Source organism: Durio zibethinus, chromosome 24, assembly GCF_047325235.1.
Source record: "Durio zibethinus cultivar Kanyao isolate XHJ-2024 chromosome 24, ASM4732523v1, whole genome shotgun sequence".
NCBI classification, from domain to species: domain Eukaryota; kingdom Viridiplantae; phylum Streptophyta; class Magnoliopsida; order Malvales; family Malvaceae; genus Durio; species Durio zibethinus.
In genome coordinates, this window is record NC_143185.1 from 4,236,384 (window position 1) to 4,308,472 (window position 72,089).

The following is a 72,089-nucleotide window of genomic DNA, read 5'->3' on the forward strand; positions in this document are numbered from 1 at the left end:
ACTTTCCACCCAATGACTCATCTGATTTATTCTTTGATCCAACCAACATAGTCCTAAACCCATGCCCACAGAGTTCTCATAGATGGGTTTTTAAAATTTTTCAAGTTTCAAGCAAAATCTCTCTAAAGTCTATGTTTTTTTAAGTCGTATGCAACGCAAATTTGTAGACACTTAAACAAGGAAAAAAACATAAATTTAAGTGTTTTATTATTATTTGATTTCAATTAATTTTTCTTGATTTTTGATTGAGCCTTTTTTATACTGAATCATTATAAATTTATAATTTTTTTTTTTTGTGTTTAGGGCTTTACTTTGTTAAATTTTAAAATTTTAATGCTTGATGATGAAAAAAAATTCTTCATAAAAAAAAATAAATAGCACCAATTACGTCTCGTTATTGCCGCTACTAGGCTTTTTTTTTTTGTCGCCCAATGAACTGCTAAAGACGTGAATTTTCTTTACGTCCAATAGCGATTGAATAACGACGACGGTTGTCATAACGTCTAGATGCGGGGATCTATCGCTAGACATGGGCTTAAGGGAGTCACCACCAATCTCAAGCTTTTTTCTTGGGCCCCAAACCTTGATTCTTCAAAGACCCAATTACGCTGCTCTTCTAATATCGAGCCAGTGTAGCTCTCAATCATCCCTTCCACTCACATTCTTCCTGTATAAAATCTCTTTCCAAATTCAATGACCTTATCAAGAACTGAACATCTCGATTTTGCCTTTATTACTCTTGACTTTTTCAATGTAATGTAAAAATCTTTCATGCTATTATTCATTCATCAATCATTATTTCAAACTCAAAAAGTAAGAATACATTTGCACATTTCTTCCATTGTAAGGTATTAAGAAGAAAAAAATAAGAATGGTTGAGAAATAGTTAACAGAACAGGGATACAAAGAGTGAAATAAAATATCTTTTATTAGCAAAATGTTGGTAAACTTTGGCTAAAAAAAAATTACAAGGATAAGTATGGGGACAAAGTCCAAAAATGAACAATCGGATAATCATGGTAACACATCCCAAAGTTTTTCTGAAAACCCAACTGTCTGATGTATTTAACCACTTAGAGCTCCTTCCAATTTGCTAGTCTTCATGCCAACAAATTTTTTGATTTGATGTTGTATTCTCCTTATTTAAGCTGCCTTTTCAGGTTTTTAGCTTAGATAAACCTCCTATGACTCAAACTGCCCTTTTAGGATTTTCGCCTTGAGTTTTCCTTTTTCATTCACTTTTTTTTTTCATTTTTTTTCATTTCAAGCATAGTATTTCTTCACAGCATCAAAATTTATAGGATGGGGTAAATCATTTCCATCCATCTCAGTTAGTATCAACGCTCCACCTGAGAAAGCTCGTTTCACCATATACGATCCTTCCCAATTTGGAGTCAATTTTCCTCTACTATCGTGTTGGATTGGGAGGATTCTCTTCAAGACCAACTCTCTTTCTCGAAAGTAACGGGATCAAATCTTCTTATCATGAGCCTTCATAATTCTTTTTTGGTATAGCTGACCATGGCACAGTGCAGTCAATCTCTTTTTTTTTATAAAATTTAACTGTTCATAGCGTTCTCAAATCCATTCAGCTTCTTTCAACTCAACTTCTTTTAGAACCCTTAAGGAGAGGATCTTCACTTTCACTGGTAGTACAACTTCCATCTTATAAACTGAGGTTACCCGAGTAGAGGTACGTATTGATATTCGATATGCGTGTAGTGCAAATGGTAACTTCTCATGTCAATCTTTATAAGTCTCGGTCATCTTCTCAAGAATTTTTTTTACGTTCTTGTTAGCTGCCTCAACTGCCCTATTCATTTTCAGACGGTAAGGTGTCGAGTTATGATGCTTGATCTTGTATTGAGCACATATTTCTTACATCATCTTACTATTTAGATTCTTGATATTATTTGAAATAATTCTCTCTGAAAGTCTATATCTATAGATGATCTCTCTCTTTATGAACTTGTAAATCATAGATTGTGTTACCGTTGCATATGATGTTGTCTCCACCCACTTTGTGAAGTAATCTATCATTACAAAAACAAATCTATACCCATTATAAGCCTTTGGGGTGATAGGACCAATGACATCCATGCCCCACATTGAGAATGGCCAAGGTGGTGTTATAACATGTAAAGCAGATGGCGGAGCATGGATCTTATCAGCATATATCTGGTATTTATGGCATTTACGAGCATAATCAATGCAATCACTCTCCATTGTTAACCAGTAATATCCTGCTCTCATAATTTGTTTCGCCATCATATATCCATTGGTATGTACCTCACATATTCCATCATGCACTTCTTAAATAATTTTTCTCGCTTCAGCCTTACTTACGCACCTTAGTAATACTTGATCCTGACTTTTTTTGTTGTACAGAACATCTCCGTCCAAGAAAAAGCTCATAGCCAATCTTCGAATGACCATTTTATCATTTTTTATTGCTTGGACTGGGTATTACCGATCCTTAATATACTGTAAGATATCATAATACCAGGACTTCCCATCTTTCTCCTCTTCTACATTAGAGTAATGAGCTGGCATATCCTTAACATCTAGCTTGATGGGTTGAATGTCAGTATTATCATTAATTCGAATCATTACAGCCAAAGTAGCCAATGCATCGGCAATTAGATTCTCTTTTCGAGGTAAGTGGTCAAACTGGATATCTTTAAATTATTTCATCAACTCTAGAATATATTTATGATATGGAACAAGTTTTGAATCTCTCATTTCTCATTCCCCTTTCAACTGATATATAACTAGAGCTGGGTCTCCAAACACTTTTAATGCTTTCACTCTTCTATCTATAGTAGCTTGTAAGATCATGACACATACCTCATATTCAGCGATGTTATTTGTGTAATTAAAATTGAACCTTACTGTTACAGGATAGTATTACTCTTCTAGAGAGATCAAAATTACTCCAATTTCATGTCCTAAGGCATTGGCAGCTCTATCAAAATACATTATCCAACATTTTTTTCCATGCTCCCATTTCTCCAGTTGAGAAATAGTCATTAAATCTTCATCAGAGAATTCCAACCTCATTGGTTTATACTCTTCAGTAGCACGATCTGCAAGGAACTCCGCTATAGCGCCCCCTTTTATTGTTTTTTGGCTTACATATATAATATCATACTCTGAGAGCATTACTTGCCATATAGTAATTCTTTCAAATAAAGAGGGTTTTTCGAAGATATATTTAATTGGATCCAATTTTGCTATGAGCCATGTGGTATGATAGAGCATATATTGTCTAAGTATTTTGGCAGTCTACGCTAATGCACAACACATTTTCTCTAATGAGGAATACTTGGATTCATACTCCGTGAACTTTTTACTCAAATAATAAATAGCTCTCTCCTTTCGATTGACTCGTCTTGTTGCCCCAGCACACATCTCATTAAATTTTCACATACTGTTAAGTATAGAATTAAAGGTTTTCCTGAAACAGGTGGCACCAACACTGGAGGGTTCGACAAGTATTGCTTAATTTTATCAAAAGCCTCTTGATATTTCTCATTCCATTTTTCAAGATTATTCTTGTGAAGAAGCTTAAATATGGGATCACATTTATAGGTAAGCTTAGAGATAAACTGAGAAATGTAATTCAATCTTCCCAAAAAAACCTCAAGCTTTTTTCGGTGTATTCAGGGGTGACAAATTCTGAATAGCCCGTATCTTGTCTGGATCGACTTCAATTCCTCTTTCACTGATCACAAAGCCCAGTAACTTCTCCAATTTTACCCCAAAGGTGCACTTGGCTGGGTTTAACTTGAGCTAAAACTTTCTTAATCTCTCAAATAACTTTCGGAGGCTGGTGACATGATCTTCATCCTCACAAGATTTTGTAATCATATCGTCTACATACATTTCAATCTCTTTGTGCATTATATCATGGAAAAGTGTTACCATGGCCTTTTGATATGTTTGTCTAGCATTCTTTAACCTAAAAGGCATGACCTTGTAATAAAAGGTTCCCCGTATAGTCACGAAAGTAGTTTTTTCCATATCATCTGTAGCCATTTTTATCTAATTATACACTGAAAAACCATCCATAAAAGAAAAAATTGAATGCCTAGCCGTGTTATCTACCAGTGTATCGATATGAGGCAAAACAAAGTTATCCTTTGGACTAGCTTTATTCAAATTACGATAGTCTACACACATTCATACTTTTTTATATTTCTTAAGAATAGGTACTATATTAGCTACCCACTCTGGATACTTAGCCACTTGTAGAAAACCTGCATCAAACTGTTTCTTCACCTCTTTATCTTTAGTAGCATTTCAAGCTTCATTCGTCTCAGTTTCTGTTGAACCAACTTACATTTTGGTTTTAGGGGTAATCTGTGCTCCACTATCTTCGTGTTCAACCCTTGCATATCCTGGTAAAATCAAGCGAACACATCTATGAATTCTCAAAGTAAGTCTGCCAAACATTGTCTATCTCTTAATGAGAGTGAAGTGCCAATTTTGACATCTTTCTTATTCTCTTTATCTCCTAGATTCACTAAGTCAACTATCTTCTAATGAGGTTCAATTGGCTTATTTTCTTATTCAATCAATCTTATTAGGTCCGGAGGCATAACATATTCCTCAGAATTCTCTTCATTGTCAAGTTCATCAGTGTTAATTGAATTCTCAAAACTAACCTTTTGATTGTTATCATGATTATCTTCATGTTCATTTAAGGACCTGAAATTGGATAAAATGGGATATGATGACAAGATGTGTTTAGAAAGATGGAAATAATAAAGACACAAAAAACTAATTGAAAATACATCATTCCTAATTTTTATTAAAAATAATAAAAGATAAATGGCTCAAACAAGAAAGATTATCCCTATGCCTTGAGCAATAGCTATTGGGATGTTACAATTACATTGTATTAGTTTCAAAAGTCATAGGCACTTCAATGGCACTTCAGTTGCTCAGCTCAGAATCTGACGGACAAAAGTGGACCCACCCCTCTTGATTAATCTCCACTTCATCTTTAATAGCATCAATGGTTAACTGGACAAAAGTATTTTCCACGTTTTTTTCTGTATCTGGGTACATGAATCCTCTAGGTCTGAAAATCTCATACAGGTGTGGGATAACCATTAATCTTACTGTCTTTCCTGCTGGCCTTTTCTTGATCTCCCATTTTGTCATCTCATAGCCTAGGCCTAACCTGTCGCTATTGTCTATCACCGTTGGGGGTTCTTTTATTCCCTGTAAGTTCTTGCCCAGCCCTAGTCCTGGATACCAGCCCTTGTTGGTGACTTGGCTCATCATTATCCTTGAAAAAATTGATTTTTAAGTCCTTCACCTATAGAATTAACCAATTCAAAAGATCAATATGAGCATTCTAATGCTTCTTCGGTAACCTCTACATATGGAGTATTCAATGGTTGGGTCACTAGCATGTCGTCCTCTCCAACTACCACTACTAGTTGACCTTCTACATTAAACTTGATCTTTTGGTGCAAGGTAAAGGGCACAGCTCCTATCATGTGAATCTATGGCCTTCTCAATAGACAGCTGTAGGATGGAAAGATATCTATTACCTGAAACTTTACATTAAAAGTGCATGGCCCAATTTGCAAAGGCATCTCGATATCCCCCAAGACTTCTCTTTTGGTCTCATCAAAAGCTCTCACGATCATCTGACTATACTTCATATGAGAGTAGTTAATGGGTAACCTCGCCAAAGTTGACATAGGCATGACATTGATAGTAGAGCCATTATCAATAAGGACTTTGGCTATGATGTGGCTCTTGCACTTGACCGTGATATGCAAAGCCTTGGCCATTTTTTTCCTCTAAGGGAATCTCATTATCACTGAAATTAATGTGATTTGGCATGACTAGATTTTCAACCAGGTGATTCACATATTCAACAGATACATTATGTGCCACGAATGCCTAATTCAACACTTTCAACAGGGTATTTCGGTATGGCTCTAAGTTTAGCAGTAGTAATAGTAATGAAATTCGAGCTGGCATTTTATTCAACTTTTCAACAATTGAAGACTCACTATGTTTTACCAGCTTCAGGAATTCACAAACCTCTTTTTTTTTATATCGACTTCGGTGATCTTCTTCGGGTTCTACTTTAGGATTATTCCGTCTTTCTTTTTTCTTGGCCTTCTTTCTTCTAGCCTTCTTCAATATTTTTGGAGTGTAGCACTTTCCATTTCGGATAATACCTCATACACCAGTTATATTGGAAGCATTAACTTTGGAGACATCCTTTTTTTACCTCTGAACTACTGTATCATAGCCATATCTTTAGGGTACAGCTTTATCATCTTTGTACGAGAAATAAGTCAAAACTTTAAAAGTTACCAGCCTGGGAATGAGTTTGCCTATGATTGACTTTAGCTTGTTCCCACAATGAATTGTCACTAGTTTTGGAAACAACTTTGCAGGCTTATCAGTTATGGACACCTCAATACCTCCTAAGTCTTTTTTTTTTCGTAGACCTCCATCTAGTATGAATCTAAGAGTTTTTGTACCTCTTGGTGAAGCTGTTCACAAGTTTCGATAGAGTGGCCTATAGCTCCACTATGATATTTACAACTAGTACCAGCTATAAATATTCCATGATAACTATATGGACTCACTAGTTGTATCATGTCAACTTTTCATAAGATATCAAATAGCTAACTAAAAGGCGTATTAATCTCTGCCATTTCTTTCTTCCAATGGTGCTCCTATTCTTCACTTAGGGCATTCACATTATGATTAAGCAAGGGATTACCGTTAACACTTGGTGTAGTCACCATTCCTGTATCAAAGCTAATCATTTCATCCTTGATTAATCATTGCACTTTATGTTTCAGGGCAGTGTAATTTTTGGTGGAGTGAGCAGCAATCCCATAATGGTAGTCACAATGAGCTGTGGGATCGTACCACTTGGGGTAAGGTGACTTAAGGGGTTTTAACTTACTAGGAGCAATCAAATGACTATTGTAAAGCTCCCGATATAATTCTGTATAAGTCATTGGAATTGGGTCAAATACAAGTTTTTCATGAGTAGTTCGTTGCTCCCGTGAACCATTCATTGGGTTAGTTGGACGAGTTTGAGATTTTTGGATTTTGGAATAGGCTGAGTGTTAGGACTATATACGGTGTTTTGAGGCCTAGGAAGAGGTTGATATGTTTGGGGATAAGGTGATTGTATAAATGGTTGGTATGGGTAAGGAGAAGTGTTATTTACAGTAGGGTAATATGGAAAGTATCCTTGTGATGAGTAAGATTGATAACCCTTAAATTGTTGTCTATCAAAGCTCATAGCCTGAGCTTCAGTCTCTTTCTTCTTTGGGACTCTCTTGTTAGATGCTTCACTTTCTTCCAGCTTGCCATTCTTGATGGCACTCTCGATAATTTCTCTCAAAATTACCATATCAATAAAATTTTTTATTGCATTCTCTACATCTTTTCATAATAGGGAGGTTTCAAAGTGCTAACAAATAGCACTATAGTCTCTTTCTTAGTTAGAGGAGGTTGTACTTGAAAAACTACATCCCTTCATCTTTGGGCATATTCTTTAAAAGACTCATTTATCTTTTTCTCCAGGTTCTGTAAAGATAAACGATCAGGAGCCAAATCGATAATATACTGATATTGATTGATAAAGTCATGAGCCATATCACTCCAAGAGCGAATGTGGGTTCTGTCCAACTGAACATACCACCTGCTAGCAGAGCTTATAAGGCTATCTTAAAAGACATGCATCAAAAGTTTTTCATCATGAGCATGGGTTGCCATCTTCCGGTAATACATGGTGATATGGGTTTTGGGGTATTTCGTACCATCATATTTTTTAAATTTTGGTACTTTGAACTTTGATGAAATGACTACATCTGGGACTAAGCATAGCCCAGCAGCATCAACAGAGCCATAAAATCTAATCTTTTCTACTACCTTAACCTTTGCTCAAGCATACTAATCTTTAGATCTTTCTAAGACTCCACCACTTTTGCTTTCTCCTTCTCTTTCAGATCATCCAGATCAAGAATCGGTTCTACCACCTTTTCAGTAAAGATAGGATTTACATAGCTATGATAATGCCCTAGGTTGGGGGTTGATGGCATTCTAGGATATGTAGGATATACGAAGTGTTGCTGTGAAACCTCTTGTACAGGTTGGGTTTGAGGTGGGCCAAAACCTGAAGGATACAAAGGGTTAGCCACTTCTTGCGATAGGAAAACTTGTTGGCTTGTGTTTTCTTCTACTTATTTTTCTTTGTTCAACTCATTTTCAATCTTTTCTTGTGCTTTCTCTAGCTTTTCAAATTTGTGAGAGTTTTTCTACTCTATTTATCTGGCTTTGGATCTTGTGTTGTATCGATGGATATGGTTCTTGTTAGATGGAGCTATCCTTGAACCTTGAGTATCATATCTTAGAATTAGTAAATTTGTATGACTATCACATGGTTACTTTGTTAAGTGTAATGAATGAGAATGCAATGAATGAAAGATGTATGTATGCAAAGAACATTTACCTTAAAGACGGTATTCAACTAAAAAATTTCATTTATTCAAAAAAAAACTTTTATTTACATTGAGTTTATCATCCTAAAACTATAACCATAAAATTGCTTGATTTGTTCATATTGGCCTTTGGCTTCTTCGATGAAGTTTAACAGACGCTGTCCATGTTTTCCTACTAGGGTCACCACTTGTTTCAATGCTTCTGCCTCTTCTACCATCTCTCTTATCTTGCATACCCCTTTATAAATTTGGGTTATTAGGTGTTCAATATATTTCTGTCTTCTTAATTTCTCTCTTTTACCACACCAGACTTGGTATGATAACTTTCTATACTCCCTAACTAATGCAGCAATGTGGTCTTTTTGTTCATTCAACTTTTGTCTCAGCCTGTTTAGATAGCTATTCAGCATGTTATTCTTTGTCTGTACTTGAGTACTTTTTTCTTCCAATTCAGCATACTCTTGCTTCAATCTTGTATTTTCTTCAGTCAGCTCAACAATGGTTATTTCTTTGGCCCTTTCTCTCACACATAACCTTTTATGTTTTTGGTGTTGCTCTGCCAATTCTTCAACAACTGTATCATGTTCTCTAGTGATCTTGTGAACTCTAGCTTCATGACTTTCAACTCTATCTTTTCATTGGTCTTTTTCTTCTTGAAGTTTCTGGATTTTTTGCTTTAACTTACCTTTTTCAGACTCAAATTCTTTTGTTGCAAGCTCTAATTCTAATGGTTTCTCTTCAAGTTTTTCTTCTGTTGGTGGTTGAAAACTTTCATAAGTGAATACCATTTCTTGCCTTTGTTTTACTCTCCAAACCAAATACCCTAGAGTGATTTTATCAGTAAACGGTCTAGGACTCACTCTTCGAGGATTTTTTCATGCTTTAATCATCTCATTCATCCTCTAAAATGCTTTTGGCTCACTGTAAGAGAAATTTAACTGATGAAGCCCATAAGTCATATGAATGAACTGTTCTGCCCTAAACTGCCTTATCACTAGGAGTGGTGCATAATTTGTCACTCTCCATAAATCCAAAAGTGGGACCACTGTATTATCCCCACATTGATACAATATAGGCTCACGATTCATCCATAGGACCAACCATCTTACATCGGTACTGGTCAACTTTTATAGGAAAGTTATCCATTTTTTTTAGACTTTCATTTTGACCACCCTCTTTCATAGAATTCCTTAATCGAAGCTCGATTACGGATATAAAGCTTCGATAAAGCACCATTTTCCCATTCGAAATGGCTTTTCATCCATAAGTATAATAACTGTATACAGCCTATAAAGTGCCCTCTATTTCGATGATAGTAACTTAAAGATCTGATAGTCTCTGCTAATATTACCGTTGAAGGGTTACAGCCATTGATCACACTCTCGAAGAAGTCAACCACTGTTATCTCAAGATAACCCAAAACTTTTAGAAAGATCACCATTCCGTATATGGCTAAGGCAAATATATCTAACATCTGTTCTTCATTGGCATGTTGCACTAAAAACTCATGAAAAAACTTCTAAGGTAAGCAAACTTGTTCCTATTTCTTCTTTGTATGAGAATCCATAACTTCTTTGTCTATCCCCATGAGTTGAGCCAAACCCTTATGAAATTCTGACTTTTGTTTTTTGACATATACGTTATCAGGAGCCTTGAGGTGCAAACCCAATAAAATCAAATATTCTTCGATGGTTGGAGTCATATCAACTTTATTAAATATGAAACATTTGTATGCAGGATCCTAGAATTGTATTGCAGCTCTGATTAGTTGATCGTCGACAACTACTGCTAGAAGGTGTGCTATATGCCCGTGTCTTTGGCAGAACTGCTCTTGTCTTGACGGACTCATCTTCTTTCAGATATCAACCAAATCTTCTATATTATTTTGTTTGAGAAGGATAGATATTTTTTGAGATAAAGTAGAATCATATCCAATTGGTAAACAATCTCTCATCTTTAGTTGAATCTTTTCTGATTGGATTCTTACCTCGTTGGATGTCTCACAAGATGCTAATACGGATGAAGAACAAACGAGTCGTTCAGTGGAGTCCATAAAAATTTTTTTTTGTTGAAGACCGTCTTTCAAGCAAATGTTCTTTATGCAACTGTATGAAATGAGCATGAACCAATGCAAAAAAATGAGAGAAAAGGTTAGTATGCCCAAAAAAAAGAAATAAATAAATAATTAAGTAAATTTAAACATCACACAAAATAAGAGGAATGAATCCTATGCTTTTAGTCAATTCTAAAAGGGAAGAGTGATGGCTCTATCTATAGGTTAAGCACTCTTAAGGTTCACTATATGTGGTTTAAGGTCAAAGTCTAAAGGTTTCCAAATTGCTCCTTACATCCTTGTCCATCACAGACTAGTAAGGCATCATAATCCTCACCCATTACAGGCTACAAGCGAAAAAGGTTTAATTTGAGTGAGAGTATTTTGCTAGCCACTTCAGAGGCATTAAACCTCACGAAAGCAATAGGTACTTTACTTCCTCCTAAAGGGACGGAGCTCGAGTATAAAGCTTATGTTATGCACATGCATATGAATAACATAATTAATAAGGTGAATAAACATGAATGAATAATAACACAAATATACAAAAGGGTTTAATTTTACTAGGCTTTTGGATAACACAAATTTATTTGCTGGCCTGACTCTCAGTGTCCTCAACGTAGTCACCAAGCTGTCATAACATCTAGATCCGAGGATCTATCGCTAGACATCGACTTAAGGGAATCGCCACCAATCTTTTTTATCTAGGTGCGATTGGCCACCTAAGGAATCTATTCTTTTCGAGAACACTTAAGTTTAAGGGTTCCTAAAAGAATAGGTTCGGGTCTACTAACCAAAACAGGGTTCGAGAGTTCGGTTACGTGTGAGAAAGGTTATAGCACCCTCATAACGCCCATCAAAAGATGGTACTAGCTTAATTTTATATTATCCAATAAGCCTTAAAAATTTACCAAGTAATTAACTATTGGAAATTATTCTCAATTGACTCTAATACTTTTAGTAAAAAATTGAGAAAATTCTCTCACCTCAAGAGTATGCAAGAAAACTATTGTTTCACTTGCAGAGGCTCTATCGTCGGATTATTTAACATTAAAAAAAATCCAAAGAAATAAAAAAAGAAAAGAAAAATGATCGCTTTTGTACAAGAAAAATTGATACTTTCAACTTTACCTCAAAACTTTTTTTGAAAATTTATTTTTAAGAAAAATTGATACTTTCAACTTTTCCCTAAAAATATATTTTTTTGAATTTTATTTAAGGAAATAAAATAATAAAATAAAAGTGAAAATAAAAATAAAATAAAGATAAAAATAAAAGAATATTAAAAAATTCTAATATAATAATAATAATAATAAATAAATAAATAAATAAATAAACGAATAAAAAAAATTGGGAACGGCTCAGCTTAGCGGCTCGGCTTGAGAAAGAAAAATGGCTCAGAGATACGGCTTGGGGGTATCAGCTCAGCTCGACTAGCTGCTCAGAGACACAGGTCGTACACTGGTCGAAAGCGGGTTGGCGCTCGGGTCAGGTCGGATCTTGACAAAATGCGCTGATCTTCTGGGTTACTAACGTAAAAACAACATCATTTTGAGGATGGTATATAAGGCTGAAAGTCAATTTTTTCTCAGATTCCATTCTCCTCTTCTTTCTCTTCCCTTCTTTCTTCTCTCCTCAATAGAGTTGCCAAGCTATCATAACGTCTAGATCTAGAGATTTATCGCTAGACATGGGTTTAAGGGAGTCGTCACCAATCTTTTTTATCTAGGTGCGATTGACCACCTAAGGAATCTATCCTTTCCGGGAACACCTAAGTTTAAGGGTTCCTAAAAGAATAGGTTTGGATCTACTAACCAGAATAGGGTTCGAGAGTTCGGTTACGTGTGAGAAAGGTTATAGCACCCTCATAACGCCCATCAAAAGATGGTACCAGCTTAATTTTGTGTTATCCAATAAGCCTTAAAAATTTATTAACTATTGAAAATTATTCTCAATTGACTCTAATACTTTTTAGTAGAAAATTAAAAAAATTCTCTCACCTCAAGAGTATGCAAGAGAACTATTGTTTCACTTGCACAGGCTCCATCGTCGGATTATTTAACATTAAAAAAATCCAAAGAAATAAAAAAGAAAAAGAAAAATGATTGCTTTTGTACAAGAAAAATTGATACTTTCAATTTCTCCCCAAAATATTTTTTTTTGAATTTTATTTAAAGAAAATAAAATAATAAAATAAAAATAAAATAAATAAAATAAAGATAAAAATAAAAGAATATTAAACAATTCTAATCTAATAATAATAATAAATAAATAAAATGAATTTAAAAAAAAAAAACCTGGGAACGGCTCGGCTTAGTGGCTCGGCTCGACTCGACTTGAGGAAAAAAATGGCTCGAAGACGCGGCTCAGGGGTATCGGCTCAGCTCGGCTCGGCTCGGTTAGCAGCTTGAAGACGTAGGTCGAAAGGGGATTGGCGCTCGGTCGGGTTGAATCTAGGCAAAATGCGCGGATCCTCTGGGTTACTAACGCAAAAACGATGTCGTTTTTGCGAGAGTATATAAGGCTGAAGGTCGATTTTTTTCTCAGAATCCCTTCTCTTCTTCTCTCTCTTCCCTTCTTTCTTCTCTCCCTTCTCTCTAAACCCCGAAGAACTCCAGTTGAATCTTCATCGGATTTTAAAAATTTTCGTCGAAATTCAAGTTTTTCGTCGAAAGTTCGTCGGAAAGTTGGTCAGTTTCTAGAAATTTTTGTCGAAAATTGGGCAGCTGGCTAGAAAGTTCAAACTTAATTGAAAAAGTCACCGAAAAATTCAACCAGAATCTGAAAATTTTCTAGAAAAAAATCGTAAAAATTTCTTCAAAAATTCTCCACCGATTCCTAGAGCTATTCTAACGCACAAAAACCCTTTTTCAGCTTTTAAATCTTCTCTGTGTCTCCTTTTTCTCTTTGTTTCAGTACCTATTTATAGGGATTGATCAGAAGAGTTTCTGATCAATCCCAATTCCCCCTGAGATTTGGACTCAATCTTTGAATCCAATTTCAACTCTGCCAGCTCCAAATTCACGTCAGAATCTCAGTTGTTCCTAATCCTAATCCCAATTGGATAATCAGAAAAATTGAAGGAAGAAAAAAATTAAAATAAAAGATAAAATTAAAAAAAAAAGATATTATTACATTTCTTTCCTATGCCAGGCTACGAAAGCTTCCACCATTAATTTCCAATCAAGCATGCCAGATAGACACAATGCCTCTTCTTCGGAATTGGTAGCATCACAAAATTCCATTTCAATGCCAAAAACATCAATCACACCCAAGGATTTAAATTGCGATCGCAGACATATTTTCAGTCGCGTTACATTTATTACGATTGTGGATATAACGAATATTATTGCGATCATTATAGTTATCGCAATCGTGAATTTTTTTTTAAATTTGTCAAACTTGCTATAAAACATAGTAATTATAATTATAATCATAAATTTTTTTTTCATGATTTTTAAAGTAATTAATGACATTTTATCTTATTTTATTTATATAAAAAATTATTTATAATTTTTTAATATTATAGTAAAATATTCACATTTAGAAAATTAACAACATACAAATATTAAAACAATAAAATCATTAATAAAATCCCAATAAAAATAGATATAAAAAATCAAATTAATATATTAATCATTTAGTATTTTATTTTTTTCATCTAAATTATAATATAATATACCTCTCAAATTTACATTAAACTTTTTTATCTCAAATTTTTCAGTCAAAATTAATTCTCAAAACTTTTCAATTTTAACTAATTATTTTTTCCCAAAATTTTGTCCCTAAATTTATTTAAATTTTTTTTTTGTTTGGCCAAGAATTGATCGAACTTAATGCACACCAAACTCCCCGCTACACTCAAATATTTAGGTGTGTCTTGATAGGTGCTAATCTTAGAAGGATTAGAGTTTGGACCCTAATCATAGACAAGGTGCAGTTCAGCATGCGATGTGGAAAAGAAAATATTTGTCTTTTGGAGGAAGAGTGACTTTAATAAACTCAGTTCTATCGAGCTTGCTAATTTATTACATATTAGTGTTTAAAGCCCCAACAAGAATATCAAGAAAATCGACTGAATATCTTTCAAGTCTTTCCACTCAAACTTCTTTCATTTTTTTCTCAACCCCTGCTTTCTTTCATTCTCGCAAATCATCCACCAATCATGGCAACCAATCAGCATCCAAGCTTTCACCCTCATTCAACTTCCCACCTAATGACTCATCTGATTTATTCTTTGATCCAACCAACACAGTCCCAAACCCATGCCCATAGAGTTCTCATAGATGGGTTTTTAAAATTTTTAAAGTTTCAAGCAAAATCTCTCTAAAGTTTAAATTTTTTAAAGTTGTATACAACGCAGATTTGCAGACACTTAAATAAGGAAAAAAAAACATAAATTTAAGTGTTTTATTATTATTTGATTTCAATTAATTTTTCTTGATTTTTGATTGAGCCTTTTTTATACTGAATCATTATAAATTTAGAATTTTTTTTTTTTGTGTTTAGGGCTTTACTTTGTTAAATTTTAAAATTTTAATGCTTGATGATGAAAAAAAAATTTTGTAAAACAAAAACATAAATAGCGCCAATTGCGTCTCGTTATTGCCGCTACTAAGCTTTTTTTTTTTTGCGGCTCAATGAACTACTAAAGATGTGAATTTTCTTTACATCTAATATCGATTGAATAACGGTGACGGTGGGTGCCGATTCCGCCAAATAGTGGCCGCTATACTGCTGTTGCACTGTTATTTGAATCCATTCACACCATCATTTCCATCTTCCACAAAAAGCAAAGAGATCCAAGCCCGGATTCCCGAAGTAAAGGGATCGTTGTAAGAGAAGTCAAGGTAGTCGAAAGCTAGGGCCGTAGAAGCCGCATGATCTATATAATCAAACAGTGACTTATTAATTATGCAGGCAACCATATTGTTGTCCTTCCGCCCCACAAGCACTGAAACACTAGCAGTATGGCTCCAAGGAACAGGGAACCTTGGGTCAACAGGTGAGGTCATCTTTACTCAGGACCCTTAAGATGAAACTTAAGCATGTTACAGATTCCAGCAGGTGGGATCTTGATTCCAATCTGGAGGACAGGGCCAGGGACAACTTCAGAGAAAATCAATTTATCTTCAGTCCAAACGTCAATGAAGAATTCCAAATCAAATCATCAAAGGAAAGTCTTGGAGGGAGAAGAGTTCGCTGATGCTTCCGTTTTTAAAAGGTTTGATACAGTCTGTAGTATGTTACAATAGGAGGGTTGGGCCGCTTGCAAATGGAAGGCCATCTCTTTGCACATAAACATATCCAAAAGTAATCATCTCTAGCTATGTGTCTCCATTGCTTGCAGACCACCATGCAAGCTGCAAGGTCTATGCCATCTAACAAAGGAAAATCAACCTTCAAAGCTTCTTCACATGGTATTTTCAGATTGCAAAATGACTATCAAAACCAAATGACAGTTTACTCTGGCAAATTGCAATCATTTATAGCATCAGCAGGTGTTAAGGAACTAATAGCTGATGGATTCCTGCTAAAGAGACAGAACTAAGTTTTAAATTCCAACGTATCTGTGGGTCACCATTAAGTTCAAAACAAAAAGGCTGCACATATATCAAGCGGCAAGATATCAATATTATGAAAACAGAAAACAGCAACATGTAATGATGCATTTAACAGAAAAGATAATATAAAAAAGGTATCGTAACCTCCTTCAAAACTAAAACATTCTTTCAGGCAACGAGGTATGTCCTAAACAAGTCCTTGAAAAAGATGATAAACACCAGTTTTTTACCTCCCCAGGTTAGTAACTTGCATATTCTACTGGAAAACAATACTATCAGGAACCTCGAAATACAAATGCAATTCGTACAAAGTCAACTTACATTGACACCATAACATAAATCTATGATAGGAGAGCTTAACCCCAACTACAGGCCATTTGAAATAACTTCAAAATTTCAGGTAATCTATCACTAAACCCATGTGAAATCATAGATGGTCTGGGACGTCTGTTTTACCATACCCAATGGAGAATTGAATTTTTTACCTAAATGAGAATGATGATAGATATTACATTGTGGGAATGGGAATGAATATTACATGTGGGGATGGAGAAAATATAATTTAAAATTTTTTATCAAATATAGGGATGAAGAAGGTTAATATAACACCTATTCTGTATCTGTACATGTACTCTACATATATATTTGTATATAAATAAATATATATATATATATATTTAGTAAATAACTTTTTTATTAAATAATTTAAATTATTATTTTAGATTAATTAAAATTAATATTTATATATTTAATATCTATATTAATATATATTTATAAAAAAATATAAATATACAAGATAAAAATTTTAAAAATTAGAAAATAAATTTTGATTTCTAATTTTTAATTTTTTAAAAAATTGTAGGTGTGAAGATTATCTCTATCATTTTAATACTTATAAGGATGAAGATAGAAATATATTTAAAATATCTGTAAAGTATGAATATGAAAATGAATATAATATAAAAATTTAAAAATAAAAATAAGAAATTCTTTATTTGTTCTATACTCTATCTATTGACATCCTAATTTGTCATCTTTTTCCCACATCGTACAAATGGCATTTCGATTCATTTAATTACAATAATAATATATAATTTATAACGTGTAATAAGGTTTTCCACATGTAATTAGCAGCATTTGGGCACCTATTAGGTAGGCTGTTATAAATATCTGTGAAGCCCAATTTGAAAAAGAAAAAAAGAAGTTAAATTTAGATCAATTAGGCTTGAATTCCAGAAAGTTCTGTTTAACTGAAATCAAGAAAATTACATTTATAGGCATTTGTACAAGTTCTTAGATTGTATAAATCAAACAAATGCATTAGAAAAATAATACCTACAGCAATGCACTGTCAAATTTGATAAATATTGGTTGATTCATGATATATTTTATTATAATTCTATGATTTACAATATTATTTTCTATTTAATTCCTTTGAATTCTATATTCAAAATCGCGATTGGATCTTTAACTACTTGTAATCATCATTGATTAGCAAAAAAAATATAACTTTTCGAGATTATATAATTTTTTTTTAAATTACATAAATTTATGAAAGCGGATACCATATCTTGAATCGCACAAAAGATAATAATAAAATTTTTTTTATCTGATATACCAAAAAATCCAATAAGTATTGCTAAATAGAAAATTTAGCATGATTTCCTAGAATCGCTTTGACTTATCTTCAATATAATCACAAATTTTAATCCGCAATAAATGAGCCTAATAATAATATTTGATACACAAAATTAGGGTAATAAACTAAAACTATCTAATAAGGGATATTTTCAAAGGTTTTTTTTTTTTATGAAATTATAAGAATAAGAGAAGTTATAATTATAATCAATTATTATATTTATATATAAAAAAATTATTAAACAATCAATCAACAAATTAGAAAGTAAATAAACAAATTCAACAAAAAGTTAAACCAAATCTCATATAGTGGATTTAACTTAAAATCTTAAAGTTCTAAGATCTCTTCTCTATCACTAAGGAAAGGTTCAAAGCTAATTACTATTATGGAAAAATTTAAAGAAAAAATTCTTGTTTTTAGAATAATTTACATTTAGGGAAGCTCACATTTTTTATTATATATATTTATATATATGAAGGGAAGAACACTCACATTACACAAAGAATTTCACTCCATTCTTTGCTTAAAAAAAAGAATTTCACTTCGATCTTATTCTAGAATTAGTTACTACTGGTGTCACACAATTTAGTATCAATTCATATATATTGCAATTTGCGAGGGGTATGATTCTATTTAAAAAAATTTTTTGGTTAACCTGTGATTTAATTTTTGAACTATATCACTTTTCACTATATATATTTCGCTATCTATAAAAAAATTTATAATTAGGTATCCAAATTTTATTTTCATTAAAGTATTTTATCTCACACTAGTCTATTAACAATAAACTAATGTGACAAAAAAAATTAATAATATCATGACATATCACATATTTTTATTAATCAATATTTGCTATTTCAATATTTTGACAAGGGTACAAAATATTTCACGAGAACAAAATTTGGGTATCTAATCATGATTTATTTCTATAAGTACCAAATCATTAAAAATAATATAGTTCAAGAATCAAATTACATATTAACTATTATTTGTATTTAATAATATAATTTATATAATACAATCTTCTTTGAAAGGTTAAAACTATTTTTAATCTTAAAAAGCCTTATTTTTTAAAGTAAATTATTGTTATATAATGGTCTAGGTAATGAATGAATAGTTTTAGTCGCATTGACTAAAAACAAGAATTAGACAGAATGAATAATTTGCTGTTTTTCCCAAAATTATGACAACATATGATTTCTTTCTTAATTTACTCATTCATTTCTTATTTTGAATTTTCATTTTCATTTTTCTTTCCTTTTATATCTTACCTTGACCATTATTTATATATCAGTCCTTGGACTCAGCTTTTTATCAAAGCTTCGATTTAATTTAATTTAATTTAATTTTTTTATATATTTTTTTCAGCAATGGCTAGCCTTAAGAGTTTCTTTTCATTTCTCATTTTCATGGTCTATTTGGCTGCAGCCATGGGCAAGAGGCAAATACATTTTGGCAGTCAAAATATTGATGCCAATTGGTATGATGCACATGCAACGTTCTATGGTGATATGGGTGGTAAAGAAACCATGGGTAAGTTTATCGTTATATTTTTATACATGTATTTGCTACTATTACTTCTTTCATGACTAAATGCTACAATCTTTTATCATTAATATTTAGTTCAAACAATTGTAAACGTGATGTGAATATATATATATATATATATGAAATTGATATGATTTAAAATTTTAATAAATAAAACAAATATGTCTTATATTTGACGTGTGGATATGAATTGTAATATAATAATTTTATATTTTAGACATATTAGATATGAAATAAATAGATACAGATATAAGAATTACTATTTTATTTAAATTAAATAATTGTTAAATTATATATGATCATTGTAGAGGGAGCTTGTGGATATGGTGATCTATTCAAACAAGGGTATGGACTCGAGACGGCAGCTCTTAGCACAGCTCTATTTAACAATGGACTTACCTGTGGAGCTTGTTTTGAAATCAAGTGTGTGAATAACCCTCAATGGTGTTATCCAAATGCTGGTACCATCATAGTGACTGCAACAAATTTTTGCCCTCCAAATTACTCAAAACCTGATGGAAACTGGTGCAATCCCCCATTAAAACACTTTGATCTATCAATGCCAATGTTTACAAAACTAGCACAATACAAAGCTGGAATCATCCCTGTCATGTACCGACGTGTCTTGTGTTCCAAGATTCCAGGTCCAGGGAAACCCGAACTGGACTGAGGTATTGATGTACAATGTTGGAGGTGCTGGTGATATTAAGGATGTGAAAATCAAGGGCTCAGGAACTGGGTGGATTCAGATGAGCCGCAACTGGGGAGTGAATTGGCAGATTGGAACAAAGCTAACAGGGCAGAGCTTATCATTACAGGTGACTACCAGCGATGGGAAAATGGTGGAGTTCGATAACGTGGCACCGGCTAATTGGCAGTTTGGTCAAACTTTTGATGGGAAAAAGAACTTCTAGGAAAATTTTCTTTACAATGTAGTGGTGGAATTCCTGCATTATGCATTACCTTTGAGCGTGCATGTTTGTTTATGCAAATTTGGGATGTGTTTTGGTGTTCCCTTTGTGGAACCAAAGCAAACCATTAGCAAAATTGTATCTCATTTTTACAAATTGACTTCCAACTGCATTTGATTCACTTTTGTATTGAGATCACTTCAAACCAAATCAAACCCCAACCATGAAACTCAAAAGTTGAACAGTTTCAATTCATTTTAATTAAGCATCACCCCAGGAACAACTCATTTTTTAACATGTGCAATTCATCATTATAAGATTTAATTTGGTTAAAAAGTAATTAAATAAAGGGTATGGAAATATTCATCGAGTAAATTAAAAAAATATATATTTTATAAAATATATAGTGATAAAATTGTATCGGTTAATATACTCAAACAACAGCTTTGGTTGGAACCTAATGACTGTTTATGGCAACATTTGAGCAATTTTCATGTCTTCAGACTTCAAGTTTGCATTTTTCTCAATTCATCTGGGAATCGTACGTGTTATTAGCTACTAAGATGAAGTTTTTAACCCCTACAGCAGAAGCTTGTGTTGTGTGGATAATAGCTCACGCTTGGACACCTAGCCCCCTGCCATTGGATTATTATCTATAGCAAAGATGGCACCTCTTAGTTTTGGCCTTCGGGTTTCATTAAGCCTGAAACTTAGTTCAAGACTATGGGAGTGTTATTTGGGAATGGAGTGACGAAATAGTCATTCCACCAGGGCACCAAAGGAAGGTGATGCTGACACAAATCTCGCCTATTGTGTTCATGGTGCATGTTGGATCACTGGTCATCCTGGCAAATCCTTGGTAGTCTTATTTTTTTCAAAGAAAACACATACAAAAAGGATAAAAGGACCTTGCATGGTTAGCATGTTAACCTACCAATTTTAAATACAACATAATGAATTATAAAAAAAAAATACAAAAATGATATGATTTAAAATTTTAATAAAAACTATATATGGGTTTGATAAAAAAAAAATGATTTGTATATAATGTGTGGACATGATTATGATACGATAATTTTCATGTTTAACATATTTTTGATAGGACACAAAAACAATATAGATACACAAATTATAACAGATCAAATCTATTAACAGTGTTTTTTTTTTCTGGTACATGGAAGGTCAACAATACCTGGTCCTTCGAACAAGCACCCATCAAAATCATCAAGAGTTTATTTACTAATAATTTAATTAATAATTTTTTTGGGTAGTCAAAATCATATGCTAATTAGTGTAACACAGCCTCTTTGTCAGAAGCATACTGAGGCAAATGAATTGTGTGCCAAAAACTGAGGCAAAATAAGTCAAAAGCAGAAATTGCTACTATATTCAGTGCTTGTCCGCATTGGCTTGACCAGTCAACAAACAAGCTGATATTGTCATTCAAAAGAATGATGAGATCTATAGAATATGCAGAAGTTAAATACAGGAACTCTTCATATTTATTTATTAGAATGAATAAAAAGATCTGAATGTACAAATTAACTTATGAACATGCGACGAAATGATGTCACTTGAGCCAGAAGGCAAGGGAAGAGCATCCCCAATGAAAAGCACAGTGAAGGCTGAACATATTATTACATTTCCAGTTCATTTCTTTCCTGTGCCAGGCTACGAAAGCTTCCACCATTAATTTCCAATCAAGCATGCCAGATAGACACAATGCCTCTTCTTCGGAATTGGTAGCATCACAAAATTCCATTTCAATGCCAAAAACATCGATCACACTCAAGGATTTAAATTGCGATCGCAGACATATTTTCGGTCGCGTTACATTTATTATGATTGTGGATATAACGAATATTATTGCGATCATTATAATTATCGCTGTCGTGAATTTTTTTTAAATTTGTCAAACTTGCTATAAAACATAGTAATTATAATTATAATCATAATTTTTTTTTCATGATTTTTAAAGTAATTAATGACACTTTATCTTATTTTATTTATGTAAAAAATTATTTATAATTTTTTAATATTATAGTAAAATATTCACATTTAGAAAATTAACAACATAAAAATATTAAAACAATAAAATCATTAATAAAATCCCAATAAAAATAGATATAAAAAATCAAATTAATATATTAATCATTTAGTATTTTATTTTTTTTCATCTAAATTGTAATATAATATACCTCTCAAATTTACATTAAACTTTTTTATCTCAAATTTTTCAGTCAAAATTAATTCTCAAAACTTTTCAATTTTAACTAATTATTTTTTCCCAAAATTTTGTCCCTAAATTTATTTAAATTTTTTTTTTTTGGCCAAGAATTGATCGAACTTAATGCACACTAAACTCCCCGCTACACTCAAATATTTAGGTGTGTCTTGATAGGTGCTAATCCTAAAAGGATTAGAGTTTGGACCCTAATCATAGACAAGGTGCAGTTCAGCTTGCGATGTGGAAAAGAAAATATTTGTCTTTTGGAGGAAGAGTGACTTTAATAAACTCAGTTCTATCGAACTTGCTAATTTATTACATATTAGTGTTTAAAGCCCCAACAAGAATATCAAGAAAATCGACTGAATATCTTTCAAGTCTTTCCACTCAAACTTCTTTCATTTTTTTCTCAACCCCTGCTTTTTTTCATTCTCGCAAATCATCCACCAGTCATGGCAACCAATCAGCATCCAAACTTTCACCCTCATTCAACTTCCCACCTAATGACTCATCTGATTTATTCTTTGATCCAACCAACACAGTCCCAAACCCATGCCCATAGAGTTCTCATAGATGGGTCTTAAAAATTTTTAAAGTTTCAAGCAAAATCTCTCTAAAGTTTAAATATTTTTAAGTTGTATACAACGCAGATTTGCAGACACTTAAATAAGGAAAAAAAATTATAAATTTAAGTGTTTTATTATTATTTGATTTCAATTAATTTTTCTTGATTTTTGATTGAGCCTTTTTTATACTGAATCATTATAAATTTAGAATTTTTTTTTTGTGTTTAGGATTTTACTTTGTTAAATTTTAAAATTTTAATGCTTGATGATGAAAAAAAATTCTTCATAAAACAAAAACATAAATAGCGCCAATTGCGTCTCGTTATTGCCGCTACTAAGCTTTTTCTTTTGCGGTTCAATTAACTGCTAAAGACGTGAATTTTCTTTACATCCAATATCGATTGAATGACGGTGACGGTGGGTGCCAATTCCGCCAAATAGTGGCCGCTATACTGCTGTTGCACTGTTATTTGAATCCATTCACACCATCATTTCATCTTCCACAAAAAGCAAAGAGATCCAAGCCCGGATTCCCGAAGTAAAGGGATCGTTGTAAGAGAAGTCAAGGTAGTCGAAAGCTAGGGCCGTAGAAGCCGCATGATCTATATAATCAAACAGTGACTTATTAATTATGCAGGCAACCATATTGTTGTCCTTCCGCCCCACAAGCACTGAAACACTCGCAGTATGGCTCCAAGGAACAGGGAACCTTGGGTCAACAGGTGAGGTCATCTTTACTCAGGACCCTTAAGATGAAACTTAAGCATGTTACAGATTCCAGCAGGTGGGATCTTGATTCCAATCTGGAGGACAGGACCAGGGACAACTTCAGAGAAAATCAATTTATCTTCAGTCCAAACGTCAATGCAGAATTCCAAATCAAATCATCAAAGGAAAGTCTTGGAGGGAGAAGAGTTCGCGGATGCTTCCGTTTTTAAAAGGTTTGATACAGTTTGTAGTATGTTAGAATAGGAGGGTTGGGCCGCTTGCAAATGGAAGGCCATCTCTTTGCACATAAACATATCCAAAAGTAATCATCTCTAGCTATGTGTCTCCATTGCTTGCAGACCACCATGCAAGCTGCAAGGTCTATGCCATCTAATAAAGGAAAATCAACCTTCAAAGCTTCTTCACAAGATATTTTCAGATTGCAAAATGACTATCAAAAGCCAAATGACAGTTTACTCCGGCAAATTGCAATCATTTATAGCATCAGCAGGTGTTAAGGAACTAATAGCTGATGGATTCCTGCTAAAGAGGCAGAACTAAGTTTTAAATTCCAACGTATCTGTGGGTCACCATTAAGTTCAAAACAAAAAGGCTGCACAAATATCAAGCGGCAAGATATCAATATTATGAAAACAGAAAACAGCAACATGTAATGATGCATTTAACAGAAAAGATAATATAAAAAAGGTATCCTAACCTCCTTCAAAACTAAAACATTCTTTCAAGCAACGAGGTATGTCCTAAACAAGTCCTTGAAAAAGATGATAACCACCAGTTTTTTACCTCCCCAGGTTAGTAACTTGCATATTCTACTGGAAAACAATACTATCAGGAACCTCGAAATACAAATGCAATTCGTACAAAGTCAACTTACATTGACACCATAACATAAAACTATGATAGGAGAGCTTAACCCCAACTACAGGCCATTTGAAATAACTTCAAAATTTCGGGTAATCTATCACTAAACCCATGTGAAATCATAGATGGTCTGGGAAGTCAGTTTTACCATACCCAATGGAGAATTGAATTTTTTACCTAAATGTGGATGATGATAGATATTACATTGTGGGAATGGGAATGAATATTACATGTGGGGATGGAGATAATATAATTTTAAATTTTTTATCAAATATAGAGATGAAGAAGGTTAATATAACACCTATTCTGTATCTGTACATATACTCTACATATATATTTGTATATAAATATATAAATATATATATTTAGTAAATAAATTTTTTATTAAATAATTTAAATTGTTATTTTAGATTAATTAGAATTAATATTTATTTATTTAATATCTATATTAATATATATTTATAAAAAAAATATAAACATACAAGATAAAAAATATAAAAAATTAGAAAATAAATTTGGGTTTTTAATTTTTTTAAAAAATTGTGGATATGAAGATTATCTCTATCTATTTAATACTTATAAGGATGAAGATAGAAATATATTTGAAATATTGTAAGGTATGAAAATGAAAATGAATATAATATAAAAATTTAAAAATAAAAATAAGAAATTCTTTCTTTGCTCTGTACTCTATCTATTGATATCCTAGTTTGTCAGCTTTTTCCCACATCATACAAATGACATTTCCATTCATTTAATTACAATAAATAATTTATAACGTGTATTAAGGTTTTCCACATGTAATTAGGAGCATTTGGGCACCTATGAGGTAGGCTGTTATAAATCTCTGTGAAGCCCAATTTGAAAAAAAAAAAAAAAAAAAGAAGCTAAATTTAGATCAATTAGGCTTGAATTCCAGAAAGTTCTGTTTAACTGAAATCAAGAAAATTACATTTATAGGCATTTGTACAAGTTCTTAGATTGTATAAATCAAACAAATGCATTAGAAAAATAATACCTACAGCAATGCACTGTCAAATTTGATAAATGTTGGTTGATTCATGGTATATTTTATTATAATTCTATGATTTACAATATTATTTTCAATTTAATTCCTTTGAATTCTATATTCAAAATCGCGATCGGATCTTTAACAACTTGTAATCATCATTGATTAGCCAAAAGAAATATAACTTTTCTAGATTGTATAATTTTTTTAAAAAAAATTACATAAATTTATGAAATCGGTTATCATATTTTGAATCGCACAAATGATAATAATAATTTTTTTTATCACATGTACCAAAAAATCCAATAAGTATTGCTAAATAGAATATTTTAGCATGATTTCCTAGAATCTCTTTGACTTATCTTCAATATAATCACAAATTTTAATCCTCAATAAATGAACCTAATAATAATATTTGATACACAAAATTAGGGTAATAAACTAAAACTATCTAATAAGGGATATTTTCAAAGTTTTTTTTTTTTTATGAAATTATAAGAATAAGAGAAGTTATAATTATAATCAATTATTATATTTATATATAAAAAAATTATTAAACAATCAATCAACAAATTAGAAAGTAAATAAACAAATTCAACAAAAAGTTTAACCAAATCTCATATAGTGGATTTAACTTAAAATCTTAAAGTTCTAAGATCTCTTCTCTATCACTAAGACAAGGTTTGAAGTTAATTACTATTATGGAATAATTTATAGAAATAATTATTGTTTTTAGAATAATTTACATTTAGGGAAGCTCACATTTTTTATTTTATATTTATGAAGGGAAGAACATTCTCTTTACACAAAGAATTTCACTCCATTCTTTGCTTAAAAAAAAAAAAGAATTTCACTTCGATCTTATTCTAGAATTAATTACTACTGGTGTCACACAATTTAGTATCAATTTGACTTCATATATATTGCAATTTGCAAGGGGTATGATTCTATTAAAAAAAATTTTTTTTGGTTAACCTGTGATTTAATTTTTGAACTATATCACTTTTCACTATATATATTTCACTATCTATAAAAAAATTTTATAATTAGGTATCCAAATTTTATTTTTGTTAAAATATTTTATCTCACACTAGTCTATTAACAATAAACTAATGTGACAAAAAATAATTAATATTATCATCACATATCACATATTTTTATTAATCAATATTTGCTATTTCAATATTTTGACAAGGGTACAAAATATTTCACAAGAACAAAATTTGGGTATCTAATCATGATTTATTTCTATAAGTACCAAATCATTAAAAATAATATGGTTCAAGGATCAAATTACATATTAACTATTATTTGTATTTAATAATATAATTTATATAATACAATCTTCTTTGAAAGGTTAAAACTATTTTTAATCTTAAAAAGCCTTATTTTTTTAAAGTAAATTATTGTTATTTAATGGTCTTGGTAATGAATGAATAGTTTTAGTCACATTGACTAAAAACAAGAATTAGACAGAAGAGATGAATGAATAATTTGCTGTTTTTTCCAAAATTATGACAACATATGATTTCTTTCTTAATTTCCTCATTCATTTCTTATTTTGAATTTTCATTTTCATTTTCCTTTCCTTTTATATCTTACCTTGACCATTATTTATATATCAGTCCTCGGACTCAGCTTTTTATCAAAGCTTCGATTGAATTTAATTTAATTTTTCTATATATTTTTTTTAGCAATGGCTAGCCTTAAGAGTTTCTTTTCATTTCTCATTTTCATGGTCTATTTGGCTGCAGCCATGGGCAAGAGGCAAATACATATTGGCAGTCAAAATATTGATGCAACTTGGTATGATGCACATGCAACGTTCTATGGTGATATGGAGGGTAAAGAAACCATGGGTAAGTTTATCATTATATTTTTATACATGTATTTGCTACTATTAGTTCTTTCATGAGTAAGGTGCAATCTTTTATCATTAATATTTACTTCAAGCAATTTTAAATGTGATATGAAAAGATATATATATATATATATATGTGTATATAAAATTGATACAATTTAAAATTTTAATAAATAAAACAAATATGTTTTGTATTTGATATGTGGATATGAATTGTGATACAGTAGTTTTTGTATTTTACATATGTTAGATATAAAACAAATAGACACAGATATACGAACTATTATTTTATTCAAATTAAATAATTGTTAAATTATCATTGTAGAGGGAGCTTGTGGATATGGTGATCTATTCAAACAAGGGTATGGACTCGAGACGACAGCCCTTAGCACAGCTCTATTCAACAATGGACTTACCTGTGGTGCATGTTTTGAAATCAAGTGTGTGAATAACCCTCAATGGTGTTATCCAAACGCTGGTACCATCATAGTGACAGCAACAAATTTTTGCCCCCCAAATTACTCAAAACCTGATGGAACTGGTGCAATCCCCCATTAAAACACTTTGATCTATCAATGCCAATGTTCACAAAACTAGCACAATACAAAGCTGGAATCATCCCTGTTATGTACCGACGTGTCTTGTGTTCCAAGAAAGGTGGGGTTCAATTCCAGGTCAAGGGAAACCCTAGCTGGACTCAGGTATTGATGTACAATGTTGGAGGCGCTGGTGATATTAAGGATGTTAAGATCAAGGGCTCAGGAACTGGGTGGATTCAGATGAGCCGCAACTGGGGAGTGAATTGGCAGACTGGAACAAAGCTAACAGGGCAAAGCTTATCATTACAGGTGACTACCAGTGATGGGAAAATGGTGGAGTTCGATAATGTGGCACCGGCTAATTGGCAGTTTGGTCAAATTTTTGATGGGAAAAAGAACTTCTAGGAAAATTTTCTTTACAATGTAGTGGTGGAATTCCTGCATTATGCATTACCTTTGAGTGTGCATGATTTTTTACGCAAATTTGGTATGTGTTTTGGTGTTCCCATTGTGGAACTACAGCAAAACATTAGCAAAATTGTATCCCATTTTTACAAATTGACATCCAACTGTAGTGATTCACTTTTCTATTGAGATAACTCTAAACCAAATCAAACCTTACCCGTAAAACTTAAAAGTTGACCTGTTTCAATTCATTTTAATTAAGCATAATCCAGGAAACAATTTATTTTTGAACATGTGCAATTTATCATTATAAAATTTAATTTGGTTAAAAAATAATTAAATAAAGGGTATGGAAATATTCGGTAAGTAAATAAAAATATATATTCTATAAAATATGTAGTGATAAAATTTCATCGATTAATATACTCAAACAAAAGCTTTGGTTGGAACCGAATAACTGTTTATGGCAACATTTGAGCAATTTTCATGTCTTCGGACTTCTAGTTTGCATTTTTCTCTATTCATCTGGGAATCATACGTGTTATTAGTTACTAAGATCAAGTTTTTAACCCCTAAATCAGGGGAGTAGCATTTTTTTACACTATTGTAGCAGAATACTTCAACCCACCAAAAGTTAATACTCATTCCTCTTTTTCCTAGTAAAATTATTATTTGACTTCTCGTTTCTCATATTTCTGGCTTCGTCTCTGCCCTAAAGCAGAAGCTCTTGTGTTGTGTGGATAATTATCTATAGCAAAGATGGCACCTCTTAGTTTTGGCCTTCGGGTTACATGAAGCCTGCAACTTAATTCAAGACTATTGGAATGTTATTTGGGAATGGAGTGACGAAATAGTAATTCCACCAGGGCACTAAAGGAAGGTGATGCTGACACAAATCTCGTCTATTTTGTTCATGGTGTATGTAGGATCAGCGGTCATCCTGCAAATCCTTGGTAGTCTCATTTTTTGGCAAAGAAAACACGTACAAATAGGATAAAAGGGCCTTGTATGATTAGCATGCAAACCTAACAATTTTAAATACGATAAAATGACATATCAAATGATAAAAAAAAATAATAATATAATTTAAAATTTTAACAAAAAAATTTGACAAAACAAAAAAAATTGATTTGTGTTTAATATGTGGACACAAATCTAATATGATAATTTTCATATTTGACATGTACTTGATGCGATATAAAAATAATATAGATATAGAAATTATAACAAATCAAATCTTTCAGCAGTGTTTTTTTTTTTTTGCTACATGGAAGGTTAACAGTACCTGGTCCTTCGAACAAGCACCTATCAAAATCATTAACAGTTTATTTACCAATAATTTAATTAATAATTATTTTTTTGGATACTCAAAATCGTATGCTAATTGGTGTAACACAGCCTCTTTGTCAGAAGCATACTGAGGTAAATGACTTGTATGCCAAAAACTGAGGCAAAGTAAGTCAAAAGCAGAAAATTTGCACCACATTCAGTGCTTGTCCACATTGGCTTTACCAGTCACCAAACAAGCTGATATTGTCATTCAAAAAGATGATGAGATCCATAGAAAATGCAGAAGTTAAACACAGGAACTCTTCGTATTTATTTATTACAATGAATAAAAAGATCCGACTCTACAAATTAACTTATGAACATGCGAGAAAATGATGTCACTAGATCCAGGAAGGCAAGGGAAGAACATCCTCAATGAAAAGCACGGTGAAGGCTGAACTTATTATTACATTTCCAGTTCATTTTCTTTCCTGCGCCAGTTTACAAAAGCTTTCACCTTTCATTTCCAATCAAGCATGTCAAATATCCACAATACCTCTTCTTCGGAATTGGCAGTATCACAAAAGTCCATTTCAATGCCAAAAACATCAATCACAGCATCATTTCCATCTTCCACAAAAAACAAAGAGATCCACGCCCGGATTCCCGAAATGAAGGAATAGTTGGGAGAGAAGTCAAGGTAGTCGAAAGCTAGGGCCCTAGAAGCCGCATGATCTATATAATCAAACAGTGACTTATTAATTATGCAGGCAACCTTATTGTTGTCCTTCCGCCCCACAAGCACTGAAACACTCGCAGTCTGGCTCCAAGGAACAGCTAACCTTGGGTCAACAGGTAAGGTCATCTTTACTCAGGACCCTCAAGATGAAACTTAAGCATGTTACCGATTCCAGCAGGTGGGATCTTGATTGCACTCTGGAGGACAGGGCCAGGGACAACTTCAGGGAAAATCAATTTATCTTCAGTCCAAACGTCAATGAAGAATTCCAAATCAAATCATCAAAGGAAAGCCATGGAGGGAGAAGAGTTCGCTGGTGCTTCCGTTTATGAAGGGTTTGATACAGTTTGTAGTCCGTTACAGTAGGAGGGTTGGGCCGCGTGCAAATGGAAGGCCATCTCCTTGCACATAAACATTTCCAAAAGTAATCATCTCTAGCTATGTGTCTCCATTGCTTGCAGACCACCATGCAAGCTTCAAGGTCTAGGACATCCAATAAAGGAAAAACAACCTTCAAAGCTTCTTCACATGACATTTTCAGATTGCAAAACGACTATCAAAAGCCAAATGACAATTTACTCCTGCAAATTGCAATCATTTATAGCATCAACAGGTGTAAAGGAACTACTAGCCGGTAGATTCCCTCCTTGATTTTTCAATCTATTTTTGATGTCACACTCAATTTAGAACATTTTCCCCTGTATGTTATTCAAACATTCTAAATTGACATAGAGTTCCTTTGCTCTAGGTATAAAAAACTGCAAAAGGGCTTTTTAAAATTATTTTGGAATGCGCTTGGACGAGAAATTTTAAGGAAGGATTTTATTTATAAAAGACCTTTTATAATTCTAAAATGGAATTACTTTATTTGATAAAATAAAATTTTAATTGTTAAAACATGTAGAATATGAATGAAGAATTTCAGAGGCTCAAATTCTCTTTTGAAATTTTGAAGGAGATAAATTTTGTGAAATTCTTTGATTTTATGGTAAGAAGTTAATATTTATTATACCTTTTTTATGTAACTTTTGTTTTCTTTAATTTTAATTACAAAAACTCATTATAAAATTTAATTTTAAATTTTTTTTTTATATTCTTAGTAATATCTACACATTTTTAAAAATCTAATGACACCCATATATATTTTTAATATTTTGCTTTTTCTCTCTCTAATATCATTATTTATCTATTATAATTAATTTTTATTTTTTCAAATTTTAATATTTTAAATTTTTTTTAAAAAAATAATTATCCTAACAATACAATTACAAATTCTGATCTTTTGAATTGATGCATTTTACAATGCTAAAATTCCAACATTTTTTAAAATTTCAAAATTCCAAAGAAATTAAGGATCAAAGAAAGAAATGCATAAACTAAATTGAAAAGTTGTCTATGATTTCATCCATCTAATGAAGTTCTTGAAAATACTGTCAGAGCTACCTCCTTCATTGATACTATTCATAACCAATTCCTTTAGTTTAAGAGTTCTTGTTTTTAACCTTTCATCCCCTAGCAATTTCTCCACCTTGCTCCTAATTTCTTCTCTAGTAATGATCTCTCTTTCATTTTCTAAAAATTTAATCCAATCTTCCAAATGTCACAAATGTAGCTCTCATTAATAAACTGATCAGCAAGGCATGGCCAACAAAGAAAAGGGACCCCGTTGCTTACACCTTCAATGGTGGAATTCCAACCACAATGGCTTAAGAAGCAAGCAATGGAAGGATGAGCCAGAACTGCACGTTGGGGTGTCCAACCCACCATCCTCCCTTGAGTGGCTACTCCTTCCTTAAATCCTTTGGGATGAAGGTTATCGGATTCTGTCCCCTCAGTGATATCTGGTCTGACGACCCAAAGAAATGGCCTGTTTGAGAGTTCCAGACCCAGAGCCTATTCTTGGAATTGGATTGGATCAAAAACCGTGAAGCTGCCAAATGCCACGTATAAAACTGAACCCGGTGGCTGTTGATCAAGCCATTTCAAACAAGTAGCATCTTCCGGCCAGAAACTTCCTGCCAAGTCTCCAAGCTGGTTGGTTGCTGAAACTGGGCCTATAGGCAGGAAATCTGGAACTAAGCTAAGTGCTCCAGGCTGCAGGTCAAAAGTTGTGTTGCATGTAAGCCACTCTGCTTTTGCAATAGCTTTATTGTTTTATTGTTTCTCTGAGCAAATTCAAAAATAATCTTGTGTGGTGAAGTCACCAAGACAGACCCACAAAAAATTTTTTGGGTGCATGGCAGGTGTGTTGGGGTACAATTGAATCATCTTTTCTTTATTGATTGGAGTACCTGCAAATCAAATTTCAACAATGGTGAAGGAAAATCTGAGCTTATAATTCAGTCTCAAACTAACAAAAGCACTAATATTTGTAGATATGCTGCAGGTTGAGTTAATACCATTTTCATCAATAACTTGATCATCAAGCAACTTCTTGCTGCTAAAAAGCTAGGCCAATAAAACGGCTGATGCAGGCCAGAAAGCAGCTCCAGGAATTCCAAACTCTGCTGCAACTTCAAGTGCCCATCCCATATTAACATCAGCTATAACACAAGTGATCTTATCATCTTCTAATCTATTAATCTTCTTTATTAGCTCCTTCAGCTCCCCAGGCATGACTTAGCTAATTCCATCAGTTAACAAAGGTGACTCTGAAGCCATGTTTGACCAAGCTCTGGGACAGCTCCATTAGAGGAATGACATGGCCTTGTGGTGGATAAGGTATTACTCTGTAATATAAGGATTTCCCATTTCTACTATTTAATTTCTCTCTATTTGACAAACTTGAGAGTTAAGCTTATGTTTCTTTTATAGATAGATTTTGGTTATCCCAAGAACCCTTTTTGAAATGTTAATTCTTGTCTTCTTTTGCTTGATATTCTCTGACTTTACGGAAATGAGATTCTTGTTGAGTTCTATATCAACCAATCACAATATTATTTTATAGGTCAAAATATTTTATAAATCTTTATACTTTTTGTATTTTAAAAATTTAATCTTTATATTATAATTCAAAAAAATTAATTTTTATATTTTTTAAATTTAATAATTTTAATTAAATTATTAATTATATTAAAATTTATTTGTTAAATTAATTGCCATGATTATTAACAGATATTATTGACATGACATTATAATTGACTAATGCTAAATTTTGGCGATGGTATGAATTAAAATATTGACACATGGAAAGCCATATCAACTCATTAAATTTTATTTTATTTTTAAATATTATTTATGCTTAATATTTTTCTAACATCATATAAAAAAAAACTATGAAATTCAAGAGAAAAAAAAAAACAATTAGTTATTGCAAAATCCCCAATCTACACAATCTTCAAATTGCAAAGTGATAATGGCTGCGGTTGTCCTCCGAAACCCTAATTTGAGGCGCCTTTTATCATTCTCTTCCCCAATTTACTGGTCCTCTCATTGCTCCATCTATTCTTCACACTTCTCAGTCTCCGATTCTCTCTCTGGAAATGAGGCGGCGCTTCCTGCTAGCGCTAACCCTTGGTGGAGATCCATGGCTACGTTCACTCGCATGTCAGCTCTCTTCCTTTAATTTTTGCTAAACAAATTAGATCTCTTTCTTTTTGATACTTTCAACTCTCAACTTCTTTATGGGGTTTTTTAGTTGGCAAAAATTGTGACTTTAAGAATAGAAAAGGTCATTCATTTCCGTTTTGGGGTTTACTCGTTTAAAAAAAAAGTGATAGGTTTTTTTGTGAGGTTTAATGGAGATATCTGTTTAAACATAATAAATAACCATGAAAGGAAGAGATAGATGAAATGGGTTTTCATTTTAACTGTTGAAATCGTTTTCTTATTTGTATGATGATTTATTTTCCAGAAAACCTCATGTTAATGTAGGAACAATTGGGTATGTTGATCATGGAAAGACCACGCTGACTTTGGCAATCACAGAGGTTGGTTATCATATGCTTAATAGTTTCTCTCCACAAATCATATCACTCTGATTCAAGAACAAATTGCAAAATCGTTTTTTGTTTCTTGAATTTCAGGTTTTTTTTTTTCTTTTAATGATGTTAGGAAAATATTAAGCATAAATAATATTTAAAAATAAAATAAAGTTTAATGAGCTGAATTGGGTTTATCTAAGTCATGTGGCCAAAATTTTAATCTACTTCATCACCGAAATTTAACACCAATCTATCAAAATGCCACGTCGGCAATGTTAGCTAACATGCAAGCAAATCAACAATCACATCAATTAATTTAATGGATAAATTTTAATATTATTAATAATTGCATTAAATTTTTAAATTTAAAAATTTTAAGAATTTTTTTTTTTTGAATTATAGTAGAGGGATTAAATTTTCAAAATTCAAAGAATATAAGAATCTATGATACATTTTAACCCATTTTATAAGCATTAGCTTTTGGTGGGTATATTATCAATTTCTTTTATAGATATATTTTGCTTATACCTAATAATCCTTTTGGAAATGTTGACTCTTGTCTTCTTTTGCTTGATATTCTCTCATTTTAGGGAAATGAGATTTAGCTTTTGGTGGATATATGACACATTTAAACCTATTTTATAAGCATTAGCTTTTGATGGATAGATTATCAATTTCTTTTATAGATATATTTTGGTTATCCCTACTAATCCTTTGGGAAATGTTGACTCTTGTCTTCTTTTGCTTTGATATTCTCTCACTTTAGGGAAAGGAGATTCTTGTTGAATTCTATGTCAATCTATCAGAATATTATTTTATAAGCATTAGCTTTTGGTGGTTATGTTATTAATTTCTTGTATAGATAGATTTTGGTTATCTCCAATACTCCTTTTTGAAATGTTAATTCTTGTCTTCTTTTGCTTGATATTCTCTCACCTTAGGGAGATGAGATTCTTGTTTAATTCTATATATACCTATCACAATATTATTTTATAAGCATTTGCTTTTGGTGGTTATATAATCAATTGTCTGGGATCTTCTAAACATTAGGGACATCTTTCTTCAAACTTTGAATTTATTATTATATATAAAACTTTTGCAAATAGTTAGTTGGCAGAGTGAAAGACAGATACAAAGTCACAGAGGAAATTATGTAAAATTAATCTTAAAGTGGGTTTATGATGAGACAATTGGCAAATTTTGGTGAAAGAAATTTATAATATTAATTTTGTAGATTTTGAATGAAGGTGAGGGTCTCAATGTGTTACCCAACATTCTTCCAAAATCTACTTTTTATTTTTTGTTTGTCTTTTATTTTATTTGGTTTTTATTTTTTATTAGATAAATTTTGTCAAAAAAAAAATCAATTGAGTTAAAGAAGATAAAACAATTTATATTTGATAGATTTTATTTCACCTCAATCCAATATAGGTGTTTTTCTTAAAAAAAAATTCAGGATTAGATCACTGTTTTTTTTTTTATTTTTTAAATCTAGATTGGATTGAAGATAACTTAAGGTGTTTCACCTCATCTTGAGTATGTATAAAAAATTATTTTTATTATTTATTTAATTTTATAATTATATATTCTATTAATAAAGTTATTATTTAATATTTTAATTTAATAAATCAATGTGACACCCTCATTTGACATTTTTTTTTTCTTTTACTTTTTGTCATTTTTTTCGTTCTTTTAGTTTTTAACATTTTTTTTTAATTAGATAATTTTTGTAAGAAAAAAAATCAATGGAAGTAAGAATAACAAAATAATCTACATCTAATAGGTTTCAGTACACCTTGATTCAATAGATTTTTTTATTAATTTGGGATTAAGTCAAGTTTTTTCTTTTTTTGAAATACGATTTTAGGATTGAGGCGGATTTAAGGTGTTTTGTTTTTTCTCAGTAAATATAAAAATATATTTTATTATTTATTTATTTTTATATTTATATATATTATATTAATATTAATAGAGTTATTATTTAATATATTATTTTAATAAAAATTATATTTATACATAATTAAGATATTTTTATATTAAAAAAATAATATTTTCATGAATATTATATTAAATTAAAATTATTGAATTAATTTTTGATTAGTTGGATATGGGTTATATATATGTGATAGACCCAAATTAGGTATTAATGAGTAATAATTCGATGTTGGGTCAAAATCGAAGTCGGATTTAATTATTAGTTTGGCTCATATTTTTTTACTATTTTACTTAGGTCTTTTTTTTTTTTTAGTTTTAGCTATTTGGTTTTTTTTAATTTTCTATTTTTAGCATTTTTTGTCTATGTTTTGAAAGATAAAATGATAATAGAAATATCTACGTGATGCTCCATTTGAGTTTTTTTTTTTCAATTGTTTTTATCTTTTTTTTTTAAATAAAACAAATTTTAATAAAAAATGAGATCAATGAAAATAGGGATATTCAAATAATTGATATTCGACAGGCTTTAATCCATTGATCCAGTAGAGACGATTTTTTAATTAAAATTGATTGGGGTAGGATGGTTTTTTTCCTTGAAAATTGAAGTAAAAAATCATTGCTTTCATTAAAAATTATAAATAAAATTATATTCACTGATTTATTAAATTTAATATTATTAATTACAGATAAAAACTTTCCACCCACAGCAAACCGCGAGCATGTTGCTGTTATGGATAATAATCTCTAAATCGGTATTGTGTTAGCCATTGTTTATAAGTTTCATAATTTTTTTATGCAATTTGGCATGTTTTGATTGATTGCCTTTTATATTTTTATATTTACGTATTATATCTGTCTATAATTAATGATGGGACAAAGTGGAAAAATTTATACAGAAGCTTCTAGACATGAAATTGGAGACAATTTCGAGAAAAAAAAAATTGTAGGTAGAAGCTTCTAGACAAGAAGTTTATGAGGAAGAAGGAGACGATTTGGCAAAACAAAGAAAAAAATATGAAGATCAAACATTGAATAGAGTTTCTGGATGAGAAAAAAAAAGAAAAAAAAAAGAAAAGAATAGAAAGGTTGAAAAGAGATCGACTGATCGAGCCGAAGTGTGGCACTGGTTGCAGTGGATGCAAAAGATTAGTCCTGATATGGCACTTGCTTGGGAGACACGATGTAGACATCCCATCGGTGTGTGTTCTTGCGTCCATTAGTGAACTGATGGAAAAAGATGAACGAAATTTTTTTATATTATTAAGAAAATTCTTTTTATTTTTATTTTTAATTTTTTGTATTTTGATGTATTTTAAATGGTCTTTTGTTTTAGCTTTTAATTTGATAATTAAAGAAAATCATATCCTTAAATAGAAGCAGTGTAGACACACCCAACAAAACAAACAAAACAAAAAAAAAATCACGAAAGGGATCCATCTGCGAAGAAATCAGTATACCGAACGATATCCCAATTTTTTAGAGTTATTACGAACCATAGCTGAAAATTTATTGGTAACAAGCAACATAAGATACTCAGTTTATTTATTATGTATTAAAGCCTTATTTTTTCTCTTTTTTTTTACTTCTATTTACTCGTATATCTCTGTATTTTTGTCTAATATTTTTATTTGTATACATTTAGGATAATTTTTTTTTTTTCATTATATTTTTTAGGTAACCCAAAATATATGATCTACCTACAAAGATAAGTATTTGTCTTTTATTCTTTAATAATATTTAATTGTTTTATCAGGAAGCTCAAATCTGGGTAATTGCTGATGAATTGGTGCCTCTGGGAAATGAGCTTGTTGCTGGGTTCGGGCTTTCTGGTTCTGAATTGTTGTAAATTGCTTCCCTGCTTGCTTGTATTGCTTAATTGCTTATTGCTGTCCCTAATTGCTTCTATCCTCCCTAACATTGAGCCACTAATGAACTCCTTTTATAGCAAATTGAAGTCCAAAAATATGTAGGAAAGATCTAATGAAATCGGATGTATCGAGATCCAGTTTTGAGTTTGCATAATTCTCTTTCCTTTTCAGAAGAATTTGAAGACCAAGTATTACCAAATTCAGTGCTCAAATGAATCATCTTTCTGATACTCTGCCACATATTTTCAATTTCGATATTCTTTTTTTTTTTTCGTTTTTTCACTTTTAACTTTGACCAACTAAAAACAAATTTCAAAAAGAAAAATAAAATGAATAAATAAACTCTTTTCACCCTAAGTTTGGGTTAAAATCTGATTCTATAATTAAAAATTTAATATCAAATTAAAACTCGAAATTAAAAATATTAAAAAGATTCAAGCAAAATAAGTTGTTTATAATATTAATATGTAAAATCTTTGCTAATCGATTCCATAGCTTTGAGATTGATATGATCTTGTCTCGTGAAAATATTTGTTAAGGGTTAAAAAGTCATGAATTATAATTAAAAAAAATTATTTAAACTTTTATTTCTTTTATTACAATCATTCAATCCATCCTATATCTATTTATATTTAATTAAACTCTTATTTAGCTTGAAAAGTTAATATTATTAATTTTTTTGTCAACTAAAATAAAATTTTAAGTGATATCAATAAAATAAATTAAAATTTGTTACGTCATATAATTAATATATGTGAAGATTAAAGAAAAAATTATTTTCTTTTTTCTTTTCTTTTTTATTTTCTTCTCTTTTTCTCTCTATAAGATCTTTATAAGGCAATTGATTATAGTTTGAAGTTGATTGGTTAAAATTTGTCACGTAACTAAATTTTGTCTATTTAAATATTTAATTTAGTCGAAATAGAAGATTAATGACATAATTGATAGTAATAAAAATATTAAAAATTTAAATAATTATTGAATTATAATTTGGACATATTTTTCACCTTTTAGCCAAACAAAAGAAAAAAAATTATATCACCTTTTAAAAGTTTATTACTCTAACAACATATCACACAACTTTTGATTATTTTTTAAATTTCATAATTCACTAGGCAAAGAGAAAAAAAAAATTATAAACTAAATGCAAAGAACTTGTCTATGATTTCATCCACTCAATAAAATTCTTGAATATCCTGTCAGAGCTACCACCTTCCTTGACACTATTGGCAACCATTTCCTTTAGTTGAACAGCCCTTCTTTTGAAATTTTTATCACCAAGCAATTGTTCTACCTTGGTTTTGATCTCTTCTTTTGAGATGATCCCTCTTTCATCCCTTTCAAATTTCAATCCAACTTTCCAAATATCAGAAATGTAGCTCTCATTCAGGAACTGATCAGCAAAGTAAGGCCAGCACAAGAAGGGAACCCCATTGCTTACACCTTCAATGGTAGAATTCCATCCACAGTGACTTAAGAAGCAAGCAATGGAAGGATGAGACAGAACTGCACCTTGTGGTGCCCAACCAACCATCATACCTTGACTGGCCACTCTTTCCTGAAATCCTTCTGGGAAATAAACACCTTGTTTTCCCTTGGCAATATCTGGTCTTACAACCCAAAGGAACGGCCTGTTGGAGAGTTCCAGCCCCAGAAACAATTCTTGGAATTGGATTTGATCAAAAACTGTGAAACTTCCAAATGCAATATATATGACTGAACCTGGTGGCTGTTGATCAAGCCATTGCAAACAAGTTGTATCCTCTGGCCAGAAATTTCCTGTCAGGTTTCCAAGCCGATTGCTTGCTGATAGTGGACCAATCGGTAAGACCTTGGGAACCAAGTTGAACCCTCCAGGCTCCAAGTCCAAACTAGAGTTGCAAAGTACCCAATCTGCTGTCTCAACAGCTTTATTGTTTCTCTTCATAAGATGAAAAACAATTTTTCGTGTGGTAGAGTCATCAAAGTTGAGCCATGCAAATTTTGTTGGGTGTATAGCAGGCGAGGTTGGTGACAACTGAAACATCTTATGTTCATTAACTGGAGTACCTGCAAAGCAGATTTCAATAATCATTTACAACTATCTGAATCTGAACATATCTGTCTTCAAATGCGTTTCTTGCATTTGCTTATTGTTCATTGTTCAAAAACAACTGTTTTCCTTGGAGTTTAAGGCACCAACACTTTTGCTATAAGCTCAGCGCATGCTTTGTATTTTTCATCAGGTAAACTCAATAAAAGGACCTTCGGAATCTTGAGCAAATTTCGCACATAATCATCTCGATGACTTTCATTTAGATTTAGTAATTTGAAATACAATATGAAAATATAGTTTAAAATTTTAACAAAAATCTTGTATGTGTTTGATAAAAATAAAAAGTATATATTTTATATTTGGCATGTAACTAAATTAATTTTCATCTTTTATACGTATCAAATATGAAATAAATAAATACAAATAAAGGAATTGTCAATTTTACTTTCATTTGCAAGATACTACTAGTTAGTTAAAGAGAGGATCTTACCATTTTCATCAATAAGTCCATCATCAATAAGCTTCGGGATACTAAGAGACGACACCAGTTGAAAGACTGAAGCCGGCCACACGGCTGCTCTCCGGATTCCCAACTCTGCTGCAACATCAAGCGCCAACCCCATGTTAGCATCGGTTAGAACACATGTAATCTTATCATCCTCTGATCTATTAACCTTATCAATGAACTCCTTCAGCGTTCTGGGCATAACCTGGTATAATGTTTCAATTAACTTCCCTATCTGATTCCTATCCTCCCCTTCTTCCAACCCATCTGGGAGAGAAACTAGGTGAACTAGGTCATTTTCATCAACATTCTTTCCAAATGCATCCATGATCCTCTTGTGATTAAACTCTGTGTTAACAAAGCTGATTCTGAAGCCTTGTTTAGCTAAGTTTTGGGATAGTTCCATGAGAGGGATAACATGGCCTTGAGCTGGATAGGGTACAACTAGAATATGTGGATTGCCCATTTCTACTTCTACTCTTATTCCCTGTCTGTTGCAGAATTGAGAGATGATCATATCTGATTTATAGAAATTATTTGAGGCCTACAATCCATTTCTATGCTGTTTGTGGTTAAACATGTGATTCTTATAATTCCTTGTTGAATTTTAAAGTCTGTCTTTAAACTCATTTTCTATTTTGCTTTCAAGCATTTACATTGCTCCTCGTACATAGGTATGAAAACTTATTGCTTTGCTTTCAAGCATTTATTTTGCACCTCGTACATAGGTGTGAAAACTTATTGCTTTTGTCGTTTTACACACATTTTTTACTTCATGCATGAACTTCTGCAAGTAGAAAGAGGTCAAGGAAAACAAAACAAAAAGAAAAAAGGTAGCCAGCTTAGTAAAAAGAGTAAAGACTAGCAAAAAGAATTATTGGCAGTGTGGCTTTATTATCTTTAAAATGTAGATACCTGTCATTCTCGGCCTAGGCCTGAGGGCTACCGTGGCTTAATTTGTGACTGGTTCTAGAAGTTCTTATTGAACGTCACTTTGGTTTCGCAAGTTATCAAAGGAAAAAAGATTGTGATGTATAACTGCTTTTTGAAGTTTTGTCACTATCAATATCAATGCTATTTTCATCGTTCCTGCAGCCAATTTTACTATTTTCACACTACATATTCCCTTTGTGAAAAAAAAAAAACAAATCAAATGAGTAATTTATATATATTACATAAACTTAACATTAACTTGTCATCATGAATTTTTAGTAATTGGTAAAAATTCTATCTAGATTTAATCATTTAAAATTTAAACATATATGTTAATCTAAAATATATGACATAACTATTACATTTATTATAAAGCAATTGAAATGAATTAAACAAAAAAAATTAATAAACCAAATCATATAACTTCTTGGCCAAAAAAAAAAAAAAAACTAATTTGTAGCTTTAAAAAATATAAACTTAAATAGGTTGAAATTCAAACAATGAAACTTAAAACTAATACCTAAAGATTTTAAGGTATTTTTTTATCATTTAAAGGTGGTCACAAATTCGCCATCATCACGTTACTTTATTGATCAGTTAAATGTTGATTGAATGACTATTATGATCCACAAACTTGACCATCACATTACTTACGTTAATAAATATGAATAAGTTAAACATAACGATCAAAACTAATTACATGTTCAATTATAAATTTGTTTTGATATAAGGATTATGTTTTCGTATTTGTTGTTATCATTGGTATTTATCAGTAAAACTCAAGGTAAAGGAAACTATATATGATGAAAGTATATTCTCAAAAGAAAAGGAAACTAGATTTTACATAAATAGATTAAATACTTCTTTTACGAGAACATATTAATGTATAGCATGAAATTGAAGAAACTAAATTTGGTTTAATTATTTAATGTAACAATTATATATACAATATACATGCTTCATTAAAAGTTATTATTATTATTATTATTATTATTATTATTATTATTATAAATCATATGCAGGCAATACACGTTTAGCGATCCGAATCCTTGAAGTTGGCAAGGGCCTATCCCCATCTTTAAGGAAAAGTATAATTATATATTGTAAATATTCCATTTTGTCCAAAATATTTTTTTTGGAATTGAAATGGGCTTTGATTGTGAAATGAACCTTAATACAAAAGTTTTGGATCCAAAAGATCGAAAGCCCAAAAAAAGTGTTGATTTTAATTTTAATTTGAATTTTGATCTTTAAATTTTTATTTTTAATTTTAATATTTTTGGTTTAATCTTGTTTTGATCAAAGGTCAAAGTTAAAAAAGAAGTAAAACAAAACAAAAAGCAAAGAAATTAAAAAAAAAAAAAGTGAGGAAACTCTGTAGATTTGGTTCTAGATTTTCAAACATAAAGATCAATTACTTAAGGAAAATCTTGAGTCCCAATCTATGGAAAAGGAAAGATTATAAAAAAATCAAAGCATGAAAACTTTTCCTAGATTTGGTGAAATTAAAATTTGTCCAAATTGAAGTGGGATTTATCTCCGTAAAAGGACTTCCAATCTGCAATCCTAGGACATGAACAAGAAAGCAAGAAGAAGCTTAAGCAATCAAAAGCACGCAGACAATAGGCAATAAGCAAACAAAAGCAACAAGCAATAATTAAGCAAGCAATAAGCAAATTGGCATTCAATTTGAGCATTAAAAAATTTTGGATTTTTTATTCTTGATCCTGGGTTGTTTTTTTTTTTTTTTTTGGTGGTTTCTAGGAACCATCTTGAGTTTGGGTTTTCTGAGATTTGTCTCGAATCTAGTTTTTGTTTTGGGCTTTGATTGATTTTGAATTCTTATTTTTTTTTTTTTTTGTGTTTGTTTAAATTTCTAGGGTTGTTCTTGAATTAGGATTGATTTTGGATTCTGATTCTCTTTTGGGTTTGTGTTTTGGCTATCTGGATTATATTGGAATTTTGGTTGAATTTTTGAATTTTTGGAATTTTTTTGGTTTTCTTTTAGGTTTGGGTTTGAATTCTAGGAATTTATAGGTTTGGGATTACATTTTTCAATGGAATTTGAAGTTTTTAGCAATTTTACGGTGATTAAAGGAATTTTAGGTGGGTTTTGGGATTTTTTGGAAAATAGTTTGAATTTTTTTGTGTTGATTGAATTTTTCAATGTCGAAATCCGGGTTTTTAGATTTTGGAATTAGTTAAGTTTTCCAATTGAACTTTTAGAAAGAAGTCAGAGAAAAAAAAAGTTAGAGAAAGAAGTAGTAAGATGAAGTCTACGAAAAGGAAAATTTTTTGCTTTTATACTAGGACTAGACAACGTCATTTTGGAATTGGCCAGGATCTGTGTGTGACCCGACTTCCTATGCGCCAATCTGCTTGGAGACCTAACTCACAACACATATTTATTTTTTTTCTTTTTATTTTTTTGATTTTGATTTGAATTGATTTGATTTCTCTGGTTTTTTTAATTTATTTTTTGTTCTTTTTACTATTCTATTTTTTATTTTTTATTATTCTAATTGAGTGATTGAATTAAAGAATGAAGAAAAGAAAAAGAAAAAAATTTGGAAAAATTATTTATGATGTTTTTATTTAGTATTTTTTGCATGATATTTATTGTTGCATGAGTTTAATTAATTGCATGTTTTAATATATATTTTGCATGAGTTTGATTAATATATTTGCATGATTATTGCATGCTTATTTTTATGTGATTTATTATATTTGTGTTTGATTTTTGCATAATAATTATTACATAATATTTTATATTATTGCATGATTATTTTTACATGATTTATTATATTTATGTTTGATTTTTGTATAATAATTATTGCATGATATATTTTTGCATGATTTATTATATTTTTGGTTTATTTTTTGGCATGACTCATTGCATGATGACTTTTTATTTATTGGATGATATCCTTGCATAATTTTTTTATATGATTTTTATATTGATATGATATTTTTTATTACTGCATGATTGCATGATTTGATTTTTTTATAGAATTTTTGTATGACAACGTTGTGTAGATAAATAAATTAAAGGGATTAGAATTGATTTATTTGCATGATAAAAACTATCTTTAATAAGGCCTAGGTAAAATAAAATATAGCTAATTTGGTACCAAATTTTGGCGTAATGGAATGCTAATACCTTCTCTACATGTAAACGACTCTCGAACCATCACTCATGAGTTGGCTTAACTTTTAAAAGAAAATAGACTGTTGCAAGTAAAGGTGTAAGAAAGTGAATATGCACTCTTTGAGGCATAAAAATACATTCAAATGCTGAATGGCGTTGTGGTCGAAATTGAAACACAAATAGGGGCTATGAATGAAGAATGTGAGTAAGCAAATAAAACATATATAAGAAAGCATGAACAGTTGGATTACATGCTTAACTAAATCACTATGGCTACTTACAAAGCCAAGAACATGGTAGAAAAGGTTGAAGAATGAAAAACAATGGTGCAACCAATAGGAGCACATGGTCAAGAACTATTAGATTTTCTTAATGAAGTGCAAAGTCAATATCAACAAATTAGGGATTTCTTTCTACAATGAACTTTAGATTTTTCATAGATGTGATATTAAATTTAGTTAGAAATAACTTTTAATTCAATTAAGATTTTTCTTATTAACAAGTGTTATATGGTAAATCCTCTTTATTACATTCATGCATTCATTCTTATCCATAATTGGATGGTTTCATTAACATCTCTCTAAATATGCACTTTAATTGTGGTAAATTGAGATTTAAGGATAGCTCAATCTTTAAACAATCCAAGGTGCTACAACACTTGATACCAAGTAAGGACATGAAAAAAAAATACTCTTCACTTACAAAAGTTTAAAAAGGCACAAAAAGAATTGAAGGGTCAACTAGAAACCATTACCAAGTTGTTAAAGAATATAAGTAAGGGGAAAAAAGTGGTGGAAGAAGTGGTAGTCCAAAACAAAATAACTCATTGTATCTTCCTAGTTTTGGCCCATACATTGCATAAGTATCTCAAGGGACCCAATCATAAATGCCATTTATTGCAAGTTATCCTTATATGCATGCTGATATGCTAATAATTACTGCTTTTACTCTCATTACTTTTGTTCTTGACATCAAGACATCTAATTTTACATAAGTTCCAAATCTTTATAACCCAAATGAGTAAGAAAAATTGAAGATAGGCCCCACAGATAATAAAAGAAGTTCTGGTCTCGTAAGATAGTTCTCATTGAAAAGAGGCTTAAAGGCATTAAAAAAACAAAGTTTTATGGGTCAATGGATGCTATTTGATTGTGTTTGGTTCTTGGTGTTATGATTCTACCAAAGTTCAAGGTGCTTGAATTTGAGAAATATGATGGAACCAAATGCCTTATCACACATGTAACAATGTATTATCGTAAAATCACTGTATACACACATGATCAAAATTTTTTCATCCATATTTTCTAAGATAACTTCACTAGTTTAGCAGTCAGATGATATGTACAACTAGATAAGACTCACATTAATGGTTGAAGAAAATTAACAAAAGCCTTTATTACCCAATACAACACATCATAGACATGAAACTAGACCATCTATCTTTACAAAGCATGAAAAAGAAAAATAGTGAGAGTTTTAAAAAATATGCCTAAAGATAGAGAGATGTTACTGCCCAAGTTCAAGCCTTATTGATTGAAAAAGAGACTAAAATTTTATTTGTCAACATTCTTAAAGCTCCTTACTATGAGAAGATAATTGGAAATGCTACCAAGAACTTTGATGATATGATAATTTTTAGAAAAATCATTAAGAATGCTATTAAGAATGGCAAATTTGAAGATGGTGATGTAGCTAATGCAAAGAAAGGGCTTATATCAAAGAAGAAAGAAGGATATGTTCAACCTATAATCCATAAGGGCCAATGAGTTAGAAATTTTATCCTATATTTTTTTATCTAATGTACCAACCTTATCACCCATCCATAAACATCTCTTCAGGTCCTCATTAACCAGTAATATAGCCACTTAAATTTACACTTACAAATCAGCCAACTGTTCATTCTAAAACTAGATGAAAGAATAAAGGGCTCTTATAGATCTAATTTGACACCAGAGTGTTTGCACATAATATAACTGGGGCTGAAACTAAGGTAGACTTATCCAAAAATAAGATAAGCCTATCATTGATCGAAATCCACTAAATAAATGAAGAAATAAAATGGGCTGGAGCAGGAAAATTATATTCACACTAGCTAAAAAAGAAAAGCATAAATATGGATGAGATTGTAGTAAGATTTATTATCATGTAATCTACAGGAATAAATGGGAGATTATGTTTACATGCAAATCTCATGATTTTAGGTATGATTCTAGTAATGCAATCTGAAAGTTTTCATGCTTGGAGGGATGTTCTTAGCTTATATATTTTCTATTATTCTTTGGTAGAATAGAGGATATAGTTTTCTTTAATTATAGGCAATCTTTTATATTATTCTTCTAGTTTTATATCTTTTAGGTGAATTTTCTAAAGTTGTGAACTTCTATTGTTCTTTGTCTTTGATTAGAATTATTAAGGTGATGTTTTTATATCCCTTAGTTTCTAGTCTTTGTGACAAATTTTTATCCCTTTTAATCCAATAATAATATTCTATCATTATTTAAATTCTTGTGAATTATCTTTTTTGTAAGTTTTCTGTTTGTAGTTAATCTTCATATCTCAAACATCAATTTTTGGCATCAATTTGGTATCAGAGCTACGACAGGTCATCATTGTCAAGCACCAACAGAAGAGGTTGAAATCAACACTGACGTTGCAACAACTAACCTAAAAGATACCCTCATAGAAGAGATGTGGCTATAGATCCTTTAACTACAACATCGATTGTATATACAAAAAAGAAAGATGAGCTAAGAAGGCAATGAAGAAAGAACGAAGAAGATAAAGGAGAAACCAATCCATACCATGAAAATAATAGCAATTTTGATAATAGTATCCTATCTCACCTACGGTAAGTTAGAGACTATCTACTCAGAAATCAATTTCAACCTAGCATATTCAATTTGAAGATAAAAATTCTTAAATTCAATGGAAAGATGCAACTTAAAAAATTTTTAGATTGGTTACACACAATGGAATGCATATTTGAATATCATGATAACCTTAAACATCGTAAGGTGAAGCTAGTGGCCATCAAACTCAAAAAGCATGTATCCTTTTAATAGGAAAATCTGAAAAAGCAAAGTGAAAAAAAAGGCAGGAAAAAAATTACAACTTGAAAAAAGATGAAAGAGAGTTGAAAAAGAAATATCTTTCAGACAACTTTCGACAAGACGTCTTTCTTAGGCTTCATAACTTAAAGTAAAATGATCTTTCAGTGGAAGAATACATTAAAAAGGGAAGCATATTCAAGACTAGTGTTTCTACCAAATTCTTTTCAAATTTACCATTAAAGAAGGAAAAAGCCACTTCTAACAAACCACAATTTAGTACTGTCAACACTCAAGTCCAAAGAGACTTCAAGTGTCAAAGAGTTAGGCATATACATTTTGAGTATCCAAATCTCAAAATAGATACGTCGGTTGAAAATGAAAATCTTGAAGATGCTGAAAAAAAACCTATTAAAGTACTTCAAGATCTTGAACAAGGTGCTAAGGAGACCTATGGTGATCTTGAATTCTCACTTATTATATAATGCAACGTGAGTGATATACACGTAAAGGAGGAAGACTGGCTGCACAAGAATAAATTTCACATTAAAAGAACTGTTCATGATAAGGTATGTAATGTTATAATTGATAATGAAAGTTTTAAAAATGTTGTTTCTACTTTTATGGTGTAAAATTAAGCTTCAAGGCATTAAATCACCCCCAACCATATAAGCTGTCTTGGCTATAAAAAAAAGAATGAAATTAAGGTTAGCAAGAAGAGTTTGGATCTTTTTTTCATAGAAAAGAATATCAAGCAGTGAGATCTTGTTTTACCTTAAATAGAATTTGACTACAATCGCTCACTAAACTAAATCATTGGTTATAGCCATTTTGAAGTGATATATGGTAAGAATCCAATCAATCCTTTAGATTTAGCTTTTCTCTCTACTAATCAATAATTTAGTGAAAATACAGAGAAAATGGCTAAGGGTATCAAATAATTTCACGAACAAGTCAGAATTAGAATTTTGCCAAAAAATGAAAAATATAAAAGGGCAATAGTCATGCATCGAAGACATGTGAAGTTCAAAAAATGTGATTAGGTGTGGATTAACTTGCAAAAAGAAAAATTTTCTCTAAAAAAGTTTGACAAATTACATTCTAAAGTAGATGGTCTATTTAGAGTTCTTCAACACATTAAGGAGAATACTTACAAGATAGAATTTCTTGATACTTATGAAATATCTTCCACCTTTAATGTTACTGATTTGTCACCCAACCATAGCGAGAATACTAGTTTAAACTTGATGATAAGTCTTTTTCAATCAGAGAAAATTGATACCAGAGTGCCTACACATCATACAACTTAGGTTGAGATTAAGGCAGACTTGTCCAAAAAAAAGATAAGCCTATCTTTGGTCCAAATTCACTAAATAAATAAAAAAAATAATGTGGGTTGAAGCAGAAAGATTGCATTCATACTAGTTAGAAAAGAAAAGCATGAATATAAATGGAATTGTGGTCAGATTCATTATCATCTAATCTGTAGGAATAAATGGACAGATTATGTTCACATGCAAATCTCATGATTTTAGACATGATTCTAGCAAATCCTTGATTAAAATTCTTAGAGTGGTATTTTTGTATCCCTTAATTTCTAGTCTTAACAATGAACTTTTTTTTCCTTTTAATCTAATAATCATATTCTGTCATTATTCAAATTTTTTTATGAATTATCTTCTTTGTGAGTTTTTCTTTTTGCAGTTAATCTTCACATCTCAAACATCAATTTTCGACATCATAATTCCTATAACATACATTGAGATACTCCCTCAACTCATTAAGAAATAGTTGATTGCACCAATTTATTTAGAACATGTGAAGCTTTTTTACCTTAAGTGGTATGATGCAAATGCTACTTGTGATTATCACCTTGGTATTGATCGTCGTTCTACAAAAAATTATACAGCATTAAAATATAAAATGCAAAGTTAAGTCAAAGCTAGATTGGTGAATTTTGATCAAGAAGTAAGGTCGAGTGTCATCAAGACTTTGCCTAACTACACAGGGGTATAATTTTAAAGAATGCCTATCACCTTAGAAACTTTAAGAAATAATGCAAGTCTTTATAAACATTTGAGAGTTTTTTATGTTAAGCATTTTATTTATCTTTCATCATTTTAATAAAATGATAGATGCATTTCATTACATTTTCTCCTTTATTCTATTGCCTTTATATATGCCTTTCATATTTTACTCATCTTTAGATTTCAAACAATGAATGTTCAGACAATTATGACAATAATTTAGGACTTAATTTTGAAAACATCATTCACATTGGTGAAATTGATAAATTGTGAATCTTAATCTATGAGAAATACTAAGTAAAATGAGACAAATGAGTTAAATCTAGCATGGGATTTCATTCATTGAAGATGAAAGTAATGTAATATGTTGCTTTACGATGATTCATTTATAAGTTTGTTGCTTTGTGGTGCTTCATTCACATTGGTGAAATTGATAAATTGTGACTCTTAATCTATGAAAAATACTAAGTAAAATGAGACAAATGAGTTAAATCTGGCATGGGATTTTATTCATTGAAATATGAGAAAGTAATGTAATATGTTGCTCTGTGATGATTCATTCCCAAGTTTGTTCTTAGTTAATAAATTATCTATATGGAGCGTACTCATGTTTTATATGAGAAATGACCATATTTCTTCTACTTTTCATACAAAAAGTAAAATTATCCATTTGTTACCACATTTAAGCATATTAAAATTTTTTTTCAAAGAACCCAAACCAAGGATCACCTTCCACAATGGAGGCAAAAGTTAAAAAAAACTTGTTAAAAAAAGGTTAAAGTGAAGGTCTCTAATGACTTTAAGGGAAAAACTTTTTTATGCTTAGATATTTCTTGAAAAATGCAAAATGAAAGAAAAAAGTTAAGAAAAAGAAAAAAAGAAAGAATTGATGAAAAATGGGACAAAATGCCAAAGTGTTCCACATTATGGGGAATGATCTTTTGGTTCATAACCCTTCAAATATATTTTGGGTCTATTTTATCCAATTTTGTCATAACCTCTCACCTTACCTTATGTTATGTCCTTTAAAAGTCTATTTTAATCGAATAAGAATATTCGAATTGAAGAATCATGAATTGAACTAAGGTAGACTTATAATGGAATTGTTGAAATTTTGATCAAAATGTAACTGGTGGATTAAGGGGAAATGAAATGAGAAGAAAAATATATGGAAAATATGTGCAAACAAAATGTGCATAAAAACAAAATGAAAAAAAAATGGAAAAAAAAAAGAAAGGCTTAAACTGAAAACCCAAAAAGATGGTTTAAGTAAAAATGGAGACTTAGGAAAATAACTTTGATGAGGATCTTAAGAGATATGGATAATGCCTGGATTGATGAACTCAATGATCAATGATATTAATGGAATGAGCTTTCAAAAAAAATTCAAAATTAATTTGTTTAGAATTATCTGAATATTCATTATTTTAGATATGGTGAACCTTTCCCAGCATTTATCTTGATGATTTATTTTGAAATGATTTCTTTGCCTATTTATTTTTCATAGATTTGTTATTATATTGAATATCCTTTCTCTTATTTTCCTTGTTCTTTACCGTTTATTCCTTAAGGAAATGTGATACGTTACATTTGTTATTAAATTGGAATGATGATGAATGAAACTAATATGAAAGATCCTTTCATTATTTCAAAAAAGTTGAAAATGATTAAAGCATATCAAAAATGAAATGAGAAAAATGTTGATCATTATCGCTTATAAATAGAAATGATACATTCCAAATGTTAAGATCAAATGATGAAACTAATTTCAAGTCACAAATCAATTGATACATTTGTTGGCTAGTTCTAAAGAATCAGAAGAAGAACATGATGAGAAGCTTAAAAGGGGAGAAAACATGAAGAAGAGTCTTGAGCACCATTTACCATAATTATAGATACATGACATTAACTTTTGCATTTCATGCATTGCATTTGTTGCATTTCATGCATTGTATTCATTGTATTCATCATCATTCATTTCATTCATTGTGCATGATAGAAGAATAAGAACAATCAAAGTTTGAATTTTGAAATTAAAATTAGAATTTTGAAAAATCTTTTCATACTTTGCATGCACTCATTGCATATGCTTAAAAAGTAGAAAGAAAAAAGTAAGTATTGAGATGATTTTGAGAAGAGACATTAATAATGATCCAATTGAAATGAAAAAATCACTTTAAGTATAAATTTTATAAATTTCAATGCCTCTGTTAACAATGAACTTTTTTGAAGGTAAAAATAATCTATAAGACCTTAAAGCACGATCTTGACAATCTCAAATATCCATTTTAGTTTGCAAAAGTCAAAACCTCAATTAAGCAGTACTTTATTTTTCAAAATTGAAGTCTTGGTGGAGGAATACTTTATTTTTCAAAAGTCAAAGCATTGTTGGCGGAGTGCTTTGCTTTATTTTTCAAAAGTTAAAGCCCCGATGAAAGAGTATTTTATTTTTCAAAAAGTTAAAGCCTTGGTGGAAAAGTACTTTATTTAAAGTTTCAAGTCTCAGTTATGGGGGAGCATTTTATTTAAAGTTTGAAGCCTTTGTTGTGGGGGAGTATTTTGTTTAAAGTTTTAAGCCTCAGTTGTGGAGGAACATTTTATTTAAAGTTTTAAAACCTCTATTGATGATGAACATTTGTGATTTTGCTTTTCATTTTTCTTGACCCGAATAGAAGTGTTTTGTTTTTGTACAATTCTTATTTCATAAAAAATTCACAAAGAAGGGCAACAATCGATATCTCATTTTGTATGGAAAAATTTTTCAAAATTGAAATAGGCTTTGATCATGAATTGGACCTTAATACAAAAATTTTGGGCCCAAATGATCAAAAGCCCAAAAAGTTGTTGATGTTAATTTTAATTTTAATTTTAACTTTGATTTTATTTTTTAATTTGGATTTTGATCTTTAAATTTTAATTTTAATATTTTTGGTTTAAGATCAAAGTTAAAAAAGAAGTTAAAAAAATAAAAATAAAAACAAAGAAAAGAAAAAAATATGGGGAAACTCTGTAGATTTGGCATTTTATCTAATTTTAGATTCTGTAATATAAAGATCAATTGCCAAAGGAAAATCTTGAGCCCCAATTTATGGAAAAAGGAAAGATTACAAAAAAATCAAATCATGGAGATTTTTCTTAGATTTGGTAGAATTAAAATTTGTTCAAATTGAAGTGGGATCTATCCCTATTAAAAGACTTCCAATTTGCAATCCAAGACATGGATAAGAACGTAAGAAGAGCTCAAGCAATCAAAAGCACGTAGACAATAAGCAATAGGTAAACAGAAGCAACAAGTAATAATTAAACAAGCAATAAGCAAATTGGCATTCAATTTGAGCATTAAAATATTTTGGCTTTTTGATTCTTGGTTATGGGTTTTGGGTTAATTTGCTGGTGGTTTCAAGGAATCATCTTAAGTTTGGATTTTCTGAGATTTTTTTGGAATCAAATTTTTTTATGGGTTTTGATTGATTTTGAATGCTCTTTTTTTTTTTTTTTGGTTTGTTTAAATTTCTAAGATTGTTCTTGAATTAGGATTGATTTTGGATTTTGGTTCTCTTTTGGGTTTGTATTTTGGCTTTCTGAAAAATGAAACGGTGAAAAGCAAAAAAACAAAAAAAAAAATTGAGTTGACACATAATATGATAAGTTTCTTTTTGAATAATTTATATCATGTGTTTTTTTTTTAAAAAAAAACTAAAAAGGTCTAAGAAACAAAAAACAAAATCCTGATGTTATGTCGATGCCTTCATTAATATCCACTTTTAAAAATTATAAAATTAAAAAAAAGTAACAAAAATGATATATGTTGAATAATAATATCAAATGGCCCAACATTAAAAGATTTAAAATATTTATTAGATAAAAAAGAAAAAAATTTTAAGCAAAAAATTTAAAAATCAAATGACCCGTGAGATATATTTATTATTAAGTGAGTGAGTAAAAAATAAAATCTAAAAAATTATTTATTAAATATATAAAAAAATGAAAAATAAAAAAGGGCAGAAGTTAAAAATTGAAAAAACAAAAACAAGTGACATTCCTTCAGGTGAGTCCAACAAAAAAAGTAATATAAAAAAGATTAATTAAGTTTTTTTTTTAAATAATGGCTTCAAGTATGTTTGAACCCAAAAAAAAAATATTTATTAAACATTCAAAAAATAAAAGTTTAATAAAAGACATGTTCACCCAACAAAAAAAAAAAGTAAAGAAAAATGCAAATCTGAACAAAAAATAATAAAATATGGGTCTCATGTTTAAAAAATATAAATAATAATAATAAATAATAAAAATGCAAAACAATGGATCTTACTAAAAAAGAACTTTATAAAATATTTAACAAAGTGAGCATTAAAAAAATAAAAAATAAAAACATGTGTCGCACAAAAAGATAAAAAAACAAAAAAAGAACATGTGCGTGGCTAGATCAATGGCCCCCAGTATGCAAGAGTAATATTATAGACACTAATGTGTAGCCGTGCTACACGTCAGCATATGTTTGTTTTGTAGTGTAAGTTGACCATTCCTCCTTTAAAAAAAAGCTATTAATATAAAGCTTAAATAGTTTAAAAATAATATAAAGTTAGAAGCATTTCCAGTATGAAGATGAGTTGGCAGAATTGAAACTTGAGCTATTATATAAGTGAATAAAAATGTTAACTGAGACATTGTCAACAGTAACAATGCCATTCTCCTTGAAATTTGGTCTTACCTTCCTCAATTTTGCAGTATCAAATTGAAATGAAAGCAATGTTTGAAAATACTTATTACTTAGCTGATATAAAAAAATATCAATGATTCATTTAAGTAATTTCAAAGATATAAAAAAATAAAAAAAGAACATAAAATAACAAAGCGTGAAAAGTGATAGACAGTTATAAAATTCGTTTACCTTTTTTAAATTTTCATTATTATATAACTATGGTGGATAGCTTCCCCTTACCCAGAAGCTTCAATTGCTTTCCTTTACCTAGAAACTTTAACTTGAATGATACCAAATTTAGTTTTATATAGAAATATATATAACAATGCATAAACTTAATATTAAGAATATGTCTAATCGAAACAATTCACATGCAAAGGCTCCACCCTTTTAGGCAGCAATACCACCCTCAAAGCTTTGAATAGCAAAGTTATCTTGCAAAAAATCTTGAAGTTATAAGTCCAAATTGCTAGCTAAGCAAGAAAGTCCATTTCATGAAGTGACCCTTGTAGAGAAAACATTACATTAGCTATTAGACATGTTTCAAGGATTGTAAGCAATGAACATTCTTTTACATTTTCTTATCTCATAAACTTATGTGGGTTCCCTTCTGAATCTGCTTTAGCAGTTTCCAAAAAACAAACCTACTTTGAAGTCTCCCAAAAGCTTAACTTTGTTATTAGCTTCTTCAAGAACCATAACTTTTCACAAACCCAAATAAAAAAAGAAGATCGAATTTGCTTTTGTTCAATCCTGAGAAAATCGTTTTGCCAAAAGTTTAAATTCTTTTACTCCAAAAGGATTGCTAACTCTGACCTTGTAATAATCTTGGCTTCAAGCCTACGTGTCCTGGAATATGATTTAGATAACCGCATCATCCCCAGTTTCAATTTCTTCAAACACTTGCGAAGAATTCAATAAATGAATTTGTGGGTTCGCAACAATAAAGAATAGATAGAATTATCATAAAAGAAAAAGGCTAAAAAAAATATTCATGATTTCATCTATGAATAAAGAAATATTAGCAACTACTGTAAAAAAAATCAAAGTTTAAAACAATGTATAAAACATTGAATGTTGTAGCATCAGATCCACGTGAATTCCCATAACTACTCAATAGCTCTCATCGTTGAATTTATGCATCTAATACCACACTATACTCATCATCTTTCAATGGAGCAGGCAAGTTTATATCTATCAAATTGTTGTCAAAATTAGTAGAATTTGCAGCAGTGGCAATCTTTGATGAAGAAGAAGCAGCAAGCAAATGAGATCTCTTGTGACTACCAAGTACTTGTCCTGACCCAAACATTCTGCAACAAAATGGACACTTAACCAATCCTGAAATCCTTATATTTTTCAACCATAGCTTACTTTTACCTCACATTCAACAGCATCTCCACAATCTACTAGGCCTAAACTCATGGTCACTTTTCCATGGCTGCTTTCATAGTTTTTGTTTACTGTGGTTATTTCTGTCTCATGTATTGCATAACATAGTTCCAAGCTTTACCTCCACAGGAAATTCAACCAGGAAAGATTTCTTGAAATCTGTCATATGGGTTCTAATATCTTATTGGGCTTTGCTCATCAATTCTCCAGCCATGTTCACCGCAATAATTAAAAACATTAAAGTTTCAATATCCTTTCTTTAATATTTTCTTAGTAACCAAACAAACATTAAAGAGAAGGTAACATGCAAAAGAAAAACAAAAAAAAATAATTATTAAATAAAAATAACACATAAATTTGAAGGCATGCAAATGATGCTGTTGACTAATTTATAAAACAAAAAAAAAGTAAAACAAATTTAAAAACAAGCCAAATTAAAAACAAAAACCCAAGTCTGATCCACTAAATAGAAGCAAAATTTTGGGACGAAATCATAATGAAAATTTAAAAAGAAAATTGCAAATAAAAAAGTACCAAAAGAAGCATGACCCTAGGGAGTGGGCTAGGGCTGTGCTTTGGTTGTTTTCCTTTGCAGAGCTCCTATAAGGCTTATCCTCAGCAACAGCTTCACGATCGAGGCATCTGCTCCTTCTTCTGGGACTTGCACTATAATCAGAACCAATGGTGTTCTAGGGAAAGGCTATCTCTTTCTTCTGGGCTTCTTTGATCTGGTGCTAGACTATGCTTCCTTCGGCTGGATGGCGATGGAGAACCCCTATGGCCCTTAGGGCTTTTTCATCTTCTCTCGTCACGGTCGAAACTTTCTTCTCTGTTTCTTTCCTTTCTGCACTACTCCATTTTTTTTTCTCGATTCTTCTTTTTTTTTTTTCACAAATTCTTTCCCTTTCCAGAATCTCCTCTTCCCAAAATTATCGCTTCAATTCATTTTTAAGACATTGATTACTTGTGGAGATTGTTTTTATATATATTGTATAGAAATAGATAGTAAATTTTATGAGTTTTAGTATTTTTACTTTTAGATTCAATAAGTAATTTTATTTTCTTTCTTTCTTTAATAAATAATTAAATTTATCCATTTTTATTATAATCGATATATCATTAATTTTTTTAGTTCCTTACAATGAATTTTTATTTTCAATTAATTAAACGAGCATATTTACATTAATTATTATGTCAAATTATTTCTTTTATATAGATAAAAAATATATATAATTAAAAAAGTTGTCAACTAACTATGGTCCAGAAAAAATTGACAAATCAATTGAAAATTATAACTTTTAATTTTTTACCTGCATTTTCATTTTTAAAACTTAACCTTTTGAAAGATTAATTTTTTTTAATTAGTAGTTAGATTTATTTTAATAGAACTTTAATATTCAAAAATTTTATTTAATCATGAAATTTTATATTTTAATAATGTAATTACATTATTATTTTATTTAATATTAATATTCTTTTTTTTTATTTGAGGAATGGGGGATTCAAGCCATTCTTTTTTTAAGGTATCATGCATCAACCAAGTCAAATGCTCTGATGCAATATTAGTACTCTTTTTATTATATATATATTTTATCAATTAATCTTTTTTAAAAATAAATTATTTTTTATATCAAGTTTAAAATAAATTTTTTGGGTTTACCCTGTGTAATAAAGACTATTATACGTATATTTATATGTATATAATGTACATATACATATACATATTTATATACAAATTTCAAATATCATAATTAGGAAACATAAGAAAACTTTGAATTGAGTCATGAGGGGAAAATAAAAAGTAAAAAAAAAAAATACTAAGCTCAACAGCTAAGGCCTGAGAGTAATTAAACCGCACATAGAGAATAGGCCAATGAAAAATTAACAATAACACAATTTGTCAATTACCAAAACCCAATAGAATTAGGAGAAGTGAAAAAACCACTCCTTCCCAAAGGTATATATATATCCTGAATACTGACCATGTATAGGAAAATAACCTAAAAGTTGCAAATCACGGTTTGTTTAACAGCTCCTTCGTTTCTTCAATTGGTTTCGTTGAATTACTGCATATCGTGTTTCTTTCAATCATTTATTTTCATCAACAACCATGGATTTTGATGTAGTAAAAGGAGTAGCATTAGCAAGGAAAGGTTTAACTATGGATTGGATCAAACTCAAGACTCTTGGCAAGGGTTCCCATGGAGTTGTTCACTTGGTAAAACCAACAAACTCGGTTTCTGATGATCGACTTTTCGCTGTGAAATCATGTCGTTACAAAGATTCTAGTTCACTTCAAAAGGAACTACAAATCTTTAAACAATTTGTTGGTTGTGGTAATATTGTTCAATGCTATGGTGATATGTTAAGCATTGATGATCAAGGGATGGTTGTTTACAACTTGTTTCTTGAATATGCTCCCGGTGGTAATCTTTTGGACTTGATGAGCAAGAAATATGGGGGCAAGATACCTGAATGTGATGTCAAGTGCTACGCGAGAATGCTACTTGAAGGGATTCGGGATATTCATCAGAGAGGCTATGTTCATTGTGATCTCAAGCCGGCAAATATCCTTGTTTTTCCTTCTGATCAATATGGTTCCATTAGCAGCCTCAAGATTGCTGATTTTGGCCTGGTTAGGCGACCTGGAGAAAGAGATATGTCTAAGGTAGAGTCTTTGATGCAAACTTTTCCTGGTACAGCAGCTTACATGCCACCCGAATCTGTTACTGATGGGAAAATCAGTGCTGCGTTAGATATATGGTCGCTAGGATGCATTGTTATTGAGATGATCACTGGAAAACTACCATGGAAATATCAGAACCTGAGGGATTTGGCTATTAAGATTGGATTTTCAAGACATCCACCAATACCTGAAACCATTTCAAGCAAAGGGAAAGATTTCTTGATGAAGTGTTTTGAAAGGGATCCTAGTGAAAGGTGGACTGCTGATATGCTTTTAAGCCATTCTTTTCTCTTTTCATACTGCAGTTCATTGCCATCTCCAACAAACTCTCTTCACCATGCTCGATGCAACAGTTGTCTTCCTTCCATGGAACAACTTAAGGCGATATGCCTAGCTTTTTTGGAACAACTTAATGCTGCCAAAGCAACTTTTAGTAAGATGGCAGGCAGGGAGTTGCCTTTGGAATGCTCAACGATCCAAGAAAATTCAGTCTGCGAATTTCCAGGTCTTCTGGAAATAAGAAGCTTAGCCAGGATTCTTCTCCATAGCTCTCTGGAGAAGGTGAAATAGAAAAAGAGACGCCCTCAATTATCTTCCTTCCATGAAACAACTTTTGGCAATGTAAAGCCAATAACTAGTTTTACTTCATTGCTGTTCAAATAAACTTTTCATTCTGTTATAATATTAGTAGCAACTTTTATTCAACTATTCTATTAAAAAGGAAGTTCATGTAAGAAAAATGAAGCAACAGTGAAAATGAAAGCTTTAATTTCAGTAATTTTGAGGCTAGCTTGGTGGGCATACATCTTTGTTAGTGAAAGTGAGGGCATCCTTCAGAGCAGCTTTTGAACAAAATTGTAGAGGTCATGAAGTTCAGACCATAGCTGATGATCCAGTCAATAGATCCTTATGGGGGAAAAATATTTGATTGATTTCACATTATATTAGCTATTTGATCTGGTAGTTCCAGACTGTGTACTTTGTAGCAGGATTAATTCTTCTTTGGGTAATAAAAGTTTTTAATTATCCAAAAAAAAAGGATATAAAGGATGAGTTAAACGGAAAATTATGGAAGAGAGATTAGACTTTTTCTCTATATCTTCCCCTAACACAAGTTTTTGGAAGAAAATAGTGTTGATTGAAAAGTACTATCAATTTTCAATAAGAACTTATAAATCCGATGTAAAAAGGTTTTCATAATTCTTTTGAAAAAGAAAAAAAAATTGCCAAATTATTATAACATAATGAAAAGAACTTATCTATGATTTCATCCATTCAGTAAAATTCTTGAGTATCTTGTTAGAGCTACCGCCTTCGCTGAAAAGAACTAAAGTTCGAGAGCCCTTTGAAATTCTTAGCACCAAATTATTGTTCAACCTTGGTCTTAATCTCTTCTGGTTTGATGATCCCTCTTTCATCCCTTTTAAATTTCAACCCAACCTTCCAAAAATCACAAATGTAAACTGGTCAGCAAAGTAAGGCCAATACAAGAAAAGGACCCATTGCTTGCACCTTCAGTGGTAGAGTTCCATCAACAATGGCTTAAGAAACAAGCAACCGAAGGGTGAGACAGAACCCTCAAGTGGTTTAAGAATCCTGGGTAAACATCATCCTTTCCCAAAGTAATATCTGGTCTCACAACCCAAAGAAATGGTCTATTGCAGAGTTCCAGCCCCAAAGCTAACTCCTGAAATTGGATTTGGCAAAAATAGTTAGGCTCCAAATTGCAACATATATGACTGAACCTGGTGGCTGTTGATCAAACTATTGCAAACAAGTTGCATCCTCTGGCCATAAACTTCCTGCCAAGTCTCCAAGCACACCAAAGCAAAAGCTATATTCTTGACACAGTTTGGTAGTTCAGAATCTGAAAATAAAAAAATAAAAAAATAAAAACCCGAAAATGCATGGCTTAATTACAGTTTAACAACAAGTTTCTTCAAACCACGGGAATTTGGACTTTTTTGTGAAGCAACATTCTTCTTGTCTTCAACTACTTGTTTTGAAACAAATGGGCTTAGGCATGGCTTATTTAACTAATAGGCTAATTTCATAGCCCAATTGTAGCTTAAAAGACCATCAATTGGGAAACTATAACTAGGTTATGGGCTGATAGTTTTAACTCGTAACTTAATTGACTCATCTTCTATTGTATAGTTTAAATTTGATCATTTATAAATTTATATATATTTTTATATATACGTGTGCTCCAATATTTTGAACCTCCATGTGTTATGAATTTCTTACTAATCACATACTGCTACACTTGAGCTTCAACGTATAGATATGGGTTCAATGCTATAACCAATTTTAAAACAATCATTCGATGGAGGAAGAACATATATATTCTTGATAGGGGAATACATAATAAACATTATATAAAATCAAATTAATAAAGCAAGTTAGGTTTTAAAAAATTTATCTAATAGCATATGTCATTAAAATTTTTAAACTTTCATCCTGTGACAAGACTTACCACATATCGCCTTAAAATATATTTTAAGAAATTAATATAATAAAAAAATGATAATCTTGAATTCCATTTATAGAATTTGCGTGTATGAAATAATAATCTTAAGTTTGTTTAAGTTACTTGCATGACAGCAACAGCTTCTAATATAAAATTTACTTGAATGAACCTGCAAAGCCAACCACAAAATAACAGCAGCAACAAAACCAAGGCTTTAAAATACAAACTCAATCTTAATAATAAATATTTCAACGGAATGTTTGTATCTCAAAGCCTTGTTTCTTCTTGTTGTTATTTTTCCTAGGTACAACAAAACAGACAGAAAAGAAAAGGTTGGTTTTATGGTTCAGATGTTGGCAGTATGTGTCTATATGTCGACATATTTAGGGTGTAGCGTTTATAGAGTTGGAGAAATGGTGAGTTGATCGAGTAAGTGGACCATATTACAACATCATGAGTAATTAGATACCAAGCTATGACGACATTTTTACCTCCAGAATCGTAGCAACTTTATTAATCCAATCCATATGATCGGTTCTTTGCGTTGGTACATCTGGTAATGTCCAAAGAGAGGGATGATTCCAATCTTGAACTTTATCCCATAAAAGAAATTATGATTAATTCTGAATTAGTTACCAATTGGTATTCAAGCATGAATGCATATATATAATTTGATTATGGATAAGTGAACATTAAAAATCGCTACAAAGACAAAAATAATCTGAAACTGATACATAAAAGCTTTATCTACTTTTTAGAAAGTTTTAGTAACATCAATACATAAAAAAATGGAATCAGCAAAGATATTTAAGTATGTCAATAGTTGCGTGACATGTTGATAGTATATTAAACTCTTAATTTCAATATGCTCAATATTTAAATTTTGATAAATACCAAAAAAATATTTAAATATTGCTGAAACATTAAATATATATATATATATAACACTTTCACATTACACATGTTTTTGGTTGTATATAATGTGTTTTTTTTTTTTACATGAATACTAAGTTGCCTAATATTAATTTTTAATAATTTAAAATATAAAAAGAAAAAAGAAAAAAAAAAGTTAAAAATGAACCTATTATTTCTTGCTTGTCTTATTAGTTTCAATAAAAAGACAAAGAAAACAAAGAAACAAAACAGAAAAGTTAAAAGATACAAGCAAAACTTGGAAGTTAAATGTTAAAAGTCTCAACCTTATATTTATCTTTTCTGTTACAACATAATATGGACATCTTGCCGCTTCATGTGTGTGCAACATTTTTGTTTTGAAATTAATGCTGACCCATAGATGCCTTGGAATGTAAAACTTAATTTTGTCTATATCAGCTATTTGTTCCTTTACACCTGTTGAATTGGTGCTATAAATGATTGCAATTTGCGGAGTAATTTGTCGTTCGGCTTTTGATAGTCTTTTTTGCAATCGGAAAATGTCATATGAAGAAGTTGTGAAGGTTGTTTTTCCTTTATTAGATGGCATAGACCTTGCAGCTTGTATGGTGGTCTGTAAGCAATGGGGACACATAGCTAGAGATGATTACTTTTGGAAATGTTTTTGTGAAAAGAGATGGCCTTTCAATTGCAACCGGCCCAGCCCTCCTACTGTAACGTACTACAAATTGTATCAAACCATTTATAAACGGAAGCATCAGCGAGCTCTTCTCCCTCCAAGACTTTCCTTTGATGATTTGGAATTCTTTATTGACATTTGGACTGAAGATAAATTGATTTGGAATTCTTGTACTCAGGACCCTCGAGATGAAACACTCACAAGAAGACCTTACCTGTTGATCCAAGGTTCATTGTTCTTTAGAGCCGGACTGTGAGTGTTTCAGCGCTTGTGAGGTGGAAGGACTCTGTTAGGGGCATTTGATGGTCAAAAAGGTGTAGTGGTCTCTTTTTCTCTCAACGCTTTCAACAGACAATTAGGAGTATCTTTATCATTTGTGTTAACCTGACATAACATGATCAGTGTCACTTCAGCTCAGTCCTATCTTAATTGTTCTTTTATGTTCTCTCTCAACTTACCTATAAATATGAAAACTTAGGCATCATGAAAGTAGGTTCATCTCATTCACTTCTCTCTCTCCTTTCCTGCTTTTTTGTCAACATGATCTTTATTGACTTGCATGTCGAAGTGCAAATATAGGGAACACCCCATGCTTTTGCCTCTAACTGTCATTCTCTTTTGCATTCACAAGAATACCCTTAGGTCAGAACTCGGCACCAACATTGGCACTCCAGGTAGGGGATCCCATATTAGCCAAGCATAAAACAATGCCACTAAGAAAAAAAACCCTAAAAGAAGGAGAGGTAGTCGTTTCGACTAGAACAAAAACTCACCTTAGCTAGCATTCTGTTCGCCCAATTCAACCACGGGCAAGATCAACCATGGAATTATTTCAAGCCCTAATAGAACAAATACAAGCTCTTAAACAGATGTTGCAAACTATAACCTCACAACAAGTTTTAAAAGTGTCAGACTTAATCACAATTGGCCGAGAAGTCACTGTCGAACAACTGAGCTACGAAAAGGCGGAGGCCTCCCCGACTTCCAAAAAAGAAGAACACACAAACCTAACTCATCACCACCCCAACCATAAATTTACACATGCCATAACCCAAAAATCCAAACAAACAGACCATGAATTTCAACCAAATAGGGATTTGGAAGCTCAGATGCCAGTCATGGAAAAAGAACTAAAAATAAAGGCAGTGACATTTGAGGATGAGCTCAAGTTTCTGAAAACCTTACCCTTTATTGAAGAAATTGACAAAGCCATGCCTCCCAAAGGATTTAAAATGCCAACTTTTGAGACATTTGAAGGTACTTTCGACCCTTTTGATCATTTAAAACTTTATAAAATTAACATAATGATATGGGGGGTAGACGAGGCTCTAATGTATAAAGGTCTAGCCACTACGTTCAAAGGCATAGCTTAGTCATGGCACAATAGCCTAGAGCCAAGGTCAATCACTACATTCAAGGAGCTCAGTCACTTGTTCTTATCTAGATTTGTGAATAATTGAAGAGCAAAGAAAATGATCCTAAACTTGATGTCAATTCACCAAGGGCAGAATGAAACTTTGAAAAACTATGTCACACATTTTAACTTGAAAGTTCTATAGGTTAAAAACTTAGAACAGACGGTCGTTGTTGCCATACTATCAAGTGGACTCAATGATAAATAGTACTATTTAAAACTGATATTATCGCTAGAACCACCCAAAATTCTAGCCGACGTTCTACTAATAGCAAAGAAATATATTAATGTTAAAGCTACAGTGAAAACTAATTGAGGTGAGAGAGGCTTATCCCCTCTCCTCGATCATAAAAAAGATAAAGATTTCTATGATCCTCCCCCAAGAGAGAGATGACATAGGGTTAAAAGCCCTAGTGGAGAAAGAAGCTACACTACATTGAATACCTCATATGAGAAGATTTTAATGCAAATTGAAAGCAATCCTGACCTCAGATGGCCTAAGCCACTGAAATAAAACACAATGAGAGATCCAACAAAAAAAATGTACCTTTCACTGAGACATTGACCATAAGACCAAAGATTGTGTCGACCTAAAAATTGAGATTGAAGCTCTGATAAGATGGATTAGTTGAAAAGATTTATGGGATATAAAAGATAAGACCTACTTAGAATGGACTGTAGACAAGACCATAGAGCACCTATCCGGGGTAAAAAATGAAAAGCAGAGAAGGAAAGAAGAAATGCTTAAATAGAAGAGTCAAATCAATAAGAGGGTCGAGCTAACAATAATAAGCCAACTACTAGAGTGATTAACGTAATCATAGGAGGTAGCTCTACTTTAGTGAAAAGAAAGTTTAACCCTAGCATGATAATGGCAATAGGCACCTTGATTAGCATGATCATAAGAAGTAGCTCTACCTCAATGAAAAAAAAGTTTAACCTGGGCATGGTAATGGTAATAGACATGTCGGCAAAAAAAAAAGACTAAAGAGATAAGCTGATCTCATTTAGCTCAAAAAATATTGAGGGAATCCAACACCCACACAATGATGCCATAGTGACCATAGCCTTGGTGTATAACTATGTAGTCAAAAGAATCATATTTGATAATAGGAGTTTGACCAATGTCATGTGCTATGACTGTTTGAAGAAAATGGAGATTGGCAAAGATCAATTGAAGTTGATCACCACCATATTAGTAGGGTTTGAGAATAAACATGTACTCATAAAAGAAACTATCAAGCCCCCGATCTTTTTAGTGATTGAACCAAAGACAGTTACTTCGATCATAGAATTCATAGTAGTAGATATCCTATCTGCCTATAACATGATATTAAGCCAACCTAGCCAATCTTTTATATGGCTTATAAGCTCAGCTTCCTCTTTGAAAATGAAATTTCCAACACCTTGAGAGGTTGAAAAAATTCAAAAAAACTAATCCATGGCACGACAAGGTTATGTCACAACAATAAATGGTAGGATTGGAAAGTAAATAAGCAGCTTAGTCGATACCAAGGTCAAAAACAAAAAGGAGCCAACACAAAGAATTGACAAGAAGTAAAAAATCACCAACAAAAGCACAGAACATAAGATCAACCTAGGAGAAGCGCGCTCTTGACCCACTCCGTGCTCTTTAGCTCTGAAAAAGTTTAATTTTATTTCATTTTTTGAATTTTTTAAGACAACATTAAAAACAACCAAGATCCTAAATTGGTGTGAACAATTTGATATTACTTGGATTAAGCTAACACGTCGACCAAAATACAACATGAAATGAAGAATATACTTCACTTTTACTAATGTGTTCAACAAGTTTTTCAATATATTAATCATCACATCGGGATCTATTTTTACAAAAAATAATCTTGACCTAATTGAATAAAAAGATATAATTGATCAAAGACTCGACTCGAATGTAAACTAATCTGAGTCAACTGAGGACCTCATGACAATCCTGTTCTAGAATAACATTCTTAAAAAATTCATATAGATTAAAGCCATGCTCCAATATAAAGACCAACTGATTCAACTTATAAATGATAATATTAACCTATTTGCTTAGACACTATCTAATATGCCTAAAATTAATATTGAAATGATGATCCACAGACTACACACTAATCTCGAGGTAAAATCAATTTGATAAAAGAAAAAAACTTTTACCCTAAAACAACAATAGGCCATTGAGGAAGAAGTTAACAAATTATTGCAAGCTAACTTTATCAATGAGGTTTACTACTCTGAGTGGATAGCCAATGTGGTCATGATCAAAAAGCACAGTGAAAAATGAAAAATATGTATAGACTTTACCAACCTGAATCGACTTGAATAAAGCTTACCCAAAAGATAGCTTTTCCCTCTTTAGCATAGATTGGCTAGTAGATGATAGTACTGAGTATGACCTCCTTAGCTTCATGGATGCCTATTCCTACTACAATCAAATCAAAATGTTAAAAGAAAATAAGGATAAAATGACCTTTATTATTGAGAAAGACTTTTACTATTGTAAGGTCATGCCTTTCGGATTAAAAAACACAAGGGCGACCTACCAAAAATTAGTGAACAAGGTGTTTAAAGACAAGTTCGACTGTAATATGAAGCTATATATAGACGACATGATAGTTAAGAGCAATAGTTTTATCAAGTATCTGAAAGACCTCAAAGAAATCTTCAATACTTTAAGAAAGTATAATATAAGACTTAACCTAAGAAAATGTACTTTTCAGGTTACATCAGGTAAGTTCTTTGGTTATATGACAACCAAAGGAGAATAAAAGTAAACCTCGAAAAGGTTCAAGCAATCATAGAAATGAAGGCACCGACCTCGGTAAAGAAAATATTGAGGTTAACTAATAGAATAGCCACGTTCAGTCAATTCATGTCTAAATTGATAGAACTATATCTACCGTTCCTGAAAATTCTCAAGAATGCCTCTGACTTCAGGTGAACTACTTAATACCAAAAGGCTTTTGATAAACTCAAAGAGTTCTTATCCTCTTTACTTGTCTTGTCTAAATCAAAAATTGGTGAAACACTATACTTATACTTAACCAACACAAATCAGGGTGTCAGCTAGGTCTTAGTCTGAGAAGAAGAAAGAAAACAATGATCGATCTATTTTGTAAACAAAATATTGACAAGGCCTAAAGTTAACTATAGCAGTATAAAAAAGGGCTACGCCATTATTACCTCGGTAAAAAATTATTATGTCATACTTTCAAGCCCACACATCCACATCCTGACCGATTAACCACTGAGGTAAGTTTTACATAAGCCTAAAATATTGGGAAGGCTAATCAAATTGATAGTAGAGCTCAGTGAATTTGACTTACACATTTCACCCAGATCAGCATTAAAATCATAGGTATTGGTAGACTTCAACATAAAATATGCCTTGGTATAACCGAAAGAACAGTCTGATAAAAAAACCCTAGATAAGGTTGATTGGAACTTTATGTTGATGGATTAGCTAAAGCTAGAGTGGAGGAGTTGACTTCATTCTGATTAGCCTAGAAGGGCTACAATACCCATATGTTTTGAGATTCAAGTTCAGGGTATCTAATAATGAAGTGAAATATGAGGCATTAATAGCTAGCCTAAGGTTGGCAACCGAGCTGAATATTCAACATATAACCACTTATAATGACTTTCAACTGGCAGTTGGCCAAATAAATTAAGAGTTTAAAGCTTGAAAAGATAAAATTTGAAAGTATCTCGATAAAGTGCTAGCATTGGTAGCTGGCTTCAAGAAAGTCAAGATAAAAAAGATATCAAGGTTAAAAAATTCAATAATAGACTCCTTGTCTAAGTTGGCTTCAAGAGTAGTAATAAAAAGTCTAGATCGAGTTCTAGTAGAAAATCTAGTGTATAAAAGCATCGATGACTAGTTCGTGGGATAGGTCACAGAGAAAAAAACTTAGATGATACCAATTAAAACATATCTGACTACGAAAATGTTACCCAATGAAAGAGTCTGGGCTAAGGCATTTATGAGAAAAACCCTCTGGTATACAATGATCAAAGAAAAATTATATAGAAGATCCTTTAGCCTACCCTACTTAAGATGTATTGATGAAGAAAAGGTAGAGTACGTTTTACGAAAACTTCATGAAAGAATATGTGAAAGTCATTTCGGACCTCGACCTTTGGCTTATAAAGTGTTGAAACAGGGCTATTACCAACTACTATCAGAAGGGAGATGATCGAACTAGTGAAAAGATGCAATAAGTGTCAGAGATTTGCTTACATGTAATATTTCCCCTTAACCAAGCTCACTTCTATCATCAGCTCGTGGCCATTCATGTAGTGGAGAATGGATGTCCTCAGACCATTCACCTCGACCATAGGTCAAAAGATATTCATCTTAATGACAATAGATTACTTTACAAAATGGTTAAAAGTTGAAGCCTTAGCCACCACCACGAAAGCATAAGTCAAGAAATTCATGTGAAAAAACCTAGTCTGTAGATTCAAATTACCTCAGTATATAATAACTAACAATGACAAACAATTTGAAAATCCAAGTGTAGACACCCATCTATGTCCGAGGTCAATTGAGGTTGATTTGTTTTAGTTTGTATATTATTATTATTATTATTATATTATATGATATTATATTATATTATAGTATAGTATATTAATATATTATATGATATAATATATTATAGTACAATACGTTAATAGTATATTATATTATTATTACCATTATTACTATTATTATTTTATTATTATTATTTTATTATTATTATTATTATTATTATTATTATTATTATTATTATTTTTCCTTTTCATTTCTCTTTGATCGATAATCCAGGAAACTGAAATGCAGAGATTCAATGTAGTTAAAAGCTTTTAATTCATAATCAAAGGGATTTTTTCAATCACTCCAAAAAATCAGCAATGAACCTAGACATATGTTAAGGTTCAAGTAGAATCAAATCACAGGATTCAAGCCTGGATTGATTCTATCTGTTTCCTAATTTTGTTCTAAGGATGCCTATAAATCATATTAACATTACAGAAGAACACAAGCGTAGATTTAAGGGAAATCGTTGATTTTTGAGAGAGAATTGGCGTTCTGAAAAATTTTTGGTAGTAAAGAATTTATGAGATTTTGGTTTTTATCTAGGTTTGATATGATGTTTCTGGGTTTAGGTTTAGGTTTCTAAGGTTGGAATTAGGATTCTAGAGAATTTTTGAAGAAATTTGGGCAAATTTTGAAAAAATTTGAAAATTCTAGCTTTTTCTGAAAAAATATGGGTTTAGTATGAATTTTCTAGCAAAAGATGAATTTTTTAGTTGAATTTTTCTGCAGGGTTTGAAGTTTCCGGTGAGATTTCAGTAACTTTTCCAGAAATCAGTGGGTTATCCAGTTTTTAGTTGAATTTTTTTGGCAACTTTCCCAAAAACTGGTGGGTTTTTTAGTTTTCAGTTGAAGTTTTCGATAGGTTATTAGGGAATTCTAGAGAAAAGTCAGAGCTTATCGGTCTAAAGAGAGACAACATAGGGGTTTTTAGGAAAAACACTGAAAAATGCCTTTTATAATACCTCAAAACAATGTCGTTTTGGACAACTCAGGATCTGCACGTTGACCCGGTGACCCGAATATTGACTCGCACTCTAACCCGATCCAATCATAGGTTTTTTTTTTTCCATTTTTTTTATTTTTTTATTTTATTTTATTTTATGTTATGTTATTTTATTTTATTTTTATTTTCCTAAGTTTTTATTTTAGTTTTAGTTGTGTATTTAATTTTACTGGTTTTAAAAAAAATCTTTTTGGAAAATTAAAAATAAAGAATAAAAAAGAAAAGACTTTTCAAATAAGTTTAATGAAAAATAAAAAAAAATTGAAATGAAAATCCTTACAAAATAAATTCATGTATTACACCAAATTATTGGAGAATTTTCATAGATTTAATTTTCTAAATGAGATCCACCAATCTATTAAGAAATTCCATAAATTATTGTTTTAAAAAAATAATAATAATAAAATAATTTTATCTTCTAAACAATTGAAAGATTGCTTCCCAAATTAAGTCTTACCAAAATATTGGGAGACTTAATGAATTTTCTCAAAAAGAATTGTCATAACGTCTAGATCTGTGGACCTATTGCTAGACATTGACTTGAGGAGTCGTTACTAATCTTTTTTATTTAGGTGCGATTGGTTACCCAACTGAATCTATCGTTTTTTAAAAAGAAATCCTAAATTTGACTTAGGTATCCTTAAAAGGTAGATTTTAGGTCTACGAAACCAGAACTAGGTCCAGGAGTACGATTACGTGTGAGAAAAGTTATAGCACCCCTACAATGCCTATTGAAAGATAGTATCAGCTCAATTTCGTGTTATCCATTAAGCCCTAAAAATTTTACCCAATAATTAATTATTGAAAAATATTCTTAATTGACTCCAATACTTTTGGCAGAAAATTAAGAAAATTCCCTTACCTCAAGAGTGACAAGAAAACTATTGTTCCTCTTGCAGAGGCTCCATCGTCGGATTATTTAACATTAAAAATTTTTCAAGAAAAGAAAAATAAATGAGTAGTGCTTTAACTTTTGATATAGGTCTTTTTTTTATGTTGTTTTATAAGAAAAAAACTCATGCTTTTATATAAGAAAAATTGATACTTTCAACTTTTCCTTAAAAATATTTTTCTTGATAACTTTATTTTAAAAGAAAATTGATACTTTCAACTTTTTTTCAAAAATGTTTTTTGAAGATTTTATTTTCAAAAAAAATTAATACTTTCAACTTTTCCTTAAAAATGCTTTTTTGAAATCTTATTTTTTTTATTTTTAAGAAAAATTAATATTTTCAACTTTTTCTTAAAAATGCCTTTTTTGGAATATTTATTTTTAAGAAAAATTGATACTTTTAACTTTTCCTCAAAAATATTTTTTGAAACTTTTATTTCAAGAGAATTATTGAAAAATTAAAAAATGCTTACTTAAATAAATAAATAATTCCAATTTAATCAATAAATAAATAAGCATAAATAATAATAATGATAAATAAATAAATAAATAGATAAAAAGATAGATAAAAAAACCTTGATGCGACTTGGCTTGACTGAAATGGATTACGGGTCCAAAGACAGGTGCGACTAGAGCGGCTTAGTATGCGACTCAGCTTAATGGCTTAACAGTGGCTGAATAAAATGGGTAACCAGGTCGATGCACTGCGAATTGGGTGGATCTTGGATGACGTGCGAATCTTGCCCACTATTGACTTCTCAAAATGACGTCGTTTTCGCGTTGGTATAAAAGGCAAAAAAAATTTTTTTCCTTGGACGCTCTTTTCTTTTTTTCTCTCTCTTCCTTTCAGTTTTCTCTGCATCTCTCTCTAGAAGCGAAGAATGCCAGTGAAATTTTGATCGATTTTTGGGTTTTATCATCGAAAAAATGAGTTTTTCGCTAAAAAAATCGTCCAAAAACTTGAATTTCATCAAAAGATTCACCTGATTCTGGAAATTTTCAAAAAATTTCCAGAAAATTCAAAAAAAATCGTCAAAAAACCAATTAAAAACCATAAATTCCCTAAGAACCTTCTAAAATAAAAATCTTGATTCTAATTACTAATGTTTTCTCCTTCTCTTTTCTATTTCTTTTTTATCCCCCACTATTGTGATCATTTGGGGTTTATATAGAGGTGTGTACCAGATTGAATGAGATTTGAAAATCGAAATTCCCTCTATCCTCTAATCCATTTATCCCTGTTTAAAAAAAAGAAATCCTTTTATCACAGCTTCAAAATTTAAACCTCAATCTTAGAGTTCTAACGAGATTAAAACTCTGTTTTTATTTTTATTTTTATTTAATTAATTTTTAACCTTATCAAAAATTGGGTGTCTACAAGAATAATTTTTTATAAAATCTTTTTACAATAAAATCTTACCAAACTATTAAGAGATTTGCTTCAAAGTAAGTTCTACTAAACTATTTGGAGACTTACTAATTTTTTTAATAAAATATTAATAAATTTGACGAGAGAGACTCTTCAGGGTGGAATAC

The 72,089-nt window shown here is 31.0% G+C and overlaps 3 protein-coding genes and 7 pseudogenes across 4 annotated transcripts; 5 read left to right on the plus strand and 5 right to left on the minus strand.

Annotated features, from left to right (window-relative positions):
- Positions 1-13,679: 13,679 nt before the first annotated feature.
- Positions 13,680-19,031, minus strand: LOC111316318 (F-box protein At5g39250 pseudogene; annotated as a pseudogene).
- A 90-nt stretch (positions 19,032-19,121) lies between these two features.
- Positions 19,122-20,213, plus strand: LOC111315999 (expansin-A25-like; annotated as a pseudogene).
- Positions 20,214-21,498: 1,285 nt separating this feature from the next.
- Positions 21,499-27,213, minus strand: LOC111316319 (F-box protein At5g39250-like; annotated as a pseudogene).
- LOC111316000 (expansin-A23-like) lies at positions 27,035-28,407 on the plus strand (annotated as a pseudogene).
- Positions 28,408-30,130: 1,723 nt separating this feature from the next.
- LOC111316001 (F-box protein At5g39250 pseudogene) lies at positions 30,131-30,950 on the minus strand (annotated as a pseudogene).
- An 858-nt stretch (positions 30,951-31,808) lies between these two features.
- Positions 31,809-33,166, minus strand: LOC111316002 (UDP-glycosyltransferase 83A1-like; annotated as a pseudogene).
- Positions 33,167-33,557: 391 nt separating this feature from the next.
- On the plus strand, positions 33,558-38,295 carry LOC149511867 (elongation factor Tu, mitochondrial-like). Of its 2 annotated transcripts, none has more exons than XR_016333310.1 (3): positions 33,558-33,961; positions 34,289-34,344; positions 38,027-38,295. XR_016333310.1 is itself a non-coding variant. In XM_089753785.1 (3 exons), exons 1-3 carry the CDS (start codon positions 33,771-33,773, stop codon positions 38,117-38,119), a joined length of 360 nt encoding a protein of 119 aa, XP_089609911.1. In that variant the 5' UTR covers positions 33,565-33,770; the 3' UTR covers positions 38,120-38,295. The 2 variants fall into 2 exon arrangements, 1 of the variants encoding a protein (XP_089609911.1); XM_089753785.1 differs by having other exon boundaries at positions 33,565-33,961; positions 34,269-34,344.
- Positions 38,296-39,184: 889 nt separating this feature from the next.
- On the minus strand, positions 39,185-41,445 carry LOC111316003 (UDP-glycosyltransferase 83A1-like). The gene is made up of 2 exons (XM_022918018.2): positions 40,667-41,445; positions 39,185-40,190 (listed from the first exon to the last, which is right to left on the minus strand). The coding sequence occupies exons 1-2, from the start codon at positions 41,196-41,198 to the stop codon at positions 39,301-39,303; spliced, it is 1,422 nt and encodes a 473-aa protein (XP_022773753.2). The 5' UTR covers positions 41,199-41,445; the 3' UTR covers positions 39,185-39,300.
- Positions 41,446-57,683: 16,238 nt separating this feature from the next.
- On the plus strand, positions 57,684-59,186 carry LOC111316320 (mitogen-activated protein kinase kinase kinase 20-like). The gene has a single exon (XM_022918316.2). The coding sequence runs from the start codon at positions 58,041-58,043 to the stop codon at positions 59,184-59,186; it is 1,146 nt and encodes a 381-aa protein (XP_022774051.2). The 5' UTR covers positions 57,684-58,040.
- A 3,261-nt stretch (positions 59,187-62,447) lies between these two features.
- The window catches only part of LOC111316741 (F-box protein At5g39250-like), a 15,255-nt pseudogene continuing 5,613 nt past the window's right edge, over positions 62,448-72,089 (plus strand).

Excerpts from the sequence above, each read along its gene's own strand:
- LOC149511867 (XM_089753785.1), top strand. The coding sequence starts at position 33,771 with ATGGCTGCGGTTGTCCTCCGAAACCCTAATTTGAGGCGCCTTTTATCA. Across the intron at positions 33,962-34,268 it reads ATGGCTACGTTCACTCGCAT|AAAACCTCATGTTAATGTAG; the intron begins GTCAGCTCTCTT and ends TTTATTTTCCAG. Across the intron at positions 34,345-38,026 it reads TGACTTTGGCAATCACAGAG|GAAGCTCAAATCTGGGTAAT; the intron begins GTTGGTTATCAT and ends TTGTTTTATCAG.
- LOC111316003 (XM_022918018.2), bottom strand. The coding sequence starts at position 41,198 with ATGATCATCTCTCAATTCTGCAACAGACAGGGAATAAGAGTAGAAGTA. Across the intron at positions 40,191-40,666 it reads TGGACTTATTGATGAAAATG|GTACTCCAGTTAATGAACAT; the intron begins GTAAGATCCTCT and ends TCTGCTTTGCAG.
- LOC111316320 (XM_022918316.2), top strand. The coding sequence starts at position 58,041 with ATGGATTTTGATGTAGTAAAAGGAGTAGCATTAGCAAGGAAAGGTTTA.